The sequence below is a fragment of the Megalobrama amblycephala genome, linkage group LG22 (assembly GCF_018812025.1).
Source record: "Megalobrama amblycephala isolate DHTTF-2021 linkage group LG22, ASM1881202v1, whole genome shotgun sequence".
In the NCBI taxonomy this organism is placed as follows: domain Eukaryota; kingdom Metazoa; phylum Chordata; class Actinopteri; order Cypriniformes; family Xenocyprididae; genus Megalobrama; species Megalobrama amblycephala.
Genome location: NC_063065.1, coordinates 30,244,381 through 30,316,469, shown reverse-complemented (window position 1 = coordinate 30,316,469; position 72,089 = coordinate 30,244,381). Strand labels below are relative to the sequence as shown.

Below are 72,089 nucleotides of genomic sequence, written 5' to 3'. Positions count from 1 at the left end.
ATTTACATATTCATAATTAATCATAATTCGCTACAGGGAGCATTCGGTGCACAGTCATTTTCAGATCTCTCCAGATATGTTCAATCGGGTTCAAGTCTGGGCTCTGGCTGGGCCACTCAGGGACATTCACAGAGTGGGTGTGTGCTTAGAGTCGTAGTCCTGTTGGAAGATGAACCTTCGCACCAGTCTGAGGTCCAGAGCGCTCTGGAGCAGGTTTTCATCAAGGATATCTCTGTACATTCCTGAATTCATCTTTCCCTCGATCCTGACTAGTCTCCCAGTTCATGCCGGTGAAAACCATCCCCACAGCATGATGCTGCCATCACCATGCTTCACTGTAGGGATGGTATTGGTCAGGTAATAAGCGGTGCCTGGTTTCCTCCAGACAGGACGCTTGCTATTCAGGCCAAAGAGATCAATATTTGTTTCATCAGACCAAAGAATGTTGTTTCTCATGGTCTGAGAGTCCTCCAGGTGGGCTGTCATGTGCCTTTTACTGAGGAGTGGCTTCAATCTGGCCACTCTGATTGAAACCACTCTGGCCTGATTGGTGGAGTGCTGCAGAGATGGTTGTTCTACTGGTAGGTTCTCCTCTTTCCACAGAGAAACGCTGGAGCTCTGTCAGACTGACCATTGGGTTCTTGGTCACCTCCCTAACTAAGGCCCTTCTCTCCTGATTGATCAGTTTGGCCAGGCGACCCGAAGAGTACTGGTGGTTCCAAACTTCTTCCATTTACGGAAGATGGAGACCACTGTGCTCATTGGGACCTTCAATGCTGCAGAATTTTTTTCTATACCCTTCCCCAGATCTGTGCCTCGATACAATCCTGTCTTGGAGGTCAACAGACAATTCCTTTGACTTTGTGGCTTGAATTGTGCTCTGACATGCACTGTTAACTGTGGGAACTTATATAGACAAGTGTGTGCCTTTCCAAATCATGTCCAATCAACTGAATTTACCACAGGTGGACTCCAATCAAGCTGTAGAAACATCTCAAGGATGATCAGTGGAAACAGGATTCACCTGAGCTCAATTTTGAGTGTCATGGCAAAGGCATGTTTTTTATTTTGAATAAATTTACAAAGATTTCAAACAAACTTCTTTCATGTTGTCATTATGGGGTATTGTTTGTAGAATTTTGAGGAAAATAATGAATTTAATCCCTTTTGGAATAAAGCTGTAACATAACAAAATGTGGAAAAAGTGAAGCGCTGTGAATGCTTTCCAGATGCACTGTATGAGTCATTGAATCACTCACTCAACCAATTTGTTTAATCATTCATTGTGTGTTGATCAGAGATGCACAGCATTTTTTATTTTTTTATTTTATTTATTTTTTTGCTTTGTTTGGAACTGTTTCAGTTGACTGAGTGAAAGACAAAGTTACTACCAATATTGTGTCTAAAATGTAAGTTACTCAATATAATCTTCTTGTAAATGTGTCTGTGGTGACATTTTTGCAAAATTATGTTATGTTGCTTGTATGTTTATGTCCTGTGAGTGGCATTAAAGGTGTGTTCAGTTCTAAAAACAGATGAACGTGAACATGAATCCAGGCAACGTTATTACTTTGTTGTTTGTTGAACATATCACGGCAGTTCTGAATTCAAATGTCGGGTGAGTGGAGCTAAAAAGTTAATGCTCTACTGTGTTTGAAAATGAGTACCACAAAAGTACCACTAAACTCGACACTAAATCAATTTTAAAATTGATATGAATTGTGACATGTAATCAAGTATGGTGGCCCAGCCTGGGAATTTGTGCTCTGCATTTCACCCATCCAAGTGCACACACAGCAGTGAGTACTGAACACACACACACAATGAACACACAGTGGGGCATTGGGCATCCGTTTTTGCTGCGGTGGTCAGGGAACTGATAGCATTAACAAAAGCAAACATGAGATGAAAAATACATTTGATGAAGCAGCCATGCCATTTTAGCTGCTTTTACAAGTCTTTGAACTCCTTTTATCGTGACTCGTGTTTCATGGAAATTAAGATAAGATGTAGCTCACATTACATGTGCAGTGCTGTACCAGGTAAGCTACCTGAGAAAGTTTACCATGTTAGAAAAGCCAATTAATATGGAGCTGGTTATGTGACATGTAGCTCCTCAAGTTCAAACCGCCCGCTCTAAGCGGACTTGACTTGAACCGTGGTCTTTGGCGTGGGAATCGGGCACTCTAACAAGGAGGGTAAAGACAGCAGTTTCTAATGTGCCTCTTGAGAAAAAAGAAACAAAAAAACTCACTCCCGTCCAGGTCAATGGCAGCACACGTAACTGGTTCTACCGACCTGCTCCGAGTGGGATTCAAACTGTGGTCTCCGGTGTAGGAGTCTGGTGCTCTAACAAGCAGGCTAATATAGCTAGCCTACGTCTATATACAGATCCATAATATATATATATATATATATATTAGTTTACAAATCATGCACTATGGTAAAAGTGTTTTGAGGTCATAACACAGTATTGTGGAACGAACAATGGTAAAATAAGTAAATAAGTCACAACTAATTTTGCAAAAATGTATGTACGGGCACGTTTTATTCAATGAGCCTAGGTTAGCAATATCACTCAATCATGCTGCCTCTGAGACATGCTGTCTAAAACAGGCCAAGCAGTCGTTGCTACTTCTAACGTCCAATGAATACAAAGATTACATTTCTAAGAACTTGACATGTTTTGAATTAGATTGATTTTTTTTTTTTCTTTCTCGCAGGTGCTGTTATTTGTCACTGACCCACATGCACCTTTTCTGTCAGAAGTCAGAACAGAAGCTTTGTGTTTTCTGCATGCGTTCACACATATGGCAAGCAGTATGGACACTGATGAGTGCTTTAAGCTTGATGTATTTTGAGAATCTATCTCCTTCTCAGTCCCCTGTGACATCCACACACACACACACACACACACACAGCTGTTACACAGAGCTCTTCCTTCCCTCTGGACTCATTTCACCCTCAAAGTGGCTCACCACCCTCTCCAAATCTCTCTCCAAACAGGTTTACTCTCATCCTTCACTTCCGCTGCAGTCGATAGGGTTTGCACTGCTCTTAAACCCATTACGGATGTGCTTCGGCCAACTGTGAAACCTCTGTCTGCTCCATATCTGCCGCCAACTCCAATCAACACCAAACCCCACCAGCCCAAAACATCCACGGCTGTCATACCAGGAGTTTCAGAGACCGTCGCAGTATGAAGGATTGAATCCGGGTTCCACTGGAGAACAGGTTTGTAACCATGTTTAGCGACACACAGCTAAATCTCCCAGTCTCACGCCTTTTACTCAAAGGACAAGCCAGGAGATAAAATGTGGCATCTCTTCAGACTGTAAAAATGTCAAGTCAAATCACTTTTGTTTATATTACAGATTTAGTACAGATTGTTTTAAAACGGCTTCACAGTAATAAACAAGGAGATAACAGAATCAGTGATGCAAACTTCATCAAATTCACATTTTGCAGTAAAGCAGCTCTAAAAAGACAGTGTTGTTATTCAGCCCAGGTCAGTTCAGTGTTCATTCAGTTCAATTCAATAACTGTAAAGTTCATCAATTTTGAAACAGTTCAGTTCAGCCATAAACTTTGGAAGCTCGTTTCCGCCATGATATGAAAAAGGTAATAGGGACTTTATCTTACCTTTCTGATTTTTTTCTCGCAATCGCAGAATTGTGAGATATAAACTAACAGTTGCGAGTTATAAAGTCAGAATTGCTAATATAGACTCACAATGTGATGTAATACTATTGAAAAATCAGGATCCTTGCTTTTATCTTCATACCAAAATACCAGATGGCCAGGCAGTGATTCATCTTTTAAAAATCATTAAAAATATTCATGTTGGGTACGCCTGTGAGCACAAGAGACTGTAGTGTACACTGTATGTTTTCAAGTAAATGTGTAATATGAATAAAGAGCACTCATTAATGGCTGTTGAGATAGTATTCTCAAGAGAAACGAGTAGAGGCTTGAACCCGGAAACAGCATTCCTTTACGTCATGATTTTATGCTTCATGATTTTATGCTTTTATGATTTACTTTCCTTCGCATTATTTCTCATTTACTTCAAATTTCATTTCTAAAATTTAGATCCGCTCTAATAGATAGATGCATTTAGATCCTCTCTGACGGACAACAAAAAAGTGTCATTTAGTTGTTTGTAAAAGCAACAGTTTGCATGTTTTTATTGCATTCACATAAGATTCTGCTATTTGCTATTATTAGCTAATAATATAAAATATAAAAAGTTAATATAAAAAATAATGTTAAACATTTCTAAAAAGTTGTAACATAACTGATAAATTTAAGGAGAAGATTTTTCATTTTTGGGCGAACTATGTCTTTAAGGTTTGACTGGTTAGCATATCCCGATCCACTTGTTATGTTGCCTTCACGTGCTATAGGGAATTTGATATTTACCACTTCTGAAGTTTATCACGTTTCAACATTAGAGAGCGTGCATGTGCATTTTTTTTTTTAAACTAGGAAACTCATATTTACGATAATTCCGAGAGCATGTGAAGGAGCATAAAATCATGACGTAAAGGAATGCTGTTTCCGGGTTCAAGCCTCTACTCGTTTCACTTGAGAATACTATCTCAACAGCCATTAATGCGCACTATTTATTCATATTACACATTTACTTGAAAACTTACAGTGTACACTACAGTCTCTGTGCTCACGGCGTACCCAACACAAATATTTTAATGATTTTTAAAAGATGAATCACTGCCTGGCCATCTGGTATTTTGGAATGAAGATAAAGGCAAGGATCCTGATTTTTCAATAGTATTACATCACATTGTGAGTCTATATTAGTGCCTTTCGTTGTTTTCTTTTGGCATTTGATAGAGATTTTGGACCCGGAAGCGGTGACGTGTGACGGCAGACTTAACAAGCGGATAGTCCCTACTGGTAGATGCCGTAACTACACCATCTGGTTTGAAAAAGCATCTTTCTCGACAGGATTCAAATCGCACACCTCCTTGGACTGAACCACAAAATACATAGTTTTTCAGCATAGGCCTATTTGAACACAAAAATGCATTATTCCAACTCACCTGCTATACTTGTTCATTTGACTGTACAGGTGCTGGACATATAATTAGAATATCATCAAAAAGTTGATTTATTTCACTAATTCCATTCAAAAAGTGAAACTTGTATATTATATTCATTCATTACACACAGACTGATATATTTCAAATGTTTATTTCTTTTAATTTTGATGATTATAACTGACAACTAAGGAAAATCCCAAATTCAGTATCTCAGAAAATTAGAATATTGTGAAAAGGTTCAATATTGAAGACACCTGGTGCCACACTCTAATCAGCTAATTAACTCAAAACACCTGCAAAGGCCTTAATGGTCTCTCAGTCTAGTTCTGTAGGCTACACAATCATGGGGAAGACTGCTGACTTGACAGTTGTCCAAAAGACGACCATTGACACCTTGCACAAGGAGGGCAAGACACAAAAGGTCATTGCAAAAGAGGCTGGCTGTTCACAGAGCTCTGTGTTCAAGCACATTAATAGAGAGGCGAAGGGAAGGAAAAGATGTGGTAGAAAAAAAGTGTACAAGCAATAGGAATAACCGCACCCTGGAGAGGATTGTGAAACAAAACCCATTCAAAAATGTGGGGGAGATTCACAAAGAGTGGACTGCAGCTGGAGTCAATGCTTCAAGAACCACTACGCACAGACGTATGCAAGACATGGGTTTCAGCTGTCGCATTCCTTGTGTCAAGCCACTCTTGAACAACAGACAGTGTCAGAAGCGTCTCGCCTGGGCTAAAGACAAAAAGGACTGGACTGCTGATTTGTGGTCCAAAGTTATGTTCTCTGATGAAAGTAAATTTTGCATTTCCTTTGGAAAGAGAAGAGAGGAGAGGCACACAATCCACGTTGCTTGAGGTCCAGTGTAAAGTTTCCACAGTCAGTGATGGTTTGGGGTGCCATGTCATCTGCTGGTGGCGGTCCACTGTGTTTTCTGAGGTCCAAGGTCAACGCAGCCATATACCAGGAAGTTTTAGAGCACTTCATGCTTCCTGCTGCTGACCAACTTTATGGAGACGCAGATTTCATTTTCCAACAGGACTTGGCACCTGCACACAGTGCCAAAGCTACCAGTACCTGGTTTAAGGACCATGGTATCCCTGTTCTTAATTGGCCAGCAAACTCGCCTGACCTTAACCCCATAGAAAATCTATGGGGTATTGTGAAGAGGAAGATGCAATATGCCAGACCCAACAATGCAGAAGAGCTGAAGGCCACTATCCACCTGGGCTCTATAACACCAGAGCAACCTGCATTGGCAGTAATTCAGGCAAAAGGAGTCCCAACTAAGTATTGAGTGCTTACATGCTCATACTTTTCATGTTCATACTTTTCAGTTGGCCAAGATTTCTAAAAATCCTTTCTTTGTATTGGTCTTAAGTAATATTCTAATTTTCTGAGATACTGAATTTGGGATTTTCCTTAGTTGTCAGTTATAATCATCAAAATTCAAAGAAATAAACATTTGAAATATATCAGTCTGTGTGCAATGAATGAATATAATATACAAGTTTCACTTTTTGAATGGAATTAGTGAAATAAATCCACTTTTTGATGATATTCTAATTATATGACCAGCACCTGTATATCATAATAGAAAATACACATGGAGATGCATTACTCAAGTTCCTGAAATTTTTCACAACCTCAGAATAGTAAGTAATCCATAAAGACTACAAGTCATTCTTTGGTTGTATACATAATTAGTTAGTATTATTAGTATTATTTACTTGGCCTGAAAATCTTTCTTACTGTGCATTTTAATTATGTAATTTCTGTTAAGACGTTTAAAACAGCGAAATTAAGAATAAAAGCGTTCAGGAAGCTGCAGGATAAATCATACCATCTTAATTAAACCCCACAAGCATTTACACAGAATATGAATAAAATAACAGGCTCTTGTGAAAACAGGGCTTTTTTTGTCTTTGAGAAGACAAGTTATGAAGATTTATGAATGCTTTAAGAACTTGCAGAATTTCATTATTTTACATCTCTATTATGATCTTTATAAGCATGCATAATGAAATGCCTTATAAAAGATTTAATAAATGGACTTCAGTTTAAAGTCAGATGGATTTGGCTCTGGTGGAGAGAGGGGAGGGAGAACAGAGGGGAACGTCTATTGTACACTGAATATAGAGGGCTGTCACAAATGGATTAAGTACTCAATATAAAAATGAATTCCGTTTCAATTAAAAGAGGGTGATGGTGGTCTATTTCAAGTCTCTCAGCTGGAATAAAGAGACCGAATGAGTGGGACCTGTGGAAGGTAATATTGAAATAACTGTAATTACAAGACATGTTTTCTCTGTCTCCCCATGAAGGCACTTGTCAGCTGTTTAACAAAAGCTTAACCAGCTTACAACAATGGTCAATCTGAGGAGAGCTGGGGTCGGTTTCAGCAAACCCCTCAAGTTACAAAACACAGTTGTTATAATAATACTCTTATTCCTGGTTTCACAGACAAGGCTTAAGCCTAGTCGTAGTCTAAATGCATGTTTGAGGTATCTTAACTGAAATAAACTTGCACTGATATATCTTAAAATAAGTTAGTGCCATTGTTTTTTCTCAAGATGCACACCACTAATGTTTTTTTCTAAATCAAGTTTAAGTGTCCTCATTTAACTAAGGCCTAATCCCAGCTTAATCCAAGCCCTTTCTGTGAAACCAGGCCTTACAGTTTTAACTTAACTTAAAGGGTTAGTTCACCCGAAAATGGAAATTCTGTCATTGATGTAAGACCTTTGTTCATCTTCGAAACACAAATTAAGATATTTTTGATGAAATCCTATGGCTCAGTGAGGCCTCCATTGCTTCAAAGCTTTAAGTATCTTTTGTTTCAAATCAGCGTGTATCAAACTGCCAAAGTCACATGATTTCAGTAAACGAGGCTTCGTTAAGTGATAAGTGTTTCAAAATTCCAATGGTTCACCACTGGGGGGCCTGAGTTTGATACGTGTCAATGGAGGCCTCACTGAGCCATCGGATTTTATGAAAAATATCTTAATTTGTGTTCCAAAGATTAACAAAGGTCTTACGGGTGTGGAACGACATGAGGGTGAGTAATAAATGACAGAATTTTTGGGTGAACTAACCCTTTAAGACAAGATATAACACCATGTGAGTGAAACAGAGGGTGTGTATAAAGTGTTCTTAGGGAACAGATGATTGTAAACAGGTGAGGATGGTTAGAAATAAACGGAACAGGCATAAACACAGAAAATAGAAATACAAACTAATAGTCCAGAATAACATCAAAATAAAAGTCCTTTGAAACAAAAGAACAGATTAATGACAGCAACAGAACTGAGCACTCATGAACAAAGATTTTAAAGCTGAAGAACTGCCACTGAGATGAATGGGAATGCAAACGGGCAGCTTTCTCCAGGTATTACAGACCTGCTTGGAGCAAGCAAAACAATGCAGACAGCGCATTCAAATAGACTACTATCAGCGGGTGCAATTCATTATTAGTGAATTCCCCCCTGAGTGTTTAGAATCGACAACAGGAACTTAATACAATGCTTTACAAGAATTGATTGATGTAAGCGTCAAAGTTATAATGCCTAAAGCATATCAGAACACAGCAGAGAAGAAAAAACAAACTAATTTAAACTTTACACCCGTCACTTCTTAAAAGCGTCACCATGCATTTCCTCTGGGGAAGCCAATTTGGGGTGTAATAATCTGTTTGATAACAACTTATCATTATCGATCTCACTTTAAAAGTCTCTTTAAAGGCTGAAAGTCTCTCAGGGCCCTGCAAAGTAAAGCAGCTGCTTGTATTCTGTCATTTATTTCCTGCTCTTTGTTTTCACCACAGGGCTGGCTCATTGCTCGATAACAAATGAGCGCTTAGAGGGGAAAAGAACCAGCAGACACACACAAAAAAAAAACCGGGGGCTTCATGTTCAGCATGCTTCCTGCGCACACTTGCTCTTGTTTGTTGCTCTTTAATTAAAGTCCAGACCATGTGATGTCAAATCTCATCCTCTCTGCTGCTCTATCTTGGAGCACGTCCTGGCTTATCACACGCTTATTGATCGTTGCTGGAAGGTATGTTTGTTGGAAGGGATTTAACTTTATTTTTGAAAGGAGGGCATCTTGAGCAGAGATGAAGACATGATTTTGTGGGATGTGATGGTAATTTTTTGTATGTACACTACTGTTCAAAGGTTTGAGGTCAGAATTTTTTTTTTTCTCCTTACCATGGAATCTTGTGAAATATGCAGCAAATTAGCTCAAAGGGAAATAGCTCATTATAATTAATTATAAATATTTGGATCAGTTAATAGAATTAACTTGATGTAGCAGGATTAATATTAAAAATAAATGAGCCTGTTCATTGCAGCGAACACTCAGTATTAATTGTCTATCGACTCTCAAAAAGGTTATTTTTTGTGGCCACAGAAAAATAACTTATTCTTACTGGGTACAGTACAACTTAGAGCGTGTAGCTGTGATTGCATCGTTAAAGGGACTTTGTTTTGCAAGCAGTGACCTCAGAATCAACACTCAGAATCAATCAATGTGCACAAATGTTTTATTGTACTGATCACAAACACACAATCACACATACATAAGTACAAATGGAGAGTGAATGAATGAAACAGAATGAATGCAATGGAAACATAAGGGTCAATTCCCTTCAATGGTCTTACACCTCCATATCTGTCTGATCTACTCTACCTCTACTGCACTGCCTGGTCCCTTAGATCAGGGGTTCCCAAACACATTCCTGGAGGCCACCCAACACTGCATGTTTTCCATGTCTCCTTAATCAAACACACCTGATTCAGATCATCAGCTCATTAGTAGAGACTCCAAGACCTGAAATGAGTGTGTCAGAAAAAGGAGAAATACAAGATATGCAGTGTTGAGGGGGCCTTCAGGAACGTGGTTGGGAACCACTGCCTTAGATCATCTGAACTTGATCTTTTGTCCATCCCTCATTTTCGGTTGTCCACTGCGGTGGAAGGTCATTTAGTGTTAATGCTCTTAAATTATGGAATTCACTACCCATTACACTTTGTAATATCTCATCTTTGTCTGTCTTCAAGACTCAGCTAAAAGCATATCTATGTAATATGTATTTTGGCTATATGTGGCCTTATGTGTTTTCAGTGTGTATGGGTGTGCAAATGTATTGTAATGTACAATGTAAAGTGACCTTAAGCTACAGAAAGGCGGTATATAAATTACAGATATATAAATTACAGTTTCTTAATTCAAAGTATCTTGCTAACAAGTGGTCTACAGCTTATATTAAACATCCATTTAGTTAGTTAAATGTACGATATCTAAACTCACTTCACCTCTTTTTGTGGTATAAGCTGTTAACCAGGGCTCACCAGGCATCTCTGTCTTAGGCTTTCCTCTCAACCTTGTTCCAGGTGTAACCTTGCCTCAAGATCTCAGCACCAAGTGTTTCTTGGCCTTCCACTTTTTCTTTTCCCTTGAGTATTCCAGGTTATGGTTATGTTTGATGTAGGCTTCCGGAGGTTGTGGCCTATCCTGCGCCAGCTTCCATCTGTGATTTCATCTTGGGCTGGGAGCTGTGTTGTTTTGTTCGACAGGTCACTATTGCTGATGGTGTTTGGCCAGCGGATTTGGAGGATTTTTCTTAGACGGGTGTTGATGAAGGTCTGGATTTTGTTGATAATGCTCCAGGTCCTCCAGATCTCAGCTCCATACAAAAGGACTGACTTGACGCTGGTGTTGAAAAATTGTTGGTTTCCAATGTCAGGTCCTTGAAGTTTAAAATTTCTTAAGCTGAATGAAATCACTCTGGCTTTGCCTGGCTTTGAAGTCAGCATCCGTATTGTCAATGACATTGCCCAACTAGATGAAGTCCTCCACCTCTTCCATAGGTTCATCTGCAAGAGTGATTGGAACTGTGTTAGTTGTGTTTGCCTTCAGTACTTTGATTTTTCCTCTGTGGATGTTTAGTCCAAGTCGAGCTGAAGTGGCAACCGCACTGTCAATACTTGCACAATGCCTTAGCCATTGAACGAGTGTCCGGATATACAGTCTCAGAAGAAAATCTCGATGGTTCTGTAGTTTGATGTTGGTGAAGTTGCAACTGGTTCTTCGAGGTTAAAGAATGCTGAACTTCAGCAATGTTAGTCTGACTCAGTTGTGGTTGGGAGAGACCTCTTTCCCAGATGGGAAGTTACAACATGGCTCATTGTAACTTTGAGACCCCTCCGGCTGAGCACCAGGGCAAAGAGAGGTCCCCTCAGCATCGCGATTGGACCTGATGTCTCCAGTCTTTTCCACATGAACAGCAACCAAAGGAAAAGAGAGCTGGTCACTGGGGTTGAGGCGTTTTTACCTTCTGCAGAAGTTATACCTCTCGAGATTGGCTTGACCAATGAAAAAGATCTAATTTCAAGTGGGAAAAGTTTCTTTTTCTGGAAGCTGACTTATTTGCATGATCAGAGTGGGCTGGCAGTTTTGTGTCCCTTTATACTCTGATTAATATAACAAGCATACAACGCATGTTATAAGGAGGTGTTATGCATCAATGGGTTGGCAACTAAATGAGGATTATTTTGATATGAAACAGAATACCAGTAAGGTTACATTATCTAATAGTTTCATCATAAGACATGCATAAAACAGTATACAATATAAAAGATAATATGCAAAACCATAATAATTCACACAATGTCTTTGAGATATGCATGTTTGTTCATAGACAGGTTTGTCTATGAATTAATGGAAAGAAGTATTTTAGTTTTTTAAATAAGTTTTTTATTGGCCTTATGTGTCTTTTCTATGGCCTGTGCTGCTGTGTGTGCTTAGACCTTTGCTAATTATGGTTTTGAGGGTTTGTTGGATTTTTCATTAAATATAACAAATTAACTGTGTGTCTGATTAGTCCAGCCACTACACATATTATTACAATTTTAAAATAATTGTTTTCTATTGTAATGTATTTTAAAATGTAATTTATTTCCTGTGATGCAAAGCTGAATTTTCAGCATCATTACTCAAGTCTTCAGTGTCACATGATCCTTCAGAAATCATTCTATGATGCTGATTTGCTGCTCAAGAAACATACAGGTGCTGGTCATATAATTAGAATATCATCAAAAAGAGTTGATTTATTTCACTAATTCCATTCAAAAAGTGAATTATATTATATACATTCATTACACACAGACTGATATATTTCAAATGTTTATTTCTTTTAATTTTGATGATTATAACTGACAACTAAGGAAAATCCCAAATTCAGTATCTCAGAAAATTAGAATATTGTGAAAAGGTTCAATATTGAAGACACCTGGTGCCACACTCTAATCAGCTAATTAACTCAAAACACCTGCAAAGGCCTTTAAATGGTCTCTCAGTCTAGTTCTGTAGGCTACACAATCATGGGGAAGACTGCTGACTTGACAGTTGTCCAAAAGACGACCGTTGACACCTCGCACAAGGAGGGCAAGACACAAAAGGTCATTGCAAAAGAGGCTGGCTGTTCACAGAGCTCTGTGTCCAAGCACATTAATAGAGAGGCGAAGGGAAGGAAAAGATGTGGTAGAAAAAAAGTGTACAAGCAATAGGGATAACCGCACCCTGGAGAGGATTGTGAAACAAAACCCATTCAAAAATGTGGGGGAGATTCACAAAGAGTGGACTGCAGCTGGAGTCAGTGCTTCAAGAACCACTACGCACAGACGTATGCAAGACATGGGTTTCAGCTGTCGCATTCCTTGTGTCAAGCCACTCTTGAACAACAGACAGCATCAGAAGCGTCTCGCCTGGGCTAAAGACAAAAAGGACTGGACTGCTGCTGAGTGGTCCAAAGTTATGTTCTCTGATGAAAGTAAATTTTGCATTTCCTTTGGAAATCAGGGTCCCAGAGTCTGGAGAAAGAGAGGAGAGGCACACAATCCATGTTGCTTGAGGTCCAGTGTAAAGTTTCCACAGTCAGTGATGGTTTGGGGTGCCATGTCATCTGCTGGTGTTGGTCCACTGTGTTTTCTGAGGTCCAAGGTCAACGCAACCGTATACCAGGAAGTTTTAGAGCACTTCATGCTTCCTGCTGCTGACCAACTTTATGGAGATGCAGATTTCATTTTCCAACAGGACTTGGCACCTGCACGCAGTGAAAATCTATGGGGTATTGTGAAGAGGAAGATGTGATATGTCAGACCCAATAATGCAGAAGAGTTGAAGGCCACTATCAGAGCAACCTGGGCTCTCATAACACCTGAGCAGTGCCACAGACTGATCGACTCCATGCCACGCCGCATTGCTGCAGTAATTCAGGCAAAAGGAGCCCCAACTAAGTAAGTGCTGTACATGCTCATACTTTTCTTGTTCATACATTTCAGTTTACCAAGATTTCTAAAAATCCTTTCTTTGTATTGGTCTTAAGTAATATTTCTAATTTTCTGAGATACTGAATTTGGGATTTTCCTTAGTTGTCAGTTAGAATCATCAAAATTAAAAGAAATAAACATTTGAAATATATCAGTCTGTGTGTAATGAATGAATATAATATACAAGTTTCACTTTTTGAATGGAATTAGTAAAATAAATCAACTTTTTGATGATATTCTAATTATATGACCAGCACCTGTATATTATTATCAAACAGGTGCTGCTTAATATACATTTTTTTTCAGGATTCTTTGAGTAATAAACAGTTCAAAAGAGCAGCATATATAAACAGTTCAAAAGAGCAGTAAATGTAATCATCATTTACTCCCCATCATGTTGTTTAAAACCTGTATGCCTTTTCTTTTTATTTCTGCGGTACACAAAAGAGCAGAAAAAGCCCATACAGTGACAGTCAATAGTAGCCAATAAATGCTGTTTTTGACCCCACTGACTTTTATTGTATAGACAAAAACACTTCCCACCATGAATCCCACTAAGAAAACATTGTTTAATATCCTATCTCAATTGTAAGCATGTCACATTAAGGAAGTAAAATGGGTTGTGAACAGCGAACCATGATGACTTTAATCTCTATTGGCACCATTTGTGATATGTTTGATTGGCAAATCATTTTGTTCCTCAGTTAATCAATATCAACAATAAATATTCAATAAATCAATAAATATTGTTAAAAGATTCCTTTAAAGGCATACATTTCAAGAAGGTCTAATTAAAATAAACACCAGAATAGCATGAATGTTGAATACAGCCGATTTTGTCAATGAAGTCAGTAAGGTCAAATTAATAATTTTGAATATAAATCCCCCGAAACTGAAGTGATCCATCAGTCATGATTGTTTAAACAGACGTCATCTCATGCGGTGTTTGTGTGAGATGACATTTTGAAATGGCCTGTCACCAGACTCCCCGTGCCTGGCTGTAAGGAGTGAGGAAGCCTTCTCAAGTGTCTGCGGGTTAATCAGGAAATTAATTTATCTTCCTCGCCCAGGACATAATGAAGTGTGGAGGATAGAGGCATCATATAATGGGGTGAATAATTACACTGAGACATGCACGAGGCAGAGGGAGAAATGGGTTGGTAATTAAGACAGAAGGAAACGCACGCAACACGCAGGGAAAAATGCCAGCGTCAGCCGCGATACGGGAAGGCCAGGTAAAACTCTACACCTGCAACAAAAGGACACCAGCATTAATAACCGACCCCATTATGACTCAACCAGGCCGTTGTTGATTTATTTAATCACAGAAATAGAGTACCAGGATCATAGTTAATATATGCATTTCTGTTTGCGTAGAGTTCCACTTTTGCAGAGCTACTTATTCACAATCTAATTAGGTCATCTTCCCCGTTGTTGTGCATGGATGAGCGTGTTTGTTTATGGGTTGTATGCATCTGACATAAATGATACTTTAAATGTGCCCCTATTATGCTTTTTCAGATATTTCCTTTCATGTAATGTGACATATAGCTGTTTGAGAATTTAAAAGGTCTGCAAAGATTCAAAGATCAAAGCCTACAATAAAAGAGTTGTCTCCCAAAAGAAAGAAGCGATTCTGAACCATCTGAAATGAGTCGTCAGTAATTCCAGTATTACTTCTCACACAAACTTATGTAGGTTTGTGACAAATTTGCATGATGCCAGCCTGTGGTCTTCATTAGCTACCTGTGAACATCGTCTACCTTGACCCGCCTTCAAACACTGTAGTTATAGCTGAGGCCTGAAAAAGTTTGGTTCATGTTGTAGATGCGAAAGAAAATCCATTTTACATGCATTTCCAAAGGATGCGACTCGGGCTCAAATTGATATGTTCGTATCACTGTGTATCAAGTGCTGAGGAAGATCCGGTGCTGAAATTCAGATATGGTAATGGCCGTTTCGTTTCCAACACGCTCTTTAAGCAGTTGATCACAATAGCCTGGGCCGTCTGACCAATCAGAGCAGAGTAATCTCTCGGAAAAGGAATGGTTTGGACAGACTGAATCCTTTATCAAACCGTTTCAGATGCTGTAAAATAAAGAGGTAATGCTGCATGTAAATTATGAGAAAAGTAAAGTGTTTTTGCCCTTGGATGCATATAAAGATGCTGTAGGAGACCTTTGAAACAAAAGCAGGAACACTTAAAATAGTATAATAGTTTCAATGCTTTTCTAAGCAATCAGACTTGCAACTATTACCTGGCAAACAATGAAAAGGGAGAAAAAGTCCCAAGCAGTACTGAACAGTATGTAGAGACCATAGACTGTTTACGTGCAATATTTTAATAGTAAGATACAGAATTTGGTCATATTATGATTATTAAAGCATAATGTAAATGCATTAACCTGATAAAAAAATTACCTTGACAGTGTTTCAGGTACAGGATGGCATATGGTGACTGTATATTGTACAACTTTACCATATATTTCATGAAGTGAATATTAAAGGGTTACTTCAGGATTTAGCATTAAGCTTTGTATTAGTAGAATACCACTAGTATTTTCGAATTACCGTGCTTTCCCCCTTCATATCAGCCCGAGATGAGAGATTTATGCATTTTTATTCTGTAAAAAAGCCTCCAATGACGCAAAAATCGTCATTTTGCATCATCGGAGGCTTTTTTTGGCCAGAGGCTTAAAACTACAGCCAGTAATAGCAGGTAGTTCCGCATTTTTTCACCACGCCCATACATATGCGCTTTTGAGGTTACTCACGGACATAGATCAAAGATTTTATCAAAAGTGGGTGTCAATTATATTTTTAAGCTTACAGTAATTAACTTTATTTTGTCTGCACTACATCAGTGGTTCATCTCGCAAATGTATCGGTCTCTGCAGTCATCTCAACCAATACAGCAACAGGCTTTTGTGGTAACGTTAGCATAAATAGATAAATAGACTAACTCAGTTTTACAGAACAGTGGCTTTACTTTGATAACAGTCAACTTATATGTAATTGTCTATCTAACGTTACTTTGCTAAGTTTGCAGTTTTACTGCTACCTACAACACTACATATAGGCTACTGTGTTATCAGTCTAGTATCAGCGAGTCTTACCTCTAGGCGAATACGCTTAGTACCAGATGCCCAGGCTGTTCGTCCTCTGGGAAAGTGAATATCGATGGTATCGCGGTGTCCTTCAGAATGGTTCTCTTCATTGCAAGGATATTTGGTTCGTAGTCCTCGTGCTTGAAATGGAGACTACATATTCTGCGGTTTTTTAGGTTTTCTATAACGGTGTCATCTCCAAACTTCGGGTGTTTGATGGCCCACAGCCACTGTTTACATCGCTCCAAATCTTTAACTTAATCAGAAAATGATGGAAACTTACTTGTCCTTTCCTGGTTTTGGGTGTACATCCAGGTACAAAGCAATTTAGCACCATTTCGCTGTAAATGTATGAACTAACTCACGATTTATAGAATTAATATGTAACAAAGCAAGCCTAGTTGTTTGAATTTTCCTGGTAATGCCGCCTGTAACCGATAGGCGTGGTTTGGGCGTGGCCTCGCAAGGGCAGCAAAACAAGTGCATTCTGGGAGTTGTTGTCTTTCATCCACATTAGTCAAAAATACATTTTCTGCCTTTTCTCAGTCTAGAAAGCTCCAAATTCAAAAATAATTTCACATTTCTACTACATAAATGACCAATTTTAAATACAATTTCATCTTTCCAGGGGTGAAGTACCCCTTTAATATATCATATGTTCTTGAACTACCAAAATCAAATAAAAAATGATGTGTCATATAAGGACTTCTGGTAATGTCCCTTTACTGTTTTTAACTGTACATTATATAGTAATTCATAGATTTTAATTGCACAAAACATAAATTTTACAGTATTTTACTGTAAAATGACAGTTTTGAAAAGGCTTTTACTGTGGTCTTTGTCTGTAAAAAAAAATACAAACTTTTAGTGCATATTCATGATTCTACAAATGTGAATCAGAATTATAGGTCATGCAAATCCTTATTTGCCCAAAAAGTAAAAAAAAAAACAATCGATCCATTTACTAAAATGCAATATAATAAAGAGCAAGAGTTTATCTGTTTGTCTGTATACAAATTAAATAAAAGTAAATAGTGAATAAAAGAATGAAATATCACTCTTTGCTCAACTTTGATCTGGTATTTTTCACATAACTGCACCATTGATTTCAGTGGAACATTGATCAATATTCATTGGACAACAAGCGCTTTTGAAACAACATGTTCTACACAGAGTTCTCAACTCTGGTGAAAGTTGTAAACAAAACACTTTCTGTTAGAGCACTTATTGAGTCTGAAGGAAAAGTGGATTGCGCATCCCGACATGGGCTGTATAGGTGCTGCAACACAGCTTTGAAGGATGTGCGGAAGTGTAAATGAAGTTCACCTCCGTCATTAACATGAAGGGCTTTGTAATCAGGGTAATTGTGGATAATAACTTGGAGCAGAGAGCAGCGGTCCCTCCCTCTGCAGGGGTACGAGCACCCTAAGGGCTTCTCCCACTGCTTTTACAGATTAATCAGCTTTTGACTCTCAACATATTGGACAAATACTTCTGGCACATCATGATTGGAATTAAAGAGATGTTTCTGAAGTTGAAACTTTTTTTTTTTTTTTTTTTCTTACATTGCTTTCCTGCCCTTGTGGTCTAGAATATGTGGATAAAGCCCTGTGTATACTTAGTTTTTTTACGCCTAAGCTACTGTACACGCACAGCCGAACGCAAAGCCTTGCAAAATATATTTCATTTGACTCGTATGCATACACAGGCGTTTGACGCATGTGCAGTTTTGAGCAATCTCTCGGCACAACTTACAACACATGTAAACATCTTTGTATTCTTTCATGCTAGAGTTGTACAAATGAGGGGTACTTTCTAACCTCTTCACACAATCTGTCGTCTATATAGACCTCCATTGTCGCTGTAGCTTGCATGTGTTCCGGTCTGTTCTGTTTATGCAGGTTTTCTTTGACTACCTTGTGAATCGACGCACCAAGGGCACGGTTGCCACCTTGTGGATAAACTAATTACTGCAAAAAAAAAAAAAAAAAATAAATAAATTAAATGTGCGGTGCATGTGCGACCAGCCCGTTTCCTATATACTGTAGACAATAAAATTTGATAAACTTTTAAAACTTTAGTGTAAAAAAATGTCATTGTATTCCATATTAAGTGTAACTGAATCACAAAACCTATTCATATAAATATGGAAAGATTGTAGTTCCTCCTTTAAACCCTTAAAAAGTCAGCTAATTAACCAGTGTGTGAATGTGAAGAGAAGAACCACGGGACATACATACATCAGTGCTCAGATCTGGACATGTTCCTCAAATTAATCTATTGTATGACATAAGAATATTTTTTGAGGAACATGTCCAAGTCATAGTTTAGTTACTGACTGAAAGTTCCACCTTATAACTTGTGTGAATTTAAGATAGAAGTGATTTAAGATTTTCAGCTTGGACATTCTGATAAGCTTTTTTTTTCTGTTCCACAGAAGAAAGAAAAATTTATGGAATGGCATGAAGATGAGAAATGTTGATAGAATTTTCATTTTTCGACTGAACTATTCATTTAATTTATTTCCGAAAGATGCAAAGTTTAATTCAAAACCATCGTCAAAGAAACTACATAACTCTAAGCGTCACAATGCCAGAATGCCAGTCCAAACTTTTACACAAGGAAACGTCTAAATAAACACACTGAGACAATCCAGAAAAGAAATGAGGGCCTGAAAGCTCTTCAAATGAAAGATTATTGTTATTAATAAGTCCAGCGAAAGCAATACATCATCTGTGAAATATAAGGAACGAGCACACAATGTCAGTGTAATATAACTTTATCAGCCTGATTTAAAAGTCTCTAAAGTAGGACAGCATTACAGAACAACAACCTTTCTGATGCACTGCAGAGTTAAGCGAAAAACACAAGCACCCATTGTGAGACTCAATTAGTCATGTGATGCATTTGTCTATTTTACAGACATTTCATTCATGTGATATTTAAATGCAGCACCTTGTTTTATTGGTGGTACTTATGCAGAGCAGATGTCTGTTCACCCGCCACTAATATCATCAGAGCGGGAGAGGAAATGTTTGTCTGGTGTCTCTCTTTGAGATATCTCTCTTAATTGCTGTTATTTGTCGCTGTGGAATATTGATAGCGCTGGAGGGAAAGATTGGCAGCTGCATGAATCGTTATTAGTCGGCCTGTTGGCAGAGGCGAAAAGGTTCGATATACAGACGCTCACCATCGGCAGGGCCCGGGGGAGACTGCTACCCTCTCAGACAAGAGATAATTACCCATCTGAGAACCACTGCGCCCGGGGCATCAGCCGCACACACACACACACACACACACACACACACACACACACACACACAGGGCCCTGGTGCAGGAAGAGTCGCACTGTGATATTTACACAGGTGAGCAAGATTGATAATTGGTAAACTAGCAAAAAAGATTATTTTAGCTCTTAAATATTGTGAAAGAATATACAGCAACACTTCTGTGAAGTATATATATATATATATGCCTAAAACTCTTCACAGTACTGTATCTATGCAGGCAGGTTTCTTCAAGCATCTTAGAGACACGGCCAGTTCTTCTGGATTTGGTTTGTCTCAGTTTCATATGTTTCTTCATGTAATCACAGACGGATTTGATGATGGTGAGCTCTGATCTCCATGTGGAGCACCAGCTGTTATCAGTCTTATTGTGTATTCAAAAATCTCACTGGATTATTACAATTGATGGCAAAATGAATGTTTGGAAATGTCAACGGATATTTCCTATTGACACTCTACAGCAAAAGATATAAATAACTGGACTTAACAACCTTTTTTTTGGTGGGGGGTGGGGGGGGGGACGTGCCTAAGACTTTTGCACAGTACTGTATATAACACACATATGTTGTGAATTGCCATGAAAGAGTGAAAGAGAGATTTTTTTTTTTAGACCCTTTCTGCAGGTTACTTTAATATGCCAGTAGATGGCAGCAGGAGAGTCTTTATAAATGAATCATTAAATCATTTGTTAATTCAATCGATTTGTTTAAAAATTGCGGATTCATTCAGAAACAGAAACATACATCTTAATAAGTGGGACATTGAATCATTCATTCAACCAATTTGTGCAAAAAATGCTTATTCAATGGGAATGGGGAACAAAACAAGTCAGTCATTGAATCATTCATTCAACTGATTCACTCAAAAAAGGCTGATTCATTCAAGAACAAAACAAGTGACTGTCATTAATTCATTTGATCAAGCAATTTGTTCAAAAACATGGAAACGCTACTGCAAATGATTTTCATGTGTCTTTGTTTGGAATTGTTCTCGTTGCTGGAGCAAAAGCAGTTACTGGTGATATAGTGTCTGAAAGGCAAGTTACTCGCTCTTAACTTCTAGTTTATTGAGCTGTTGTAATAACTCCACTCATGTAATATCACTTGTGTAAGTTCACAACATCTCAGAAGTAACTTCACAACTTTACTACAGTTGTAACGGAAGCTTGGACACATCTTTTGAAACAGCAGCAACAGATCTTGAATTGTGCCATAATAAAGTAGCAGTAACATAAGTAAGCATTTGCACAGATGACAACATTGTCAAAATGATCCCCATTCACACTGATTGGCGAAGGTGACTAAAAACTCTGTATTATGCATGTTAGGCCAGTAGTTGGCGATATCACTTTGTAAAGAAACACTACACGACTATAGACTGAACACATAATACACATGACATCACTGTTTTCACAGATTTGCTTTTTTGTAGTTTACATGGAGACAATAATGGTGTCGTTTTCAAAAACGTGCACTCTGCGTTTTCAGGCTCCCATAACACTTTTAAATGAACGGCCAAAACGCATAAAAAGTTTTTAGTTGACAACAGTGTTGTGTAAATGACCCCTCAATGCATTTTGCAAATAGTAAATCTGTACTTAGCGGGTGTTGTAGTAGAACATACATTTAATTGCTGACATTTAATCAATAGATTCAAATAGCAAAGGAGACCTTTTATTCGCCAGTTCATCAATCCTGTATGACAAAGTGAAAGCGAGTTGAGATAATTGTGAAGTGGGAGGTTTTCAGTAAAGGTCAACAGTAGTTTGTTCAGCGGATCAGTGTGAGGATTTGTGGATTGAGTTGGCTGTGGGCCAAAGTACTCCTGTTAACAGAAAAGATGCTGCTGGAATACTTTCTGTCAAGCACAAATGTCATTTATTTGAACCCAAAAAGTAAATATCATAGAGTGTAAATGTAACCAATTCATCTGAGTGTTGCTATTTAAATGGAAATTAAATTTAATTTAAAAGGGATAGTTTACAAAAAAAACAAAAACAAACAAACAACAACAACAACAACAACAAAAAAAAACATCTTTTTTGAATGTTTTAAGAGACACTTCAGAAGTGAATTGAAAATGCCTTATAAATCCAAATTCAATTCCTACATCCTGAATTCATTTTGAATTGAGGTAACAAACAGGACACAGAATTACAATGTTTTACAATTTAAAGAATTTGATTTTTAACTAGAAAATGTAAGTTTATAAAGACATGGAATGTTTTAAAAAAGTTTTTAAAGAATTTTCATAGATACAGTAATGGCCAAAGTGATGTCCAGCCTTGAAAAAATTACATCTTCACCCTTTATCCAAATATTATTAAAAATGTATTAAAGATTTTATAAGCATATTGCATAGTTTTGCTTAGGAGTTAATTCTTTTACTTGTGATAACACAATGAAACATGTCAAATTGTGCGGACGATGGATGGTTGGATGGATGGGTAAATGGATGGATAAATGGATGGAAGGATAGACGGATGGTGGATGGATGGAGATGGGGGTATGAATGGATGGATAAATGGATGGATGGATGGATGGATGGATGGATGGATGGATGGATGGATGGATGATGGATGGATGATGGATGGATGGATGGATGGATGGATGGATGGATGGATGGATGGATGGATGGATGGATGGATGGATGGATGGATGGATGGATGGATAAATGAGTGACTGGATGGATGGATGGATGGATGGATGGATGGATGGATGGATGGATGGATATGGATGGATATGGATGGATGGGTGGGTGGATGGGTGGATGGATGAATGAGTGGGTGGGTGGGTGGATAAATTGCATGGATGGGTGAATGGATGGATGGATGGATGATGGATGGATGGATGGATGGATGGATGGATGGATGGATGGATGGATGGATAAACGAATGCATGGATGGATAAATGGGTGGGTGTGTGGGTGGGTTTGTGGATGGAAGGATGGATGGAGGGATGGATGATGGATGGATGGATAAATTAATGCATGGATGGATAATTGGGTGGGTGGGTGTGTGTGTGGGTGGGTTTGTGGATGGATGGATGGATGGATGGAGGGATGGATGGAGGGATGGATGATGGATGGATGGATAAATGAATGCATGGATGGATAATTGGGTGGGTGGGTTTGTGGATGGATGGATGGATGGAGGGATGGATGGAGGGATGGATGATGGATGGATGGATAAATTAATGCATGGATGGATAATTGGGTGGGTGGGTGGCTTTGTGAATGGAGGGGGTGGATGGGTGGATGGATGGATGGTCGGTCATTCTGAGAAGATATTTAAACCAAGTAGAATTTATTTTTTATTTATGTAAAATGTTACTAAGAAAATATAATGTATAATGGTTGCAAACCCCTTCTTTAATCAATAGTGTGCCAAAATATTGCAGACGGTAAAAATTAGCACTACTATTAGATCTCAAATTCTTAGTAAATTCTCCTCATTGTTTTTACGTTTTTTTTTTTTTTTACAGTCACAGAACACACACAAAATCCACTTTTCCCTTACTTCGGTGAGCTGTTTTTTTTTCTCTTGTATTTCTAAATTACTCACTTTATCCTGACCATGTATCTCTGCATATTCTTGGCAAAAGCACACAGACACATGCAAACAGCATTTCAAGCTGGAGTGAGCAACACCTGCCGCGTGCCCTTTGGAGTTCAGGCCAGCGGGACTTGATTAATCATCATACGACAGACTCTCCGTCATCATACCAGCTTTAATTATCAAAGCAATAAATATTTTTTTTTCTAGAACTGTATAGATCATCTGCACTAAGGCATCCACAACAGGTGGATATTTTTTCTCCCCTTCGGAGTCTCTCGTGTCATTGAGTCAGGGTGATATATGGCTAAAGCGGTGATTTCTCGCTTGTGAAATACTCCCTGTCTCGCATTACTTATTGTCTGTATCTGGCACCAAATAAAACAATATGAGAAATTATATCCATTATCACAGAGGTGCACAGGATGTGTGGGTTTAATAAATAGTGGCGTCTATCTGAATCGAAGACAAAAACAATGAAAGAATGGCAAGGCTTTCAGTCTAAGAATGAATGTTCACAATGTTAAATGTAGAAAGCAAATGAAGTGTTTGCTCTTACCCTCATTTTTTTAAAATCTGGATTTATTAACTTATTTTGAAAAAATAATAAACATTCAGTTTATACATACAGTGACTTAAGTACACCTCTTCTTTTACTAATTTATTTTCTGTACTATTTTATTAGTTTTTGATATTATGTTTTTATTATCAGTCAAGCATATATATATATATATATATATATATATATATATATATATATATATATATATATATATATTGCATTAAAATACCAAACAAATCTATCTCATAAAGGAGCAAGATAATAGATGTCCATTTGTCACTCTTCCTAAACATTTATACAAACAGCTTACTACAATCTAACACACTTTAGCATGGATATCAACAATCCATCCGGCACAGATACGCCACATGCCTAGATACATTAGAGATGCTCGTGGGACAGGAAAAGGGAGACGGCTCTAATAAATTCAATGGTAGACATGATGTTCATTCATCTCTCACTGCTGCTTGTTGAATAAAAGGTTCCATGAATTCAGTTTATTATCTTGCCTTGTGCCACTTGATTTCCCTGAGCAGTCGATAAATTGAGCAAGGCCACAGCAGCACCTGCATATGTCTCCAAACAATGGGTGGAAACTTGAGAGCCACCCTTTCCCCTGATTTTTCCTCTGAGCATTAAACCTGTGAAAGTGCCTTTCAGAATTCATGGGAAAAGTGGTGTGTATGAATCTCTCACTGTGCTTTCAAGCTGTATTTGTGTGCTTTCAAGCACACTGCAGTAATGCGACTTTCCCTTCAGTCTAATAAGAACACCAGCACTCAGGATGAAAAGGATTACTTTGTGTATTTACATGGCACTGCGTTCATGAGCCCGTACTTCAAGAAAACATTGACTAAGAATAGGAAAAGAAGAAGTAAGGGTGAGTAACTAGCAGTGGATTTCTGGGATATAACAAATTTTAGTAAAATTTTACTAAAAAATTTTACTTTGCGTTTGTGTAAAAAAAAAAAAATAAATAAATAAATAAATTAAAAAATAAATATATATATATATATATATATATATATATATATATATATATATATATATATATATATCCATATTTAACAAGTTATGAAGTATCTTGCTTCCACCAGACCGCCTTCCGTATTCTACTTACGAAGAAAGTGTAACTCCTCTCGCAGTTCAAAAAACTTACACTACATTCTATGCCGTCCTTATTCAACTTATGGAAAAAGCTTAACTGATGTGACGCCAGTTCCATATTTTTTTTTTTTTTTTGCAAATTCACTGTACTCTAAGTGAGGAGCTGCAAAATTCTAGCAACTAAACAAACTTTTTTTTTTCCAATTTGCAAACTTTAAAATTGCAAATTGAAAAAAAAAAAAAAAAAATCCAGATAATTTACTCACCCCCCATGTCATCCAAGATGTTTATTTCTTTCTTTCTTCAGTCAAAAAGAAATTAAGGTTTTTGAGGAAAACATTCCAGGATTTTCTCCATATAGTGGACTTCACTGGGGTTCAACGGGTTGAAGGTCCAAATGTCAGTTTCAGTGCAGCTTCAAAGAACTCTACATGATCCCAGACGAGGAATAAGGGTCTTATCTAGAGAAATAATTGGTCATTTTCAAAAAAAATAAAAATTGTATACTTTTTAACCACAAATGCTCATTTTGCACTGCTCTGCGATGCCCCATGCATTACGTAATCACACTGGAAAGGTCACACGTGACGTAGGCGGAAGTACTGCGGTAGGGCGAAAAACATCTCATTTTCTCCTCCAACTTCAAAATCGTCCAACATTGTTGTTTTACCACATCGCACAGCTAGTGCAAGATGAACATTTGTGGTTAAAAAGTATATATATATATATATATATATATATATATAAATGGTTTCGCTAGATAAGACTCTTATTCCTCATCTGGGATTGTGTAGAGCCCTTTCAAGCTGCACTGAAACTGACATTTGAACCTTCAACCCATTGGTAACTGTTGAAGTCCACTATATGGAGAAAAATCCTGTAAAGTTTTCCTCAAAAACCATAATTTCTTTTTGACTGAAGAAAGACATTTGGATGACATGGGCGTGAGCAAATTATCAGGAAATTTTAATTCTGAAGTGAACTAATCCTTTAAAAATAAAAGTTTCAAAAGTGTGTTGTCAGGTACTTGAGGAAACTTGAACAAATTGTTCTTTTAAGCCAGTAACCGGTTAACAGAATCAAACTAAATCAAGCTTTAGTTCTGAGTTGATGACCCAAGACACACATCTGAAGCAGCACGAATGCTCCTTAAGCAGCATCTAATAAGGCAATGAACATGTCCAGATGAGTCATTGAACCAAAGAATCGTTTCAAAATGAACGCATCAAAATGAACCAAATGAGCCAGTTCTAACTGTTTTCAGAGGGGGGGAAATTTGACAAGTGGAACTGGTTCATTCGGTACTTTTTGAGGCTGACATGGGCGAAAAACTGACTTTCAACTCTGCCTATAGGTTTGATTCATTCATTTCTGGATATGCTCATTGGCTGTACACATCTGAACATGTTCATTGGCTCATTCATGCTGTGCAAGGAGAGTGTGTGCTACTTCAGATGTGCATCTTGGGTCATCAACCCAGAACCGATTCAGTTAACCAGTTCGAAAGAACGATTTGTTCAAGAACCGAACATCACTAATGAAAATCAAAAACAATCTCAATTAAAACTGAAACATAAACAAGACTTGTCAAGGAACTGACAAAAACATTTTCCCCTCTTAGTGTGAAGAACATTTTAAAAATCTAAAAAGAATCATTTGTACAGTATATATATACACGTATATACATGTGTATATATCATCCCCAAAAACTTTGTAGTATATAATAATAATTAGTAAACAAAAAAGTAAAATAAATATTAAAGCTATTAAGAAATAAAACCTTCACTGCAAAGAGTTGTAGAAGTCAAACTTTAAACCAGATGTGTTTGAACTTTTCCGTTGGATTGACTCTTGTTAAGATGCGTTTTGTTTTCTTGGGTTTAACTTTTTTAAAATATTGTTTCCCAGTGTTCTTCTGGAAACGGTATGCAAATGATATTGGCAAATATAAGCTGTAAACTAATGGTTGGTTACCCTCTAATAAAGACAATTTTACTTTCAGGGAAGCAAATCAAATTGCATTTGACATAGGCTTTAGACAAAGCTTGCTCAATAAATTCCTGCGAGAAAAACCTCGTCAACGTTTCCCGGCGATTGTCACGGAAGGACAGAGAGGTGAAAGACTTTCAACATGAATGACGCTTCCACTCCGTCCAAACCGACCCAGTCATGAACCTCTCCCTATCTCAGCCCTGCAGACATCCCTTAAAATAGCCAACGTTTGAAATCCCTCTGCAAGATTTCCTCTGTAATGTGAGAAAAGCTGACTTTTCCTCAGCACTGCTAATAAACTCACCAAACCTCTGCCTTTCATGCTGCCATTTAGAATGCAGGAAGTGTTACGCACTGATTACTTTTAAACATATTGCCTTTGACCTTCTGTCAACTAATTACCATAATACCCATCATGCCATGCTGAGGAGAATGAGCGTCCGTCTCTTCTTTTGTGTAATAGTAATTGCATTCTTAATTTTAGAGGTTAAGCATACTAATGGCACGCAATGATTCGCTTTCTGGGAGGTTGGTGTGGAGCAACCTGCAGAAATGACTTCCACTTTCTCAGAAACACCTCAGTAGAGTAGTTAACAGTTCAAAGATTGGCTCAGTTCAGTGACAGTTTCAGTGATCTTGTAGATTGATTCATCTTAAGTTCATTGGTGCAGCTAGTCATTTTAAATTGCTGGTAATTTTAAAAGTCTGATCCACAGTTTCCAAATCCATGACATGAATATGAAGACAATACCAGACAGAGGCGGGTGAAGTGCCCAGTTCCTTTTTACTTTCTAAATTGTTTGACAAAATATTAAGAGACAGCTTTTCATACTAGCACAAAACTGTAGTGTTTTACATCTACTGTTCATAAGTTTGGGGTTGGTAAGATTTTTTTAAAGAGGTCCTTGATTATGATTTCCCTTTTTTAACTTTAGTTAGTGTGTAATGTTGCTGTTTGAGCATAAACCACAATGCTCAAAGATCAATGCAAAGGTAGACATTTTCTTTTACAGAAATCACTTTTTAAGGACTACAACCAATAGCTGGTATCACAAACCCCAAAATTTACATAAACCCTGCCCCAAGAACACACAAAAAAGGGGTGAGGCCATGTTGGGTTGTTTTAGTAGAGTGAAGAGGAAGAGTTGTTTTAGTAGAGTGTTATTGCTATGCAGGGGGGTTGAGTTAGTTATTAGTGTGTTGAAAGTCACGGTTATGGACATTTCCCAAACATGCTTGAAGAGCTTGACCAATCACAACACACTGGTCTAGCCGACCAATCAGAGCATATTGCGCTTTTCGGAAGGAAGGGCTTCAAAGAAACAGGAACTAAACATGGGTGCATTTCCCAAGGGCATCATTAGCCAAATGTGGTCACAAGTTCCATTGAATTGTATTTGTATCGTCAGAACTTGTGACCACAGTTGGCTTCGGGAAACGCAACCTGGAGCGTTACTGACAGACTGGGAAGGCTAAATCGTGTGCATAATTTACTAATTCGTGTGCACGATTTAGCAAATCGAGGGAACGAAATAGTAAATTGTGCACGTGATTTAGCAAATCGAGGGAACGAAATCACGTGCACGATATACTATTTTGTTCCCTCGATTTGCTAAATCGTACGCACAATTTGCTATTTTGTTCCCGAAATAGTTTACTAACGAAATAGTAAATCATGCACACGATTTACAAGAATTCACAAGAATCGAGAAAGAGCTATCAATCTGTCAATCCTTTCCTTGTCCGGGCCGGGTGAGGTTTCCCGTGTTGAGTCAAATTAAGCCGCAGGCTCCACTCCTGGTGGTGCCCTTCCGTCAATTCCTTTAAGTTTCAGCTTTGCAACCATACTCCCCCCGGAACCTAAAGACTCTTGGTTTCCCGGCACGCTGCTCGGAGGGTCATGGGAATAACGCCGCCGGATCGCGGGTTGGCATAGTTTACGGTCGGAACTACGACGGTATCTGATCGTCTTCAAACCTCCGACTTTCGTTCTTGATTAATGAAAACATTCTTGGCAAATGCTTTCACTCTCGTCCATCTTGCGCCGGTCCAAGAATTTTACCTCTAGCGGCGCAATACGAATGCCCCCGGCTGTCCCTCTCAATCATGACACCAGTTTCCAGAAACCCACAAAATAGAACCGGAGTCCTATTCCATTATTCCTAGCTGCATGGGAATAATAATAATAATGGGAACGTGATTTAGCAAATAGTACATCGTGCACGCGATTTAGCAAATCAAGGGAACGAAATAGTAAATCGTGCACGCGATTTAGCAAATCGAGGGAACGAAATAGTAAATCGTGCACGCGATTTAGCAAATTGAGCGAACGAAATAGTAAATCGTGCACTCGATTTAGCAAATCGAGGGAACGAAATAGTAAATCGTGCACGCGATTTAGCAAATCGAGGGAACGAAATAGTAAATCGTGCACGCGATTTAGCAAATCGAGGGAACGAAATAGTACATCGTGCACGCGATTTAGCAAATCGAGGGAACGAAATAGTACATCGTGCACGCGATTTAGCAAATCGAGGGAACGAAATAGTACATCGTGCACGCGATTTAGCAAATCGAGGAACGAAATAGTAAATCGTGCACGCGATTTAGCAAATAGAGGGAACGAAATAGTACATCGTGCACGCGATTTAGCAAATCGAGGGAACGAAATAGTAAATCGTGCACGCGATTTAGCAAATAGAGGGAACGAAATAGTACATCGTGCACGCGATTTAGCAAATCGAGGGAACGAAATAGTAAATCGTGCGTACAATTTAGCAAATCGAGGGAATGAAATAGTAAATCGTGCACGCGATTTAGCAAATCGAGGGAACGAAATAGTACATCGTGCACGCGATTTAGCAAATCGAGGGAACGAAATAGTACATCGTGCACGCGATTTAGCAAATCGAGGGAACGAAATAGTAAATCGTGCACGCGATTTAGCAAATCGAGGGAACGAAATAGTACATCGTGCACGCGATTTAGCAAATCGAGGGAACGAAATAGTACATCGTGCACGCGATTTAGCAAATCGAGGGAACGAAATAGTACATCGTGCACGCGATTTAGCAAATCGAGGGAACGAAATAGTACATCGTGCACGCGATTTAGCAAATCGAGGGAACGAAATAGTAAATCGTGCGTACGATTTAGCAAATCGAGGGAATGAAATAGTAAATCGTGCGTACGATTTAGCAAATCGAGGGAATGAAATAGTATATCGTGCACGCGATTTAGCAAATCGAGGGAACGAAATAGTACATCGTGCACGCGATTTAGCAAATCGAGGGAACGAAATAGTACATCGTGCACGCGATTTAGCAAATCGAGGGAACGAAATAGTAAATCGTGCACGCGATTTAGCAAATCGAGGGAACGAAATAGTACATCGTGCACGCGATTTAGCAAATCGAGGGAACGAAATAGTACATCGTGCACGCGATTTAGCAAATCGAGGGAACGAAATAGTACATCGTGCACGCGATTTAGCAAATCGAGGGAACGAAATAGTAAATCGTGCACGCGATTTAGCAAATCGAGGGAACGAAATAGTAAATCGTGCACGCGATTTAGCAAATCGAGGGAACGAAATAGTACATCGTGCACGCGATTTAGCAAATCGAGGGAACGAAATAGTAAATCGTGCGTACAATTTAGCAAATCGAGGGAATGAAATAGTAAATCGTGCGTACGATTTAGCAAATCGAAGGAATGAAATAGAATATCATGCACGTGATTTAGCAAATCAAGGGAACTAAATAGTAAATTGTGCGTGCGATTTAGATGCCTGATTTAGCAAATCGAGGGAACAAAATAGTAAATTGTGCAAACAATTTCGTAAATCGAGGGAACGAAATAGTAAATCGTGCACGCGATTTAACAAATCGAGGGAACGAAATAGTAAATCGTGCACGCGATTTAACAAATCGAGGGAACGAAATAGTAAATCGTGCACGTGATTTAGCAAATCGAGGGAATGAAATAGTAAATTGTGCGTGCGATTTAGCAAATCGAGGGAACAAAATAGCAAATCGTGCGTACGATTTAGAAAATCGAGGGAACAAAATAGTATATCGTGCACGTGATTTAGCAAATCGAGGGAATGAAATAGTAAATTGCGCGTGCGATTTAGCAAATCGAGAGAACGAAATAGTAAATTGTGCGTGCGATTTAGCAAATCGAGGGAACGAAATAGTAAATTGTGCACGCGATTTAGCAAATCGAGGGAACGATATAGTAAATCGTGCACACAAATTAGCAAATTGAGGGAATGAAATAGTAAATCGTGCGCATGATTTAGCAAATCGAGGGAACGATATAGTAAATCATGCACACAAATTAGCAAATCAAGGGAATGAAATAGTAAATCGTGCGTGCGATTTAGCAAATCGAGAGAACGAAATAGTAAATTGTGCGTGCGATTTAGCAAATCGAGAGAACGAAATAGTAAATTGTGCGTGCGATTTAGCAAATCGAGGGAACGAAAGAGTAAATAGTGCGCACAATTTGTTAAATCGAGAGAACAATTTTTTTTTCCTCCATGTCATGTGCAGGACTCCATAGGGAAGAGAGGAGCTGTAACAATGTCAAATATAGGAAAAATACTGTGTTTTTTTTTTAAACTATTCTTTATGAACTAATCTATTTTAGTGGACTACGAAAAAATCTAGATTTTGTAAAAGGGCATAATAGGTCCTGTAATTTATTCATATGATGGCAACGCTGAATTTTCAGCATTAACATGATCTTTCAGATATCATTCTGATATGCTGATTTGATGCTCAAAGAAACATTATTATTATCATCAGACTCAGAGACAGGAAAAGTTCATGAACCAGTTGTAAATTATGTCAAACAGGTAAGTAATGCAGTTATTGCATGGTATGAGGATGATGGCAGATGAATAACAATGTCTTTCTTTTTTACCAGGGCAAATAGCGTGAAGAACTGGAGAATGGTGGATGATCAGAAGAGCACACGTGACGCTTGATGGAGAACACAATGAGACACGGGAGACGATCGAGAGCAACAGGAGAATATCATTTGCTGAATCGCAGGTAAGGAGTTCAAGTATAGAGTCCTTGTCCACATTGGATACCAGACTTTTGATCAATTTAATGCACTCTTTTTAAATAGAAATATTATTGTCTTTGATTAAACCTTAGTGACCTTAAACTTTTGAAAGGTAGTTTATATGGGTATGTCCTGAAGTATGTCATGCTATACTTGACCTAGAACTATTTCAATAAATTTCTTTTGTAATTATTATACTTTATTATTACACAGGTTTTATGGCTGATGTTAAAGGGTTAATTGACAGGCTACATGGATTATTTGTACTTTTAAAGAATAATTTGTCACATACTATTTAAATAAACAGCAAAAAGGCTGTTTAAAAGTCACCTAAAAACTTTCTCTCTTATAAACCAAACTCTTTTGATTTTGAAAAATTAGTTCATGTAATTTCAGCTACTCATATGTTACGTCTAAATGAATCATATAAAACATAATGGTGCTCCTGACCAGCCACTAATCTTCTATAACCTTGTGAAGGTTAGACATTTTCAGATAACACGATTTTTTTTTTATTTTTTTTTTGGTGGGGGTGGGGGGCAGGGATAACAAGACAAGAGATAAGAAATATACATTTTATAATCAAATATTGATTTTTTTTTTCATCCCCTATTTAGGTGGCATGCCATCAGAGTGACATTGAAAACTGCTGGGAGCTCACATTTCTCCGCAAGAGGTCACTGGGATAATTCTCCATCCTCTTGAGGTTGGCTTTTGTCATGTTTTATCAGTGCTGACTGTGTTCGATTCAAATTAAAGGTTAAATAATAATGATCATAGTTCATTGTCACTGAGAGCAAAGCGTGATTGTAGGATATCAATTAATGCTTTGCTAGTTTACAACCGTTCCCAAAACAAACAAACAAACACACAAACAGAAAATGTTTAAATGGTCACACAGGCAAATTGAGGACACTGATAAACTCTCTTAGCTGGTTATTTTGTTCCCTTTTCCGTCATTTATTTTTATAATGTACGCCTGTGTGCACATGTTCCACTCTGAAGACAGTAATCTAAGTTCTTGGTAAACTCCTACACTGTCATTATGAAGTAAAGCACTGTAATCACCCACTAAGACAGCCTTTAATTACCCATCTACCCCTATTTTACATGCTGTACCTCATTCCTGATGTACAAGAGCTGTTTTGAGTCCATACTGGACATATAAAAACTAAAACTCTTCTTCGTTACATATACAGACTGGAATACTGTCTTATCTTTAGGAATGGATGGTCAGAATCGAAAAAGGAAATGATCCAAACTCTTCTCACTCATTAAACACCACCATGCAGCCTTTTTTTGCAAGCGTGACTCATTGGAAAAACGGGCCTGTGGCAACATTTCGCGACACTTTTACAGTGAAATCTCCAGTGAGTGACACTGAAAGCGGTTTCAGTTTTATTTGAAAGCATGGAAGCTTAATTCCCCATGGAGTAAAAAGATAAAAAGGGTAATTTACATTTTTGAGAAATAAGGTCAGAATTTCGAGATTTATAGACTCTTTTTCTTGCAATTCTTACTTTATATCTCACAATTCTGACCCTTTTTTTTAGGTCTGAGTTTATATCAATTGTAAATTTATATCTGACTTTTTTTCTCAGAATTATGAGATAGAAACTTGCAATTGTGAGTTATAAAGTCAGATTGGTGAGAGTTGCAATGACCTATTTTATGTTTTATTCTGTGAGGGGAAACAAGCTTCCATACAAAAGAGATGAACGTGAATGTGGCGATGTTTTATTGTGTTGGATGTTGTACGCATCACAGGAGTTCAGAAATGAAATATTGGTAAGTGACACTAAAAGGTTAATCACGTTAATGAACCACCTACACAATGTTAACAAAGGCAAATGTGAGATAAAAACACATTTGCCATGTCATTTTAGGTTGCTTTGCGAAGTCTTGAGCTCTTTTATTGTAATTTTTGTCTCACGGGACCCTCCAAATCGCAAATCCAATGCTGTACCAGGTGAGCTACGAAGTGTACCAAGAGGTGGTTATGTGATGCAAATGTCAAAATATATTAGTCCACAAATCACGTACTATGGTAAAAGTATTTTAAGGTCATAACACAGTATTGTGCAAGGAACCTTGTGAAAATTAGTATTTATTAATCGATAATCTGCCCCTGTAATCATAATTTGTGTGAAAAGGAATACGTTGTTGGTGTTTTACTGCCACTAGTGTTCATATCAGCTGGAAACTGCAGTGAGTTGTGTGTATTGGGTATGTTTTTGAAAAAATGTAGGTAGAGGCATGTAGAGCCTATATTTGCCTTTTGTTATTAGTACATTTAGATTTAGATTTTTTTAAAGTCAACATGAAGCAAATTTGAACCAATTGCTTTGTTAATCATGAATTGAGAAATCAAATTTTCCTTGATTGATTGAAGCCACACATACTGATTGATTGATTGATTGATTGATTGATTGATTGATTGATTGATTGATTGATTGATTGATTGATTGATTGATTGATTGATTGATTGATTGATTGATTGATTGATTGATTGATTGATTGATTGATTGATTGATTGATTGATTGATTGGGGGAGGGTTCACGTATCAGAGCAGCAAAAACATACTTTAAGTAAGATATACACAGAAAATACACAATGAAAATTACACCAAATCCTGATCACATTTGATTAAACAGTCTCATGGCAGATGGAAGAAAAGACCTTCTTTATCTCTCTTTTGAACAACGTGGGTAAATAAGTCTCTTGCTAAATGAGCTACACATAGCTTGCACTGTATCATGGAGGGGGTGAGATTTATACTTTATAATAGAAGACAGCTTCCCTACTATCCTTTCTTGCCCAGTTTCATCAACAGAGGGCAGAGAGCACCCCATAACTGAGCTGGCCAGTTTGTTAAGTCTGTTTGTGTCCCTTTCAGAAATCCCCCCACCCCAACATATCACAGCATAGAAAATTACAGAATGTAAACTAACAATACCCGGCACACCCCCAAAAGATCTCAATCGTCTGAATGACTCTGAACATTTTTATATAAGAGGTCATTTTACTATAAAAATACTATAAAAAATTCTGACCTCAAAGCTTCTTCGTTAATCCAAAAACAGCTTTTTAACAGCTCCCAAAATGACTTGTGTCGGATTTTGTCTCAGTATGGCATCATAGTGTGATGAAAGATCGCCTCTGGAGAAGATCAATGCCTACTTCTACATCATTGCCCCTTTAGCCCCACCCAACAGTTTGCGCATGTCATGTAGTAGTAAAATACAAGAGAGACACAAGCACAGGATTACTCCAGCATTAAAACAATAGAGATTATAAGACATTTTGCAGTGCCAAGTTGTGGAAAAACGCAGTCTTTGCATTGTCTTTCTTATGATTCTAACATTAAGAAAGTGAGGATTAACTTTATTTTTAACAAAGTTGTAGATCGCATCAGTTAGACACGGTCCGTGTTCGCTTCATACTGCCAATTCGTTTTTAAATAAGACACTATTCGACGCAGACTTTTCAGAGGGACTTAAAATTATAGATGATGCAGTGGCGACTATATTGGATCCGACAGTAATGTCGCAACACAAAAGTGTGAGTAAAAGTGTTTTTACCATGTGTCATTATTGCTTTGTCTGTTACATATTTGATATGTACTCAATTTATTTTCACGGTACTGAAAAAGATGAATAATGAATAGTTAATGAAATAATGAAAAGTTATCCTGTCAGCAATAACTGTGGTAACTCCAAGTACCATGTATCTGAACAAGATGTCCAGCAACAAAATAGGCCCACAACATTAAAGATCCAACAGTATATTTAACCGTGGGCATGGGGTACTTTTTATCCCTGTGTGCACCAAACCCATCTGGTGGGTTTGCTGCCAAAAAGCTCTTGTTTTAGTTTCATCTGACCATAGAAGCTGGTCCCGTTTGAAGTTCCAGTCTTGACTAACAACTGAATATGCTGGAGATTGATTCTGGATGAGAGCAGAGGATTTTTCTTGAAACCCTCCTGAACAACTTGTGGGGATGTAGGTGCTGTTTGATCTTTTTTTTAGGCTTTCTGAGACTCAAGACTCAACTAATCTCTGCAATTGTTCAGCTGTGATCATTGGAGAGTCTTTGGCCACTCAAACTCTCCTCCTCGCCATGCGATTTAGACACACGTCCTCTTCCAGGCAGATTTGAAACATCTTTAGTTGATTGGAACTTCTTAATTATTGCCCTGATGGAGGAAATGAGGATTTCAATTTGTTAGCTTTTTTCTTATAGCCATTTTCTATATTGTGAAGCTCAACAATCTTTTGCTGCACATCAGAACTATATTCTTTGGTTTTTCTCATTGTGATGAATGATTAAGGGAATTTGGGCTTTGTGTTTACACATATTTGTACTCCTGTGGAACAAGAAGTCATGGCTGGACAATTGTCATGCTCCTAGTCACCCTGGTGTGCTTAAAAAAAAAAAAAAAAAAATGTAAATATGAATGGGAATATACTTCAGAGATATTTTACTCATAAGAATTTCTAGGGGTGCCAATCATTATGGACAACATGTATTGGAGAAAAACATTTATTTCATAATGTGAGTCCCCCCACCCCCCAATGAAAGGTTAGAATTTTATGAATTTTTTGAATGAAAGATCAAAAGGATTAACAATGCAGATTTATTTTCACAGCCGCCTTTTCTTCCGATGCTTGAATCAAAATGGTGTTTTTTTTCATGAGAGGGTCAAAAACAGTTTAAAAAATAGCCTATTACTTCTATTTTTTATCATTTTTAACGTAAAAACATTATAAAAAGAACATTATAAAAGTTTTAAAAAATGCAGTTCATGGCCCCTTTAATACACAATTGCAGATGATGTTTCATGTTGACTTTACCGGTGTATAAATACTGCAAAGATTTTTCAGGTCAACTGTATTTGTAACCTGTAATTGTAGCATATAATGGAATTTCTACATAGTTTCGTACCTGTGAAATGTCATGTCACTCTAGATTCACGTGGCTCTGCTGCTGGTGTAACATTATACGGTTCTATTTTTGGTGTCTTATGAAATAAGATTTAAATATAAAAGTGTTGATCAACCTATCTCGAGGTGGAATCTAGTTTGAACTGTTAATGTCCTTTTCAGGATGTAAAATCTGATGGAAGATGAAGGTGGGAGATTGTAAAAAGGTTGATATGGTTTTAGGGATGGCGGGGAGTCGTCCGGAAATAGCTGAAGGCTGGAAGCCTGTGTTGATACATTATCTGATAAAGAGCAAAGATGCCGTCTGTTCTAGAGGTGCCATTATCTACAAAGAAGAAAAGAGGAGAGGGAGAGAGAGAGAGAGAGAGACAGAGTGAGAGATGACAGCATGATTGTATCACCGCATTGGTCTACTGATGGACAGTCTCTCCTCAGCCTCTTTATGACGACATTCAACGTTTACCACAACTAACATCGCAAATCCCATCTCTGCCAGTCTGCTGAAGAAAATCTTAACTACATTTCTCAAGTTTACTTTCCAGTTACTCACTGAAAAAATAAAACATTTTGTATTGTAATAATCTGTCTTAAATTTAATTATATATATATATATATATATATATATATATATATATATATATATATATATATATATATATATAAATATTATTGTGGTATTCAATAGATAATAGAAGGATCTTAGTAAACATCTAAAACTTGCAATCTAAAATTCTAAATCTAAACATTCTAAATCTATTCTAAATCTAAACAATCTAAACATCTAAAATTTGCAATAAGCTTAATTTTATATATATATATATATATATATATATATATATATATTTTTTTTTTTTTTTTTTTTTTTTTTTTTTTTTTTAAACAGAAGCCTAACAACCTACAGAGGACTGAATTCAAAGACATCCCGAAAATCAAAGTGAAAAAATGATGCAGCAGGCTAGTTCATTTTGCTGAAATTTCATTGCAGCAACTCAAAATGGTACTCAGCAGTTTGTATGGCCCCCATGTGCTTGTATGCATGCCTGAAAACATCCCGGATCTGGAATGTCCCAGAGATGTTCTATTGGATTTAGGTCAGGCGAGCGTGGGGGCCATTCAATGGTATCAATTCCTTCATTCTCCACGAACTGCCTGCATACTCTCACCACATGAGGTCTGGGCATTGCTGTGCACCAGGAGGAACTCAGGACCCACTGCACCAGTGTAGGGTCTGACAAGTGGAGTCCAAGGATTTCATCCCAATACCTAATGGCAGTCAGGGTGCCATTGTCTAGCCTGTAGAGGTCTGTGCATCCCTCCATGGATATGCCTTCCCAGACCATCATTGACCCACCACCAAACTGGTCATGCTGAACGATGTTACATATGCAGCATAACATTCTCCACGGCTTCTCCAGACCCTTTCACATCTGTCACATGTGCTTAGGATGAACCTGCTTCTCATCTGTGAAAAGCACAGGGCTCCAGTGGACGGGACCTGCCCATTCTGGTGTTCAATGGCAAATGCCAATCGAGCACCATGACGTTCGGGCCCTCAGGCCACCCTCATGAAGTCTGTTTCTGATTGTTTGGTCAGTGACATTCACACCAGTGGCCTGCTGGAGGTCATTTTGTAGGGCTCTGGCAGTGCTCAACCTGTTCCTCCTTGCACAAAGGAGCAGACACCGGTCCTGCTGATGGGTTAAGGACCTTCTATGGCCCTGTCCAGCTCTCCTAGAGTAACTGCCTGTCTCCTGGAATCTCCTCCATGCTCTTGAGTCTGTTCTGGGAGACACAACAAACCTTCTTGGCATTGGCACGTATTGATATGCCATCCTGGAGGAGTTCGACTGCCTGTGCAACCTCTGTAGGGTCCAGGTATCGTCTCATGCTTACCAGTAGTGACACTGACCTCTAGCCAAGAAAAAATGTCAGTGGCCTCCACCTGTAAAACCATTCCAGTTTGGGGGGTCGTCTTATTGTTGCCCATCTAGTGCAAATGTTATTAATTTCATTAACACCAAAGCAGCTGAAACTGATTAACAACCCTCCTCTGCTACTGAACTGACCAGATCAATACCCCAGGAGTTTAACTGACTTTGATGCTATTCTCTGAATAAAAATTTTTTTTTTAATTTTTTTTTTTTTTTGAGCAGTGTATATTCATATCTTATGCCCTGATATTTTTACAAGAAAATCAGAAAAATACTTAAGAAAATGTCTTCAGTCTTGTAGCCTAATTTCAGAGCATGCTTTTAAAACTGGAGCTGCTGAAAGAAACTTTGCAACATTTCTCCCCCTCACCTCCACCTGTTCTCGCCTGAAATAAAATAAAATAAGTAAAAAATAAATAAAATAATAATCTCCACAGCCGCAGCAGGAGGTGGAGATTGATTTACCTGAGTGTGGCAGGTCTTTGGTTATCTGTACCCTGTTCAACCAGGCCTGCGACGTTCCCAGCGTCAGGATGGGAAAAGTGGGGCAGTGAAGGTTCAGTAATGGAACAGGAAGTCTTATCTTCCCCAGCGAGCTCCATCACGCTCCACCTGCCAGGGATTAGATACCACACCTCTCCGGGTACAAGAAATTATGCATACGACAGAATGCTGAACTGGTTTTGCACCTTCATTGTTTCTAGGTACATAAACCAATGGCTGACCTACAAACAGATTATAGTGATTTTTTGTTTTCTAATTGACCATTACATGGCATGTGTTTTTCAGTGATATATAAACATCTTTTAAACAAGAACATCTTTAAAATCCCCCTGCAGTCAGTAATTTTATCCCTTAAAACTCATCTTTGATCATCAAAATGACATATTCAAACTTTTTCCCCCTGTGAAAATAATTTCATCGTGCCTTAAAATAGCATGAATGCACACCCTTGACTCATTTAGTATACGTGGATTTATGAATATGCAAATTAGGTCCACTCCTCCACTGAATCACGGCTCTGACGACCTAATCCACTCAGTCAGCTGTAGTAAAAGTGATACAATAGCAAATGGAAATATTGGTTTAATTCAGCCATATATGTTTGAACCAGAAACTGATTCAAAAGAAGAAGAGAGTGAATTATACAGGCTCATCTACAAGGTGATGTTTCAGAATGGTAATACATTTTATGTATGGCTTACTACAACGTTGGACACATAACGGTAATTAATATGATTAGCATTTTGCTTGACTATGTTATCAAACAGCTAATAATGTGTTGCTAATGTCACACAAACCATGTTCCTGTTCATCATCTCAGAGTCAGACAGCTGTCTGACTCTGAAATGATGAACGGGAACATGGTTTGTGTGACATTAGCAACACATTATTAGCTGTTTGATAACATGATAGCAAAATGCTAAGTATTAGATTACCGTTATGTGTCCGACGTTGTAGTAAGCCATACATAAAATATATTACCATACTGAAACATCACCTTGTAGATGAGCCTGTATAATTCACTCTCTTCTTCTTATGAATCAGTTTCTAGTTCAAACATGGTCCCAATTATTCCTGTCCCTTCTTAAAGGTGTTCTTGTTCTCACTGTGGAAAAGCCCCGCCCGCATGTTGATGGGATTTGTTACTTGTTTGTGACTGCAGGAAACAGTTTCACGTTTTTGAGACCGTCTTTGGTACACTGACTGTAGTTTTAAGGAGAAAATACTCAGCAATAGTGTTGAGTGATGAATTTGCACATGGTTTGTCTTGAACAACATAGACATATATGCAACATTAAAAACTTGTTATCAGAAAGAGACCTTAAGACTTTTGACTTTAACAATTAAAACACTTTATAAAAGTCTTGAGTGATATAAAATAATCATAAGAAATGCTTGATTGAAGACATTTTTTTTAAAAAAAATACAAAAAAAAATACCAACTTAAAGAAATATTATCTCGTTTCATTTGTTTCATTTTAGTGATCAACTAATTTTAGCTATTTTATAAAAATATTATGTCTGAAAATATGTTTTTAATATACACATCAAAATCCCCAGATTTAAATCAACTCTGCTCAGATTACATATGTCCCTCTCTATATAGTGTTAAAGTAACACTGAAGCAGAGTTAGTTAATGAGATAATTAAGTGATTAAGTTATGATTGAGCATTAGTGATGAACACCTGCTGTTAACAAGCATAATCACCATAACTACAAAGGACATCTAGCCACAGCCTTAGATGAAATCATCTGAAGATAAAAGACATTAAATCTCTCAAGATCTAATTAAACAACTCCACAAACAGCATATTATCTCATTAACTTTAACTCTGCTTCAGTGTTATTTTAACTCTATGTAGAGAGGGACCATATGTTCTCTGAGCAGAGTTGATTTAACTCTGGGGATTTTGCTGTGTATAAATATACATATACATATAAATATAATGTGGGAAGCACTGATATATATATATATATATATATATATATATATATATATATATATATATATATATATATATATATATATATATATATATATATATATCAGTGCTTCCCAACACATAGACTTTACTTGGGCGGCCGTTATTATACATGGGCGGCCTCGCCCAAGTATATTTGGAGACACATTTTTGCTTTTATTATTGTTTATCCTCTTATACTTTTATATCCGCGCAAGATAATGAAACCATCCGCGATCGATTAACTAGTCGTTTTGTACCTGGTCGTTATGTGTGCATCAGAACAGTTTACTCCCGCTGACATTCCCACAGGCGCTGCATTTTGCAAAATCACAAGGCGGCACTGTTGCGTGTTCTACAAGCCCGCGCAACAGTGCTTCAGTCTGCTTCAAAGTGATTCTCAATCAATGAAAAGCGCAGATTTATGCCAAGCGATTGCTAATGAACTCAAGTTGATGAATTATTACAAAGTCTACATTATGGCCTTTATATAAAATGTTTTAGACGATTGTAAGAATCTGAAGGATCAGCCTGCAATAGGTACAGACATTTCAAAATAAGAGTACCTGTGTATTTCGGGCTTGTTTATAATTAAAAGTCACACGCTAAGTTTTTTCTTTTGGGCATTATTGGTATTTTGGTTAAACAATAAATTGTATTTAATTTGATTTCCATTTAATTCATAGTAAATTATTGTAGTCTCTCCCACAGGAAGAAAAGACTAAGAACATTATTTGACACATATATTATTCATTTTATGAATTTTACTAGTAAAATTTGTGTCCCATTCACTGAGAGAGACACTATATGACAGCAAGGAGAACATAGGAAAAGGTGAACCATTTAAATGCTGTAATTTTGCATAATTTACAATGCATAATATTAGTATGTAATTAAATGTAATATGCTATGTTATTAAAATTAATTTCAATAAATAAAAATACTGTTAAAAATCACACATTATTTGTTTGTCACATGTAGTAGACCATTTTTGTGCCATGGGTAATAGGAGGATTTTTCGCCCGGCTACTACCGCAAGTATATTATATCTGTATATATATATATATATATATATATATATATATATATATATATATATACACGTTATAAACATTGAACCATAGTGTATATAAACCAAGTGGCAACCTTCCTGTCTCTCTTGAATCCAACACGGAAGTGACTTAAACTGCAATTCATCGACTGGCCGCTAGAGACAGGCTCCAAAAGGAAGTTCATCCCTTAGACTCCCCATGTTAAAATGCCCAACTTTACAGCAGAAAAAAAAAAGTTTACAGCCTGGTACAAAAAGTGGTTTTGGTTTATATAGCTAATTTTGCCCTTCATGACAACTGTGAGGGAGGTGAATTTTATATAGCTTATCCGTTTAAGTTATATTAAGCCTTAAAGTTCTGCATAATTAAGGGCGTGGCCAACTGAGTGACAGGATGGATTGCTGCTGCTGTCACTACTAGCCGTTTTTCTGCTGTCTGTTAGCTACATCCATGTCCCGCCTCTTTGCCCATTTTGGGTTATCAGGGAGTGACATGCGGTGACGCTGCCAAGATGGCAACGACTGGCTCCGCCCACTTTGGGCTTCAAATACAGTCTACTTTTATACAGTCTATCTATCTATCTATCTATCTATCTATCTATCTATATATATATATATATATATATATATATATATATATATATATATATATATATATATATATATAATCATTTTATTAGCTAAATGTGTATGTGTAATGTGTAAATATGCCTGTTCCAAAAATATCAAGTGCATTATTCCATTGTCAATTTTTTAAAAGTATAAATCTCTTCTAATTTTCATTCACATCCCCCACCTCTCCACATCCACCCATTAGAATATTGGCTTGAAAGGCTTCCGACTTCTCTTCAGGCATCACAGACCCACAAATGTCCCTGCAGGTAAAGCATGACTCTGTGTACATGCAGGTCTTCCTCTGGAGAGCATTAGCTCCTCAGATCACTGACTCCCACTTGACCTGGATAGAGCTGCCCTACTTTAAATGAGCTCCGAGCCTGTCGGGCCCAGAGCAATGAAGATTTAAAGCTCGCATTTATTTACCTCTTTGAATACTGTTGCTCTATCCAAAAGACTTTGTTTTACTCAATGATTATATCGTTGATGCTTTTACTATGGAAATGTCAAATGTTATTTGTATACTCGAGATTATTATGATATTGCTAACACCAGGATCTCAGTTGCAGTCACACTTTAAAGTTAGTCTGAATCTTATTTAATTTGACAGTTGTGTGCTCAGCGTTTATATGTCATCTTGCCGATGGGATAATGCTAATCTAGCCGCATATAAAAAATAGTGTGTGCTCCCCTGTGAATACATTGTGCCCAGTGTTGGACAGTAAAATATGGCTGTGCTAATAACATTTAAGTGTCTGGCTACCAGTCCCTCTCTTATAATAACTATTATCAGAGCTAAAGCCAGCAATCGGAGATGATCATATTCTCTTTAGGAAAAATAGCCACATCTGTGTAATAGTGCATGGATGAAGCAATTGTCCAGTGCCAATCTGAGAATACAATAGAGCGCTGCTAAAATGATACGATGGACTCTCTATTATAAAAATAACTATTGATTTTGCAACACCAATAACTTTCGATTTTTTTCCCTGCATGCTTCCTTCTTTCAGCACATTAAACATGGATTGATGTCCTTCAGCTTTTACAGACTTTGGCTTTCATATTTACTTAGATGTAGGATTAATAAATGTAATTACAATGGAGATGGATGAATGCGATCACCTCTTGACAACTGAATTATAGTCAGTCCAACTGCCTGCTAATATTATGGCTGTCAGTTATTCCATGTGTCCACTGATTTAAGACTGATCTCTGATAGAAGGATAAGCCTTATGATTGTTTACATTTATGCATTTGGTAGATATTTTATCCAAAGCCACTTCTAGACATTCTACTAACTATAAGTATTTTTGCAACTACATAGCAGCTAACTATCATTAGAATATTATTAGACTGTCTGCTTAATATAACACTTTATTTTGATGATCCCCAACAGACATTCTACTGACTATACAGTAAGTAACTTTGCAACTACATGTCAATAATGTATAAAGTAGACCATTAAAATTGTCAAGATCCGCGTCATGTTCGGTAGCGGCAGCTATTAAAGTCACAGCAGCCTAATAAACCAGTTGCTGTGATGTCTGTCATTAATGTTAATCAAAGAACAAAGATAACAGAGTGTATGTAGCTTTAATAAGGATTAATCTGTATTTAATTTTTAATTTATGCAGTGAAGACTGTAAAGTGTTTGATAACTTTATTCAATTTCTGTATATTTCCCACCCAAGTTCACATAAGGTGCAATATGTAAGAATTTTGCAGTAAAATATCTAAAAACCATTAGGCCAGTGTTATATATTTTGTTCACTTGAGTACTTACAATATCCCAAATGTTTGCAACTGTTTGTAAATCGTGAGAACATTGCAATTTTAAGTTTTAACCAAGGCTCCGGGACGTGTGAGGAGTCGCCTGTCAATTGCGTCATACCCGCGTTACCCTCGGTTTCCGGTTTTATTTTGTAGTAACCATGGAAACACCAAAGACGCTTTAATATTTGCATGCTTTAATAGACAAGGGAACAACTGTTTTCATGTATTTATAGATAGAAAACTAATTTTTGTTATATAGCTCAACACGTTTAGTCTTATTGCTTAAATCGAATTTTCTTGATTTTTTGCGAGTACCATGCTTTACCATGCCTCAGAGAAAAACACTATTTTGTCAAGTAGCTAACATAGCATAATCAGATGCAGCTTTATTTTTAGTAACAGTAATACAGCATTTTTTCTAGGGCTGGGCGATATATCGCATGCGATTCTCACGCGCATTTCGTCAGTAAAGCCGGTTCCCTGATTACCGCTAAATCGCCATCACCTGCTTTCAAACGGAGCGCCATTTAACAGACAGAGCCGTAGTTCACTGATAAGCCACGCAATATCACGTTCATATCGCAGATGAATCGCCTTCGATAATGAACGCGATATTTGCGTGGGTTATCAGTGAACTACGGCTCTGTCTGTTAAATGGCGCTTCATTTGAAAGCAGGTGATGGCGATTTAGCGGTAATCAGGGAACCGGCTTTACTGACGAAATGCGCGTGAGAATCGCATGCGATATATCGCCCAGCCCTAATTTTTTCCATCATACAATACATTTTAAAATGAATTGCATGCCATTTATCAACACAAGCCATCCAGCAATTAATATGATATTGTAAAATCGATCTATCTTACTGCAGTGTGTAACAGTGTCTCACAGCAGCCGCTGAGCGAACGCACAGAGTAACGTTATAACATCATTTTCAACACACTCAAATGTATCTAATATGATAAACACAGCTGTGTTACCTAATACTCATGACCGGAAAAGCAGACTGCAGCAACTGCGGCATTATGGCGTTATTTTACTGTCAATTGTCGAGAGCACATTATTGTGACGCGAGAGCATATCAATGTAATGCGCGAGCGCAAATCTGTCCGCTCCCGCGCGGATTTCCTCTGCTCTCGCGCAAATCTGTCCGCTCGCGCGCGGATTTCCTTTGCTCTCGCGCAAATCTGGACGCGCGCGCTCAAATATACAGTGCTCTCTTATGAACTGCCTCTCCTCTCGCTCAGATATTGCGTGTGCACGCTCAAACTGTTTCCTGCGTGCTCAAACGTGTCCTGCGCGCTCAAACTGCACATGTGCTCACGAATCTCTCCGTGCTCTTGCAGAAATTAATTTGCTTTTGGATTAAATGCTGTCAAAAGTTATAAAACCAATCAGAAGAGACGACTGATCCATGAAAATGCTACATGGAATCTTATTGGCTGAGAGTGAACTGTGCCTGGAATTCTTTCGACAAAAATATATATTTTATTTCTTTACAATTTAATAATATTTTTAAATGTAACCTAGTCTAACTGCATCACATTACAGGTCAAACCCCTATTTATCTAAACAAACAAACAAAAAATGTTTCTTAAAGTTATTGTGGTCATACGTTTTGTGTTGAAATTAAAAAAAAAAAAAAAATAGGTAACATTTTACAATATGGTTTTTATTTGTTAACATTAGTTAATGTATTATCTAACATGAACTAACAATGTGCAATACATTACTGTAATTATTAATCTTTGTTAACGTTAAAAATACAGCTGTTTGTTGGTTGTTTACTTCACAGTGCATTTAATAATGTTAACAAATACAACATTTGATTTTAATAACGTATTAGTAAATGTTGAAATTAACATTAACAAATATTAATAAATACTGAAGAAGAGCAATTCATTATTAGTTAATGTTAACTAATGCAGTTAAATAATGTTAACGCAACCTTATTGTAAAGTATTACCAACAAACATCTTCTGATTTAAGACCGAACAAGATCAGGGTCAAATCGTCATTCCCTTAATACTTAATGTGGAGATCACATACCACCATAGTCAATTTCTTTTGAGGTCTGGTATAAAACATGACATACAAAAATACCTAAGCTCTTGTGTATGCACGATTAAGCAAAAGAACGCGATCTTATTCCTAAATGACAACGATTCGGTTATGTCTATTAAACCTTTTGAAATTACAATCATACCAGAATATTTAAACCTGCTTTTGCATTGCTGCTGAAAGCAGTGGTCATGTAAGCTATATGTTTTAAACAGCTTCACAAAGTGTTTTCAACAACATACTATTGCTACATCTGTGTTGCAAACATTAAATAATAATGCAAGTATTGCAATAACAATTTATAGTCTGAATATACACTGATTTCAGCAATTAAAATAAGTAGCTAAATGAATGTTGAAACTAATGTTGTTACACTGTTCTGCCAGTAGGTGGTGACCAGTGACTGTTAAAATGTATTTGATGTATCAGAATCATTAATTCCAGACCTCAAAAGAAATTGACTATGGTGGTATATGTGATCTCCACATTAAGTATTAAGGGAATGACGATTTGACCCTGATCTTGTTCGGTCTTAAATCAGAAGATGTTTGTTGGTAATACTTTACAATAAGGTTGCGTTAACATTATTTAACTGCATTAGTTAACATTAACTAATAATGAATTGCTCTTCTTCAGCATTTATTAATATTTGTTAATGTTAATTTCAACATTTACTAATACGTTATTAAAATCAAATGTTGTATTTGTTAACATTATTAAATGCACTGTGAAGTAAACAACCAACAAACAGCTGTATTTTTAACGTTAACAAAGATTAATAATTACAGTAATGTATTGCACATTGTTAGTTCATGTTAGATAATACATTAACTAATGTTAACAAATAAAAACCTTATTGTAAAATGTTACCTATTTTTTTTTTTTTAAATTTCAACACAAAACGTATGACCACAATAACTTTAAGAAACATTTTTTGTTTGTTTGTTTAGATAAATAGGGGTTTGACCTGTAATGTGATGCAGTTAGACTAGGTTACATTTGATAAATATTATTAAATTGTAAAGAAATAAAATATATATTTTTGTCGAAAGAATTCCAGGCGCAGTTCACTCTCAGCCAATAAGATTCCACGTAGCATTTTCATGGATCAGTCGTCTCTTCTGATTGGTTTATAACTTTTGACAGCATTTAATCCAAAAGCAAATTAATTTCTGCAAGAGCACGGAGAGATTCGTGAGCGCACATGTGCAGTTTGAGCGCGCAGGACACGTTTGAGCACGCAGGAAACAGTTTTGAGCGTGCACACGCAATATCTGAGCGAGAGGAGAGGCAGTTCATAAGAGAGTACTGTATATTTGAGCGCGCGCGTCCAGATTTGCGCGAGAGCAAAGGAAATCCGCGCGCGAGCGGACAGATTTGCGCGAGAGCAGAGGAAATCCGCGCGCGAGCGGACAGATTTGCGCTCGCGCATTACATTGATATGCTCTCGCGTCACAATAATGTGCTCTCGACAATTGACAGTAAAATAATGCCATACGGCATAATAAAAGTCCCGCTGCTCGTGAGGCGTGTGTTGATCAATCGCTCCAGCTCCTCGTTCAGCTCCACAACACTCGCTCCTGCTCTGCTTCATATTACAGTAATGTTAATAATCTCATCCATGAACATGATTTCTTCCCGAGTCCTATCCCAATTCTATTCCACCATCCGTTGAGGTGGAGACCACATATCCCAAGATTCCGCGCTCAAACTTGCCGTCATCAAGCTATGCCTTTGTTTTGAATAGGCCTCTAGCGGACAGAAAATAACATATTGCACCTTTAAATTAAGTTATTTAAAAAAAAAAAAAATGTTGAAATGGACAGCTTTTAGTTATACTGTAACGCTGAATATCTATAATAAATGTTTTTTTAAAAAAAATCTATTTCATAGAGACATCAGTTCCAGTAATTGTATCAATGATACTGGTCTTTATTCATAAAAATATGCCATTAAACAAATATACTATCTTTAAGTTGTTTCTACATTAATTTGGAGAGTAACTGTGAAATTATTACAATATAAAAATATAAAAAAACTCCAATGTTTTAATTGTGATTAATTAAAGAAAAAAATGTGTGATTAATTAGTTATTTTTTTAATCGTTTGACAGCACTAATATATACATCGATCAGGCAAAACATTATGACCACCTTCCTAATATTGTGTTGGTCCCGCTTTTGCTGCCAAAACAGCCCTGACCCGTCAAGGCATGGACTCCTCTAGACCCCTGAAGGTGTGCTGTGGTATCTGACACCAAGATGTTAGCAGCAGATCCTTTAAGTCCTGTAAGTTGTGAGGTGGAGTCTCCATGGATCAGACTTGTTTGTTCAGCACATCCCACAGATGCTCGACTGGAATTAGATCTGGGGAATTTGGAGGCCAAGTCAACACCTCAAACTCGTTGTTGTGCTCCTCAAACCATTCCATTTTTGCTTTGTGGCAGGGTGCATTATCCTGCTGAAAGAGGCCACAGCCACCAGGGAATACCGTTTCCATGAAAGGGTGTACATGGTCTGCAACAATGCTTAGGTAGGTGGTACTTGTCAAAGTAACATCCACATGGATGGCAGGACCCAAGGTTTCCCAGCAGAACATTGCCCAAAGCCTCACACTGCCTCCGCCGGCTTGCCTTCTTCCCAAATTGCATCCTGGTGCCATGTGTTCCCCAGGTAAGTGACGCACATGCACCCGGCCATCCACGTGATGTAAAAGAACAACGTGATTCATCAGACCAGGCCACCTTCTTCCATTGCTCCGTGGTCCAGTTCTGATGCTCACGTGCCCACAGTTGTTGCTTTCGGCGGTGGACAGGGGTCAGCATGGACACCCTGACTGGTCTGCAGCTATGCAGCTCCATACGCAACAAACTGCGACGCACTGTGTATTCTGACACCTTTCTATCAGAACCAGCATTATATATATATGTACTGCCTTTAATTTATTCTGATTTTAAGTAAAAATGTATTTCAGTAATAAATTCCTATTGATTGACAATTGACAATATTGAGCAAAATATTTATTTAAAGAAATAAGTGGATTACACTAATGAGAACCATCATTGAGAATAATGTATATCATTAATAATAACCTATATCCCATAAATGAAAATTTCAAGCTTAAATGTGTGTAATTGACATAAAAATAATATGCAAAAATTAAAAAAAAAAAAAAAAAAATGCAGCTTCAGCTTCATTTTATATTTTTCTTTTAATTTGGGAGTAATACTGTAATACTGTACAAGTATCATGAGATTCACCCAGTTATGTTCTGTTTTAAGAACAGCATGAACAGATATCGGAATCCATCTACAATGTTTTAAAGATGCTTAAATACAGAAATACACTCTAAGAAACATTTATAAGAAAAAAGTACAGGCGAGATAGAGTGAAAGTGAGTGGGAGTGTGTGAGATGTGTAGAGGTTTATAGGAGGAGACATATAGCCTGCGGGTGATTTGTTTAACTTTGAAAGGTTCTTTGGTTTGTGCTAAATTCGCTGCAAGCTACACGGCAGCAGATCATCTAACTCTTTTCCCAAGTGGCACCAGCTAACAGCGCCTGGTTCCTGTGCGTGGGTAAGGAAGTGAGATACCCATGAGAGAGCAGACGACAGCTATCGTTTGGTTAGCCCTGGCCCAGAGTCTCACTAAACAAATGGAACAAACACACACACACTCATGTACACACTCGACCTTCTCGTGCTTGAGGGCAGTCATATTTACAGTTTGGCAAATTTTCGTGGGTGAATTCCAGTCATTTTAATAGGAATCCATGCGATTGGGTGTGAGGATGAAACATTCACCCATGCAGGTTTCTCAAAATTTTCTAGTTGGTCGCAGGAATTCGCCGCCCTCACACGAAATTCCCATATACATGGATTCCTATTGAAATTATTGTACTTCAGCAGCAAAGATTCGCTGAGCAATGGTAAAAATTACTGCACCACCATATTTCACCACATTTTGCATGCGAAAAAGGTATACTGTCTATTTTCAAATGTGTACGGATGTATGAAATACAGCTCAGAAGTTGCTTTCAAACCAAGCGTCTTTATGTTGGTCGAAGCTGCAAAGCTATGTGACCAGCTTGAACCTGTTGCGAAATCTACATGGGGAAATCTTACTGATTATTGATCATATTGAAATGACTGGATTTCGTTAACAATGGTAAAAGTGACCAGACCTTAGTGGTATGTGTCCACTACAGCAGCAAAACTGCTTTGGAGTGTATCATTAGTGTGTGTGTATAATCTATTTATTTCAGTGCACATTTAATCATTATGTAGACACAATTACAGTTGTAAAGATGAAATTCTCGTAATTTAATGAGTTTATTCTCAACATTTTATCTCGACTTTATTCTTGAAATTTAACGAGTTTTTTCTCGTAATTTAATGAGTTTATTCTCAACATTTTTTCTCGAAATTTAACGAGTTTTTCTCGAAATTTAACAACTTCAATCTCGAGATGGTTTTATTTTTTTTTATTATTGCTTGGACCTAATCCTTTTCCATACAAACCTTACTCAGAATGAAAACATACTAATATGTAAACAATATGATTTAGGCACTAATCCAGCAGAAATTTATGGAGCCATGCACATGACATGCAAGAAAAAAAAGTAAATCGCGTGCACAATTTACTATGTTGTTCCCTCAGTTTGCTAATTTGTGCACACAATTTACTATTTTGTTCCCTCAATTTGATAATTCATGTGCACGATTTACTATTTTGTTCCCTCAATTTGCTCATTTGTGCGCACGATTCACTAATTTGTTCCCTCCATTTATAAAGCGTGTGCACAAGTTACTATTTTGTTCCCTCGATTTGATCATTCGTGTGCACGATTTACTATTTTGTTCCCTCAATTTGCTAATTTGTGCGCACGATTCACTAATTTGTTCCCTCCATTTATAAAGCGTGTGCACAAGTTACTATTTTGTTCCCTCGATTTGATCATTCGTGTGCACGATTTACTATTTTGTTCCCTCAATTTGCTAATTTGTGCGCACGATTCACTAATTTGTTCCCTCGATTTGATCATTCGTGTGCACGATTTACTATTTTGTTCCCTCAATTTGCTAATTTGTGCGCACGATTCACTAATTTGTTCCCTCCATTTATAAAGCGTGTGCACAAGTTACTATTTTGTTCCCTCGATTTGATCATTCGTGTGCACGATTTACTATTTTGTTCCCTCAGTTTGTGCACACGATTCACTAATTTGTTCCCTCCATTTATAAAGCGTGTGCACGAGTTACTATTTTGTTCCCTCGATTTGCTAATTTGTGCACGATTTACTGTTTTGTTCCCTCGATTTACTAAATCATGCGCACGATTTACTATTTTGTTCGCTCGTTTTGCTAATTTGTGCGCACGGCTTACTATTTTGTTCCATTGATTTGCTAATTAGTGCGCACGATTTACTATTTCGTTCCCTCGATTTACTAAATTATGAACAAATAATATTTTTATTTTTCGCTTTATAAATCGAGGGAACGGATTAGTAAATCGTGCGCACAATTTAGCCTACAATTTTTTTCTTGCATGTCATGTGCAGGGCTCCGTAGAAACTTGAGCACAATCTGTATAATTTTAAACACTTGTGACAGATGTCAATATTTGCTTCTCATAGCAATTGGCTGCTGTCCGATGTTTTTCACTTGATTTTGCATAAACTTTTGGATGCTTTCAGCCGCTCTGTACATTTTCTCTTACCTGTGGTCAATCCCACAATTCACTACGCTAACGTGAAGCTCATCTCACAGCTCACAGAGAAGTCAATTCAAAACAAGCAGCCTTCTGCTGGTCAGCATGGCAAATCCATGTATCCAACTTGAACCCATTGCGAAATCTGTGTGAAGAAATCTTTCACCTTCATGTGAATTTCCCAAGCCAGTCTGTAGCAAATTTTTTGCTTGCTATTTGCTTAAAATTGTGTATTACTTAACTTTTGGATGCTCTCTGCCACTCTTTTTCTCCAACCCGCTGTCAATCCCACAATTCACTGTGTGAGCCTGAAGCTCAACTCCCATAGGAATAATTTTAAAATGGCTGCTCTGCTCTCTCCGCGCCAATGTACACTTACTGTTTTGTTTGGTCACATTAGTGAAATTTTGGCAACATTTTGTGAGCAGAAAAAAGTCAATTCTCTTTTGTTGAGAGTGTAGTGGCATGGTGAAATCCCAGTCACATTGATTCCAACAATATGTGACCACACCTTTACTCTGTGGAATTTAAACACTTATGTGTTCCAATCAAAGATGTCACATCGGCTAATCTCTGTGGTGAATCTGTGTCTTAAAGAGTGAGATGTTGAGTAACAGTTGAGTAAAGATGACAGGAAAAGAGTGCGGTGTTAGCAGCCAGATAGAGTTAAATGTGATGGGGATTACGCTTATGTGGAGATGCTGCAGTTTTAAGGAGTCCAAATCTCTACCTGTCAGTCTGCACAGCTGGAGGGTGGCCTCTCCCAGGGGCTGATGGGAAAAAAATGTAAATAGGGCGCCATCCTCTTGGATAATCCATATTGAGCACTAATCTGCTGAAGTGTGCTTCAGATCACCTGGGCGCACTTCTCCTCCACGTCATTGTAAGCTTTGATGTACTGTAGAAGTGCGCGGAAAAGTAGAACGTATGGAAATAGCTAATCTAATGACAGAGAAGTAAGAAATGAGGAAATGCATGTCTCTGAGTCGACAGATGCAAGGATTTCTCTTTTATCCTCATGCTGAATCATTACACCTGTCGGCCAGCATTTATGTATGCTTCAATAAGTGGCCATTGCTGAAAGCACCATATTTTGAAAAGCCCGGATGAGTTGTTTCATTGGAAGAGTATTGAAGTGTATAGATTTGATGCTTTTATATTAACCCCTTGAAATCAAAGGCACAGACTGCTGTGTTTCGCTAACACTCCCTATTTAAAACGAACGGCAACTCCATTCATAATTTAGCTGCCCACTGCTGCACTCCATTGTATGAGCCGGCCCCAGAGCTTTTCAGTCATATTTCAGCTCGCAAAATGTAATGCATTTTGACAAGTAAATTGCTTGCCTTTTTGCTGATAGCGTTGCACATAAATAATGAATTCTTAGTAATAGCTACAGGAATAATACGCACCATAGACTGATGCAAATGACAGACTTATAATTGATGATGAGGTGTGATAGTTTAGATTTATGGGTAAAACTTCATGTAGCAAAAACAGTCATGGACAAATAAACTTTCTTGTTTGTTTTTATTTAATAGCAAAATGTTCTTTTAAAAATGAATGGATGCCATTTCCCGGCTGGAAATTCCAGTTACATCCAGCATGATATCTAGCTGGTCATTAGTCAATTCAAGCTGGTTTAGATGGACATCCCTGTTGCAAATACCTTCAATGCTAGTCTAAAGCATAATGTTTCAATTTGCCAGACACTCTTCAATTGATTTACGTTGTATTGAAGATATAGACTACCACTCAAAAGTTTGGGGTTGGTAAGAGTGGGGCTTTTTTAAAATGTTTTTAAAAAAGGAGACTTTTATGCTCACCAAGGCTGCATTTATTTGAACAAAAAATACAGCAAAACAGTAATATTCTGAAATACTACTACAATAACTTTTTTCTATTTAAATATATTTTAAAATGTAACTTATTCCTGTGATGCAAAGCTGAATTTTCAGTATCATTACTCCAGTCTTCAGTGTCACATGATCCTTTAGAAATAATTGTAATATACTTTTCTGCTCAAGAAATAATTACTATTATAAATGTTGGGATTTTTTTTTTTTTTTTTGACTTTTTTAGGATTCTTTTAGAAACAACTAGCAACAAGAAAAAACACAGGAACTAAACATAACATGCCCTGTAGGGCACATCCTTGTGCCACAACAGACAGTCCAAGGAAACAAAGAACCAGGGTGAAACCAATAGACTCATGGGACCGATGCAGAGATGGTGGCTCGGCAGACCAGGGCGGAGCCGTAGGGAGTGAGAACAATGGTGGAGCTGGAGGGAAGGAGCCCGGTGGAGCCGAAGGGCTGGAGGGACGAGGCGTAGGTGGGGGCCCGAAAGTCTCTGTCGCAACCAGGGTGACACCTGACCACGGTGGAGCCGGAGGGACAAGAGAGTCTTGCGGAGCCTGAAGGATGACAGACCACGGTGGAGCTGAGAGAGCATGGAGCCAAGGTGGATCCGAGTATCTGGACAGAGCTATCAAAGAGGAGCCATAGGACTGAAGGGAGCCAGCGGAGGCGAGGCCAAGGAACTGGATGGAATTGGCAGAGGAGGAGGGAGTGGGAGGCTGGGGAGACCAACGGTGATGGAGGAGCTTGGGAGCTGGGCAGATCCAGAGGCGCCAAAAGAGTTTGGGAGCTAGGCGGAACCATCGGAGACTGGAGGCATTGTGAACTGGCATATTCAGTGTCATCAAATATTCCCATAGGAACTGGATCCAGCCACCTCTCCTCAGAGGTGGGTGTATGAGCGGGGCTCTAATCCCAGCCATCTAATTCCACAGGGACGGACGTTGATGCCTGCTCTCACACCTGGTCAGACTCAGTGACTGGCTCGGGTTCCAGGACGAATATTGCTTCCGGTATGTATTTGGGCTCAGGATTAATGGTGGGGTTTATATCTGGGTCAGCGTTGGGCTCTGGCTCATAATTCGTGGCGGGCATGGCATGAGGCTGAATGGGCTCTGGGTCTGATGTGAACAGGACTGTCAATTGGCTGTTGAATTCCTCACTCATTCTTCGTGAAAACCACTTCCACAAATACTTCCCTTGAGGACCATAAGGGGACAGGGGCATTAGTTGTTTCACATAACCATTTAAGTCAGCCCCCAAAAAGTAGAAATGAGTGTGCTGTCAGGGTAGTGTTTTTGATAGGCTAGGTCCAGGAACTCACTGGTATGGTCCTTGAGGGTGCGATCATCTTGGATGAGGAGGAGTGGGTGAACGGCTGGCAGATCCATGTATCCCTTCTTCTCTTTACTCGTTTAGAGTTAGTTTTTCTGTCTTGTCTGTGGTTTCTAATACATACAAAGATGAAGACAAACAGGGTCTTACAAATTGTATAGTGCTTATTTACAAAATCAACTCACAGAAAAAAAAAAAGAGAAACGCAAACCACACATTAACGCAAATGAGAACCGACTAAGAGTATATATATACCCGATACAAACAAGAAACTGGGAACCTAGATGAGGAACAGGTGAACATAATCAAATAATCAATGGGTAACCATAGAAGCAAACTAGCAATGAGAATAAAAAGCAACAGGAACTAAACACTGGAAGGAAACATGGGAACTAAGGTGTCTATAGATGTTTTTGTTAGGTTATTTTGAGAGCCATTGCTTCAGATAACTGAGTTAGATTTACTTAGTCCCTTTACTTAGGGACTTGTCAGCTTCTCAGTATACAAAAGAGCAGCTGGCCGACCATCTAAAACTGCTGAACACAAGCTTGGCCAGGCTTGGAGACCAGGTTAAACTAGCTTTGACCAATTTTTGCCTATTTTTTAATTGTTCACACTGACAGAGTTTCTGCAAATTGTCCGACAACTATATTAATTCAAATGGAGACAGTGAAGCTCAAGTGATCTGCCTCATGAAACCTTTTGATCCTCGAGGAGGAACGTCGCTGTCATGTGAATTCTAGTCTGAAGTTTCTCTTTTTAGAGAACAAAAATTGACTATTAAACAATCATAGAAATGTTTTAGTCTGTGACCTCTCTGTCGTTGGCCATTCTATGATCCTTTTCTTTGACCTGCACTGATAGCACACCTGGGAATGACAAAAGCAAGCTTGCATGCCCTCCACACACCGTGGAAGAGAGAAAAAACACCGCGGACAGTGATTGAAAAGTGTCAGCGACACAAGGGTTGTTTTTCTTGGCTGGAACAGCTTGTTGTCTCAGAGTGACAGATGACAAGACGTTCCCGGGTGCTGACGAGGTAACGATGATTGCGACAGGAATAATGAAGGGCATGCTGACAGTGAGCGTGATTACATTTAGATCTCTATCTCCCCTGCCAATAAACCAACACGGCTGCTTCTTTACCTTCTGGGATTAATTAAATCAAAGATAAAGATAATAAAGGTAATTGCAACTGCCTTCATCATGGTTCATAGTCGGAATCATGCTCCTGCTGTTTAAACACACACAGACAGGTGTGTAAGCAGCAACAGGAACACACACGTATGAGTGTTTCTTCACATACAGACACTGTTTTTCCAGACGTTGACTTTTTCATGAAAACTAACACAATTAATCTCTTCTTTTTTGTTTTATGAATGCAACATTAAAACTGTTAAAAATTAGAAGGGTTTTTTTGTACTTTTCTTCAATAATAAAGATAAATAAATGCAATGAAGTTAGTTGTAGTCAACTGTAGTCATTTTTCATGCCTTCATCTTACTTTTTACTACATTTCAATGTTCTTTTGTATATAGACTTTAATGTTTTACCTTTCAGTCTTAAACTATGAAAATTCATACAGTCAGTATGAATTGCCTTTACAATTACGATAATTTAAACAGTGTTAAATAGACATAAACATAAAATTATTCTTGATGTCATTTAGTCCTGCTTTCTTTTTTTTTTCCAGTTTGAAAACTACATGCGAGTACTTACCCGTCTTGTGACTTGAGCTCCATGTTGCTGTTTACCAAGGAGACAACAGTGTCAGTGAAGAGCAGCTTTACATGTGATACATGTGAAAATAAAGAAATAGCAAGGCAAAAAACTTGTTACTTTTTTCATTGTGAAAATTAAGTACATTTCACCTCCAAAATGCTCATTATGTAATGCAAAATGTCATAGTAGTAATTAACCTTTTGTTTTGTATTTAATAAAGATTTTTAATTTAAACTTGTCAAAGTTTAAAAAGACTTGTCACTATTTAATTATATTTCCCCCTCCCTTCACTATTTTAAATTGTCCTGCATTATTTTGACAAGTGAATATTTTACAAATATTCCATATCGTTATAAAAGCTACATGCATAATTATAAATAAATTATGAAAATGCTTTTTAAAATAGTTTCAGATGGAGTGTACCATGTCACACCGCGGGACATTAATTGTCATGAAAATGTCACAATGCAAAATAAATAAATAAATACTATGGTTGCAAAAACAGGCTTTTTTTCATGTAAGAAATAATTTTATTTTTTCTCTCTTGATTTTGGTGTGAAATATAAGCTGGACATGACACGAGTATGATGCATTATATTCTGATCACTGTTCATTATAGATTGTTAGACTAGATAAAGAACATAGTGCACTGTTTCATCCCTGAGCCATCATCCTCAGAATCTCAAGACTTCTGACTCTGCATCAAAGCCTTTTGTTATGAAAGAGGTGGAAAATTGCAGAGCATCATCCGATATGAAACAGGAAAGGATATCATCCCTGTGATCTTCAGCCCATGGAGACCCACAGCCATAAACTGCATAATGATCATATTATAGGCGTCATAAAGCTCTGTTTTTGTAGTCCCGCAAAGCTCGTTAGAGAGAGATATCAAACTTAAAGCATTACCCTTGAATAACTTTGGCTTCAGAACTTCATTTCTTTATTCTCCGACTCTCTTACATCTTCGATGTAGCTGCCAGCTATTGGAATGATCCTTTAATGTGAACATTTTCATCCATTACTTCTCTCTTTACTCTCTCAATATAACACGTTTAATTCAAAAATAACGTGTGTTAATCAACCAAGTGTATAAATGAGCCCTATGAATACTGTGGTTCTTTGTGAAATGGATGGTCTCTTGAATTTTGTGTTCATTAGCCTTTTTTACTCAAGTTTTTCTTTCATAGCTCAATTTAAAAGTAAAAATGCTTTGCTTCTGTATCTTGGCAAAGCTGAACATAGTTTGAGTTCTCATTGAGATCTCTTCTGATACTTTTGAGAGGTTTTTTTAAAGTTACACTTTGTTTCGATGGTCCACTTTAGACATTCTACTAACTGTAAGTACTGTAACTTTGCAATTTCATGACAACTAACTCTCATTAGAGTATTAGTAGACTGTAGGGGTGTAACAATACGCTCAGCTCACGATACGGTACGTATCCCGATACGGAGTTCACGACACGATACGTATCACGATATTTTGAACAAAATTAAACTGAAATTCAAATAAGATTTATTTAAAAAAACATTAACACATTTCAATAATTTTCCTTGTTGTACATACAAGATCACATTTCAAGGTTTAATAAAAACCTTCTGTATTCAAATTAACAGCTGAATAGGTCTGTCTGTCACTGAAAAAAAAATAAGTTAAATTTAACATGAACTAGAATTAAGAATCCTAAGGGACCGTTCACATATCGCGTCTAAAATGCGTGGAAGGCCCGGCCATTGCTATGCAACCATGAACTGCGCTTGCCAAGTTTCAGCAAAGGATCAATTGATTTCTAGCCCTTGCATTACCTTTACTACTAGATATATTTATGGAGATAAGATATAAAAAACCACTCTGTACAGCTATGATCAGTTGTTCGGCTGAGATTTTGATGTTTTGTTACAGAAAGGCCATAGCTGATCGGTTGGTTCTTGTCACATGGCCTGCGCTGCGCTTGCGGCATTCTGAAAAGTTGAGAATTTTTTATCTCGACGCGCCTGGAAAACGCACTGCATGCACGTCGCAAACACGTTGCTTCCATTGTGAGCGTGCCTGCCGCGTGGCTACATTTGAAATAACTGACTTGCACGCGGAAAAGATGCAATATGTGAACGGCCCCACAGAACTTCTTAAAGCAAAGCATCGCAAGCATCTGTTGCTTTTCTGTGAGCATAGCTGTTTCTGTCACTGCGGTGAAAGAAAGCCACGCTCGGGCGACCAAGCAAGAGACTGACGCAAGAAACGTTTAAACCTGCTTGCAAGATTCGATGTGTGCGCGAAACACTTACTGAACTAGAGAGCTGATTGAGACACACCCTTAATACGCGGTGACAACCCGGCTTCTCTCACTGCCACCTCCGTGTTGCAAAGTAGGTCACGTTGGCAGCTCAGCCAATAAGATCAGACTGCTGTCATATCGTAAAAGTATCGACATCACTCTGCGATACATAACGTAACATTTTTGCATCACGAAATATCGTACTGTGATATATCGTTACACCCCTAGTAGACTGTAAGGTTTGGGATTGTAGCAGGGCTTGACATTGACACCCGCAGATTGGATCTCTTGGCTCATTGGCATTTGAGACAGGTGCACGATGGTGAGAACAATGGAAATGGTGAAGAACAATGTCTTTAATCAAATAACAAGCTCAAAAGATGACCACTTTCATACAAACAATAACCGACGAGGACTGAACATAACAGGAAGTATAAATGCACATAGTAAATGATGACATTAAACAGGGACGGCTGGACAGAGATTAAGTAATCAGACACCATAGCAACTAATGAGAACTAATACAGACATGACAGAAACAACTGAACAGAACATAATTGTGACCATGGTGGTGTCGATGTTGGAAGGAGCCAGGGTGGAGCTTTGCCTGAAGGGCTGGGTGGAACTTGGGAGACAATCATCAGTGGCGGAACCAGGGTGAGTGGAGGAACTGGCAAAGCAGAGTGGCTGCCAGACCAGGGTAACTCCGATGGCCTAGAAGCCTGAGGCTGAGCTGAGGGCTTGCGGGACTGAGGCAATGACAGGGAGTCGGCTGTCTGGAGCAACGCTGGAGCAGACAAGGATGACAGGGAGGTCGAAGGATGGGAGGAGCCCAATGACGCCATAGGGGTGGAGGGTGTAGGCACCGCCGGAATCCTGGAAGTCTGTGGCGGAAGCTGGGCATTGACCGCCGGAGGCCGACCTGGAGTGACGAGGGAGCCCAGCAGAGTCTCAGGGCAGTCAGGCCACAGAGCCGATGAGGGAGCTGTGAACTGAAGTGATGCCGACAGGCTGAGGTAGAGACATGGCCCTGGAGGCCCTAGGTGCAGCCGGGGACTTGGCCTCATGCCGAGCTAGTGGACGGGAAGCCCGAGGTGATGTGGAATAGCCACATGGAGCTAGTGCTGGGGGCAGTGCCGAGGAGCTGGCCAACACCAGTGATGCTGACAGATCCAGGGGACTGGTCATGACCAGCAATGGAGATGGGACCAAGAAATCAGGCAGGAGCATAGGCAGATGAAGACAATCTCTGGATGGGACCGGCGATCATTCAGGTCTAGGTCCACTCCTGACTCTAAGATGGACTGATCCCCATGCGTAGACACACGGGCTGTGTTGTCATCTGGCTCTGGTTCTGTGATAACCTCGGTGGGTGTCTCGAGCTCACTGGCTGTGAGGGAGAGTCCGCTGTCCTGGAGCATCCAGCCCAAATACCCCAGCCACCTTCGGTTCTCAGGGAGGAGGAGATGCATCGTGTGAGTCCATGGTTTATAATACTTGTTTATGAGGGTCAGCTACGGATTGGCATTTGAGACAGGTGCATGACAAAGCGAATGGTGAGAACAATGTCTTTAATCAAGTAACAACAACATGACAACATTCACACAAACAATAACCGACAAGGACTGAACAGAACAGGGAGTATAAATACACATAGTGAATGAGGACACTAAACAGGAACGGCTGTACAGAGATTAACTAATCAGACACCATACCACCATACCCTCACTCACTCGTTTAATTTGAATCATTGGTGTTACAGGGCTTGAATTTCGCGACCCAAAGTGCATGCACATAAAGCTGCCACTCAGTACTAAATTGAGTCCTTTTTCGCTGCTTATTGTGCATAAACATTCAAATACACACAAAGTAATTTCAGGTCTTAAAGTGACAAAAGCCTAATATACCTGCGATTTGCTGTCAGCCAACGTTGGGCCATTGTTGCATGCTTTTTGGGCAGTGTCTGTCTGCGTCATTGCCATAAGTGAGAGAGAGAACTTTGATTGGCTGTTCAGCTTTGCGAAAGTGATGAAAGCAAACAAAGTCAAAAAGTCAAGGACTGTGTACAGGCAGAAGGCTGTTCTAATTTTACGTCATCTTGCCTGAGCATTTCAATGCGCTGATAACAACACGAGCCCCCTGGAATTAAGAATGTGATCAGCATGATTGATATTCAAAAAGGTAAGCAAGCGCTGCTTTGTTTATGGTTTGTATATCTGCAGTCCTATAGTTTTCGTTTTCCTTTTACAATGACGAATATAGACTATACCTGCTGATATAGACAGTTATTTTCTTACACGCAGGTGCAGAATGCATGTGCTAGTGTTGGCCGTCAGTTGTAGTCTTTGTGGTATGTTCAAGCGCAGATTTTTGGCCTAGACGCAGCCAATGCAAGACGACAACACAGTCAGTTTTCTTCACCCCTATTTCTTTTACATCAGCTTGGTGTGTCACAACCTTTAAGCAGACAGTCTACTAATACTCTAATGACTGATAGTTGACATGTAGTTGCAAAGTTACTTATAGTAAGTACACTGTCTAAAGTGGACTATCGAAATAAAGTGTTACCTTTTTTTTTTAAATCTGAGAATTGAGAGACTTGGGTTTCCATTTGCTTTTTATTTTGCCTAGGAGAAACAATTGAGATATTAAAAAGATCTCATTTGTGATTTTTCTGTTCTGCCAGATAAGCCCCGCTGTGGACTGGGCAGCGGTGGGCTCGAGTGTGTGCTTGTGTTGAGATTACTCTCTAATGACACTTGAAATCCCTCTCCATGAGCCCAAGGTGACGTAATATGAAAACAAAGCTCAGATCTGAACTCCCGGCGATTTCGTTTTTCAGAACTCTAGAGCTGCTTTGATCGATAAACTGCAGTGGGTTATGAGATGTGTTTGAATTGGTTTTGTTGCCATATATTTGGCAATGTGTATCAAAACTAAAACTGTTCAAGGTTCTGTTGTCAGTTCCCTGGTGGTTTACTTGGCATTTGTTGAGAAAGTTTGGGCCATATGGGGATTTACGTGCACACAGATAAGCTTTCCATTGTTTTCATTAGCATACAGACCATATGGGTTTTGACACATTAGCAGATACTTGATGGCCAACGCATTAGTGTGGAAAACACAGAGGTGATGACTAGTGAGAAAAAAAAAGTCTGTTCATCTTGCGTACGTGTAACGGGCTTATCACACTCTATCATACTTTAGTCATACTTAGTCATACATAATCATACTTAGTTTATGAGATCTACTCTTAAATTATGAATATACTCTGAGATTTCAGGAGAATCAGGAGACTTGAGTAGCAGCCTTCATTTGCTATACATTTAATCTCATTTCTGTCTAGGATAAACACTTCAGATCTCATAGTATTAAGCAGAGATGATTTTTTTCTTCTTAAATTTTATTCTCATATTACACTTTGTGCACGGCAGATGATATGGTATCATCATTGGGTGTTTTGAAGTATATATATATATATATATATATATATATATATATATATATATATATATATATATATGTATACATAATTGTTATGAACCCAGTATGGTCATATTTGTGGGTTGTTTGTTTTTTCCTTTGTTTGTTTTGCAGGATGCAGTTAGGGTGAGTGACGTCATTATGGCTGAGGACTTATACTGTGTTGAGCTGATGCCGGCAAATTTAAGCAGTTCCCTTCAGTTGTGATGGTGTGTGTTCTCCCTTCCTTCATGCTGTTTTCGTTCTCTTTTCAGTTCTTTGTTTTGTTTTTGTTTAGTCATTTTCTAATTTAATCTTTAATAAATATTCCTTTTTTGATCATGATCTAACGTGTTGTCTCCTTCTTTGTCACGGCTTGTGAACCGGCTGTGACAAATGGGGGCTCGTCCGGGATCTGCATACCATTGCACTGTGCACAGTTCGTTAGTTTGCTATATATATATATATATATATATATATATATATATATATATATATATATATATATAAACTAGAAACATGGCAGTTTTAAGCTGTAAGCAAATGAGCACTGAGCTGTGTCATTAGCCATGCAAGTCACTTCCCATCATGCTTTTAGTTTGCACAGTTGTTAGAGAGCAATGTGGCGTCTGGCTCTGAAAATGGCAGCTCACTGTCTTGAGAACATTTCGGCACATAAGCATGATATAGCTGCAAGTAGGACAGGATGTCTAACCAGCATGATGACCGGTGATCGGCTCTGTACAGAACAAGCTTTATTGTTTTGAGAAAAATAGATCATAGGCAAGCATTCACATTCAAGAGCATTTTATAGGATAAAAGTTTGTATATTGATTATCATCGATTGTTTAGAGCAGCCACTTGCAGAAAAAATAAATTGGTACCCATGTTTAAGAGTAACAAACACAAGAAGACTTCAGTTGGGGTCTTTTTACGTTTTTCTCATTTCCAAGATATCACCCAGACTATTTCAAAGCCCTAATGACAAATGGCAAAAAATAAATATATAATGGGAAGTAAAACCCTTTCCAAATTAGAAAAGTTCAGCTTTAAAGGGTCACTGGTGTCCAGGTCTTTAGAGACCCGTGGCCCTGAACACAACATATTTCAAGGTGTCAGGGAGACCAGTGAGACAGTTCTCCTGTGTAAGCACTACCGCCGAGAAGAGCCAAAGAGGCCAAAAGATTTCTGGGATGCTGACTTCATGCATTCTGCTTTTAAGAGTCTTAGCTCAGAAAGAGCATCCAAGGAAATACCAGTGCCCTACTTATGTATGTGTGTGTGTGTATGTGTATATATATATATATATATATATATATATATATATATATATATATATATATATATATATATATATATATACACACACACATACACTACCGTTCAAAAGTTTGGGATCGGTAACATTTATAATGTTTTATAAAGAAGTTTCGTCTGCTCACCAAGGCTGCATTTATTTAATTAAAAATACAGTAAAATCAGTAATATTGTGAAATATTATTACAATTTAAAATAACTGTTTTTAAAATATTTGAAAATGTAATTTATTCTTGTGTTGGCAAAGCTGAATTTTCAGCATCATTACTCCAGTCTTCAGTGTCACATGATCCTTCAGAAATCATTCTAATATGATGATTTGCTGCTCAAGAAACATTTATTTTGTACAGATGTACAAAATATTTGTGTACAATATTTTTTTTTCAGGATTCTTTGATGAATAGAAAGTTCAAAAGAACAGCATTTATTTGAAATCTAATCTTTTGTTACATTTTAAATGTCTTTACTGTCACTTTTGATCGACTTAATGCATCCTTGCTGAAAAAAAATATTAATTTCTTTAAAATTAAAAATTCTTACTGACCCCAAACTTTTGAACGGTAGTGTAAATATTACAAAAGCTTTGTATTTCAGATAAATGCTGTTCTTTTGAACTTTCTATTCATCAAGGAATCCTGAAAAAAAGTAAACAACTGTTTTTAACATTGATAATAATAATAAATGTTTCTTGAGCAGCAAATCATATTCAAATGATTTCTGAAGGATCATGTGACACTGAAGACTGGAGAAATTATGCTGAAAATTCAGCTTTTCCAACACAGAAATAAATTACATTTTATATTATATTCCAATAGAAAACAGTTATTTTAAATTGTAATAATATTTCACAATATTACTGTTTTTACTGTATTTTTAATTAAATAAATGCAATATTGGTGAGCAGACAAAACTTTTTTAAAAAATATAAAAAATGTTCCAAAAATCCCAAACTTTTGAACGGTAGTGTATATATATATTAGTACACACACACACACACACACACACACACACACACACACACACATACATATACACATTATATATAAAAAAATGTCAAAACGTATACTGTAAATATAGATTAACAGTCATAATTTCTCCATTAAATAATTGGTTTTGATTGTCTTTTAAAAATATATTTTTAATATATACTACATATACAGCATCTTTTTTCCTTCTTTTTTTAATATTTGAAGGTTTAATATTGTTTTTTAAATACACATTATCTCAAGCCACACTGTTTGCAACATTCCCTTGTGAAAAATAAGTGAGCTTAATTATACTGAATGTACACTTGTAGTGTATATGAATCTTAAAAAAAAACCTGTTTGCAGATAATATAATATTAATGAAATAAAGAGTGTACTTAAAGAGAGTACACTTTCAGTGTTGTTTCTTAAAAACGTTGTTTTTGTCATGCTTTAAAGAAGTACACTTGTTTTGATGTGTTGACTAACATACTAAAGCACATGTAAATTACTTGATTACAATTTTAACTGTAGTATGTTATTCGATTACATTTTAATTCATGTTAAATGTACTAAATTGCCACTTCATTAGCAGTACGCTTTAACCACATTTCAAAGACAATATAAGTAATTATAAAACACAGACACAGATGTACTTAAAGGGTTAGTTCTCTCAAAAATGAAATTTATGTCATTAATTACTCACACTCATGTCGTCCCAAACCCATAAGGCCTTCGTTCAACTTCAGAACACAAATTAAGATATTTTTGATGAAATACGAGGGTTTCCGAACCACCCATAGGTAGCAACGACATTACACCTTTTGAGGTCCAGAAAGGTAGTAAAAAAATTGTTAAAATAGTCAACGTGACTGCAGTGGTTCAACTTTAATGTTATGAAGTGAGGAGAATAATTTCTGTGTGCAAAAACAAAACAATAACAAACAAACAATACTGAGACAGCATTCAAACATAACACGGAAGTGATGCACCACATTCACTATGTCAACAGCGTAGGAGACTGTCAGCGAAGACAAAAAAATTGTTGAATATAGTCGTTATTTTTGTTTTGCCTGTGCACATAAAAGTATTCTTGTCGCTTCATAACATTAAGGTTGAACCACTGTTGTCACATTGACAATTTTAATGATGTCTTTAATACCTTTCTGCACCTCAAAAGGTGCAGTGACGTTGCTGCCTATGTGTGGTTCAAAAACCTTCGGATTTTATCAAAAATATCTTAATTTGAGGTCCAAAGATGAACAAAGGTCTTACAACATGAGGGTGGGTACTTAATGGCATACATTTCATTTTTGGGTGAACTAAGTCCTACTTAAGTAGGCAACTTTAAAAATGTTCAGCTGATTTTACTGATCAAATTTTAAACTACAATATATTTTCATTTAATTGCAACTAACATACAATTAAGTGCCCAAAAACATTATATTCAGTTCACACTTAAGTATGTTCTTTTAAAGTTTTTTTTTTTCTTTGATAACTTCTCTTTTTAAAAGTACGCTTAAGTGTACTTCTTTTTCACAATATTTAGCATACTTGAAACGTTTTTTTTGTGAATGTCTATAAATACTTAAAATACACTGAAAAGTGTTGATCAAAATGGTTAATGTACTGTTGCATTGTTAGCTTATCAACATGCTAACACTAAACTTTATCCAAAATAATTGTTGAAGCTATTTTCTTGGTTGACTCGACAACTGTGAACCTGTGTGCAGAGTGTTCTAGATCTGTCATGTTATTTCATATTGGTTTGATGTTGTCTTGGTAGGCAGTACAAAGCAAGGTTGCACGCTAGCATTTTGGAATCGAGCTGGTATGTTCTAAATCTGTTGTTATCCAGTGAGAAGACTTTCACTGTGTGTTCAGTGATTTTTTTTTCTTCTTCTCCAGGCTTCAGGTTGGACTGTAGTCCCCAGTGTGAAAGACTGGAGAAGATGGACACAGCTCTTAATCACAGATCGGTGAGACTGCAGGAACACAAACTCATTATCAAGAAGCTCCTGTGTCCACCGAGACCTGATCAGACTCTCCACCTCCAGAACCCAAGAGGATTCGGCAAACACCCACCCTAATCCCTGCGCTAGATCAGTTCCAGGACCAGCTGAAGCCCTTTAGCTAATGAGGCACTGTGGAGACACCCTCATGGCCAGGTGCAGTAATGTACACTAAATCAAAGACCAGGTAGATGATGGACATAGACAGAGATGGAGGTGGCAAATGTGTTTCCTTTACAAATTGATCAGTGTTTTGGAAAGCTGTTGGTGAGTGCATTTGCAGAAATAGACTGACCTAACATGTTTATAGTAGACATATTTGATATACAGTAGCACAATCAAATGTATTATTACTTAAATTAAATGAATAATGTGGGTCCCAAAAGTGGAGAGGTCGCCACCGCATCGGGAGGAATGAGTGCGGACCACAAACACAGCATAACGGTGGCCATTACAGGAAGTTTGGCTTTTCCCAAGGTGGCGGCGACCGCTACAGTTCTTTCTGCATCATCTACCTGCCATCTCATGGCCACGGAGACTTCTCACGTCCTGTCTACGCCCCATGTTACGGCCACGAAGGCTGTTCAAGGACTGTCTATGCCAGGGGTCGGCAACCTTTTTGTCATGAAGTGCCATTTTTAAGTTTCTGAGTTAATCACTGTGCCACAATTTTGCAGGCGAAAATTGTCTATTGTCAAAAGTGTAGTTATTTATGAAGCACTGCTCACAGTCACTTTCAAACCAAGCACCTTTCTGTTGATCAACACAGCGATTTTGCATGATAAACTTGTAAATAAATGGGGAAATTGTATGCAAAATTTCCAATCGCATGGATTCCCATTGAAATAACTGGATATCATCTGTGAAAATTCACTGAACAATGGTAAACGTGACCACACCTTAATACCAAAACGCACAAGGTTGCTTTGTTGTTCTCTCTGGTAAATTATATTGTTTTTTTGGACATTAATAATCTCCCTCTCAGTAGATGTTAATGTAGAGTGAACATCTAGCCTAGTTTTACCTTTGTCATGTGTGCAGAGAGTTGTCAAATAGGGATAACCTCTGATACATTACCCACTGCGGCCACACTGAGGAACTAGAGCTTATTTAATGATCTGAAAAGGGAAGCATGTCTTTTTATAGGGGTTTATAATGGTCCCAAACATCGAAAGTTTCATTTTTGCGTCTCAATTTTAGAATATAAAACTCAGAGCAGACCTACATAAATGCTTTATGCAATCTCTTTTTGAAAATGCAGCTACTTGTTTGTTTTATTGAAATTGTAGGCCTACTCATCATACTTCTCTATGATATTCTGCTCCCAAAATTCAAATTCTGGCACAATTCACATTTTCTGTTCATGTTCAAGTTTAATGCACTGAAGTTAATACTTAGAGTTAAGGTGCAGTCACACTGGTGAAATTTCATTGGCCAGAAAGGTCCAGTGTCTATTGTCAATAGTGTAGTGACGCACAAATGAAGCACAGCTTACCAAAGAAACCAAGTATTGGTCAACATGTGAATCCACATCACCAACTAGAATCCACTGAAAATGGTGAAATTTTTCCCCTGAACACGTAATTTCCAATCACGTGTATTTCACCTTAAGGGTTAGGGGTTTGTTCAAATTTTTAACCAAATACCATTTATTTCCAAACAGGTTTACTATTAATTCTGCAAATCAATCTGGGATAGTGAGATCCTCCACCCCGTTCTAAGACAACAGACATACAGTAACCCTAACATTTAAAAACTCTTGAGGACCCCATAATGTGTTAGTCTTGAAGGCAGTCAGGCGTGGGTCTAAGTAAGGTTTAGTGTTTAATTACTCCCCGGTGATCACTCTACAGGCATGCATTCACTTGAGTCTCGAAGGGGTCTGAGGAAGGCGAGACTGTAGACATGATGGATCGCAGTACGTTTCAACCAGGTAAATCTTCACCTTACTGCGGTTGTAGCAGCTCTCTGATGACACTTGATTAAACTCCTAAAATGATTAAAGGCATAAATAATCTTGGCCTGGTGACATTTCTTTTCAAACTCCAGCAATCTGAGCACACATTGAATCAAGCGTGATTAATTAAAATGTGTGGCTCTCACCATGAAGGGATTAATTTACGAGAATTTAACTGTGTGAATAGTTTTTGTGACTGTGTGAAAGTAATGTTTCAACATCACACCCCCTTTAGTGAAGCCTCAGTTAACGTTAGGTTGTTTGTTATTAAGTCCACCCTTGTTTTCCGTCATGCATAATAACATATGGATATAGGTTCCAAAAACGAGTGAGCTGCCTTGCTGTCTTCGGGCTTCATAGGCAGCTGCTTTAAGACAGAATCCTAACTGAAATTTAACTTTATAAATGACTGATTTTGAACACTTTACATAGGCAGCAACTCCACGTCACACAAAACGGACAGGTGACTTGACTTCGCAAGTCACAACTGATTCTGGTGATGTTAGCTTGTTGCTAAGCTAAAAACAAAATGATCTAAGCATAAAAATACATAGTATGCACGAAAATTAGCTAAAATAGTACATTTTTAATTAGTAGTGATATGCTGTGTGATATGCTTTTTTTTACTTTAGTTAGTGTAAAATGTTGCTGTTTGAGCATAAACAACATTTGCAAAGTTGCAACGCTTAAAGTTCAATGCAAAGGGAGATATTTTCTTTTAAAGAATTCACTGTTTAAGGACTAAAACAAACGGCTGGTAGGGACTACAATGAGCTTCTCCTCAGGTTAGTTACATCACTAACCTTAAAATTTACATAAAAACTGCCCCCGAGAACATGCAGCAGATGAGGTGAGGCCATGTTGGGAAGAGGAGAAGAGTTAGAGACGAGGAAGAGTTGTTGTAGTAGAGTGTTGTTGCCATTTTACGCTGGACTGCTTCACAAACGAGGGTCAGTTCAACGCTGGATTTGCACAAAAGATGAACATGACGGCACATGCTAGTGGATGAGTTGAATCAACTCCACAGCAACTACATAAATTTATCCACTAACCATTCAGAAATGTCCAGTTTCATTCTAAAAGTTGTAACTTCTTCCTGAGTCTCTCCATCAGTGTCGACTCCAGTTTGCACAATGTAAGGCTGGTTTTCAGTATTGAATTAAATACTTTAGTCAACATTGATTGTTAATTCTGGGATTGCCTTTTCAATGAGATACACATGTAATTCTGAGTTTTGGCAAATAATTCAACCTATAAACCTGCGTAATGTTGCCTGCCTTTTTCAACTGTTTTTATATCAGGAGTCCACCTACAGAATAATGCCTCATTTTAAAAAAAAAAAAAAAAAGGTAAAAAAAGCTGACACTAGATGGTACCCTTTCAAAATGCACTCCATTGTACCTTGTTTAGCTCTAAATGGTGGATTAATGGCTAAATGGTATATATTAATAACTTTTTTTAAGGTTACCGCCCAAGTGACAACTTTTGTACCATTTTTCTTTTTCTGAAAGTGTTAAAATGCTGTCTAGGTAGGCAGGACACTTACTTTTGATAGAGAACTGCAGTATCTCTGAAAGTATTTTTGCTCTTTTGGCTTTATTTCATATAAACAGTGTTAAAAATAACATCTGTTTCTCTAAGAGCTCCGAGATGAGATTTAGCGCCATTCTTGCGAGACATCTCAAGCTGCTCCTATCAGTAGAAAACGCTGGAGAACTATTAAGTTTGATAGAATGATTACAGTTTCTGCAATTTTTATAGCTGCCAAGATATCCAGCACTTCAGATTTGAGACGATACCACATTTGTTAAACACTGAATATGAAAGTACAACTATACATTTGACATGTTATCTTTGCTACGCTATAATTATTTGCAAAGTTTTTCAGGTTTATGCCAATACAGTCCAACATGAGGTGGCAGACTTGTGGAATATCACTGTTTACAGACAGAATCTCAAGAATAATTTATTTAGTTATCCACCATAAGAACCATGATTAATCCTATGGCGAAACGTCTACCGGTTGATATATTGCATTTCTGAAGGAAAGTTTACCTTTCAAGAAAGACGGATGTTGAATTTAGCCTCATAAATTTAATAATAACCTTTCCCTAGGATCGTATAAATCTTTTTGGCGGGAAGGGAAATGTATATTCAAGCACAATTGCCACCGAGTTGCATGTATTCCAGGAATAGAAGATTACCAGTCAACGTTATGATGTCCCATATGTGTAATCTGACTGTGGATGCACGCTCTAGAATTGCTTCAGAGTTAAGCTTTGGTGAGTTTTGCTGAGTGTAGTCCCTTCCTGATGCAAGTTATCGTAACTTTGCAGAGAAACTTATTACTTGAGGCATCACTCGCTTCTGTTTGATTGCAGCAGCAAATGTCATTTTGGATGACGCAGCACAATAACTTTGCATGTTAATTTAGAAAGCCTGGGATATTTTTTTTATGTCTCTGCAATATGAAGACAACCCATCAAAGTAATTCTAATCACTGACAGAGGCCAGGGGAAGAATTAGTTTGCGTGTGTATGTGTGTTTGTCCTTGTACTGTATAC

At 37.8% G+C, this 72,089-nt stretch overlaps 1 long non-coding RNA gene across 1 annotated transcript; it reads left to right on the top strand.

Moving 5' to 3' along the window:
• The first annotated feature begins 24,244 nt into the window (after window positions 1-24,244).
• LOC125258351 lies at window positions 24,245-68,407 on the top strand. The gene is made up of 4 exons (XR_007182594.1): window positions 24,245-24,779; window positions 31,931-32,058; window positions 32,692-32,780; window positions 67,465-68,407. It is a non-coding gene; the product is annotated as an uncharacterized LOC125258351 (long non-coding RNA).
• Window positions 68,408-72,089: the final 3,682 nt, after the last annotated feature.